General features: G+C 39.4%; 3 protein-coding genes across 14 annotated transcripts in view; 1 reads left to right on the top strand and 2 right to left on the bottom strand.

Moving 5' to 3' along the window:
• LOC143887832 (Homeodomain-like superfamily protein) overlaps window positions 1-24,080 on the bottom strand; it is a 47,032-nt gene extending 22,952 nt beyond the window's left edge. Inside the window, exons 1-7 of one of the 3 annotated variants that reach the window (XM_077392043.1) lie at window positions 23,798-24,080; window positions 15,639-15,693; window positions 13,582-13,828; window positions 8,835-8,892; window positions 7,939-8,062; window positions 7,395-7,577; window positions 7,174-7,299 (exon numbers count right to left, since the gene is read on the bottom strand). In XM_077392043.1, coding sequence (XP_077248158.1) covers window positions 7,174-7,299; window positions 7,395-7,577; window positions 7,939-8,062; window positions 8,835-8,892; window positions 13,582-13,828; window positions 15,639-15,666 — 766 coding nt within the window. In that variant the 5' untranslated portion in view covers window positions 15,667-15,693; window positions 23,798-24,080. Of the gene's footprint in view, window positions 1-7,173; window positions 7,300-7,394; window positions 7,578-7,938; window positions 8,063-8,834; window positions 8,893-13,581; window positions 13,829-15,638; window positions 15,694-23,797 lie in introns of those variants that run through there. The other 2 variants (XM_077392041.1, XM_077392042.1) reach the window with 2 other exon arrangements.
• Window positions 24,081-32,033: 7,953 nt separating this feature from the next.
• LOC143887830 (NAD(P)-binding Rossmann-fold superfamily protein) lies at window positions 32,034-45,342 on the bottom strand. 10 transcript variants are annotated; one of them, XM_077392034.1, is made up of 5 exons: window positions 44,518-45,341; window positions 43,544-44,033; window positions 38,060-38,122; window positions 35,279-35,624; window positions 33,781-35,188 (listed from the first exon to the last, which is right to left on the bottom strand). In XM_077392034.1, exons 1-3 carry the CDS (start codon window positions 45,034-45,036, stop codon window positions 38,094-38,096), a joined length of 1,038 nt encoding a protein of 345 aa, XP_077248149.1. In that variant the 5' UTR covers window positions 45,037-45,341; the 3' UTR covers window positions 33,781-35,188; window positions 35,279-35,624; window positions 38,060-38,093. The 10 variants fall into 10 exon arrangements, with proteins under 10 accessions (XP_077248147.1, XP_077248146.1, XP_077248152.1 ...); XM_077392032.1 differs by lacking the exons at window positions 33,781-35,188; window positions 35,279-35,624 and adding an exon at window positions 32,034-32,699; XM_077392035.1 differs by lacking the exons at window positions 33,781-35,188; window positions 35,279-35,624 and adding an exon at window positions 33,278-33,718.
• Window positions 45,343-46,741: 1,399 nt separating this feature from the next.
• Window positions 46,742-48,106, top strand: LOC143888722 (protein ANTAGONIST OF LIKE HETEROCHROMATIN PROTEIN 1-like). Its single transcript, XM_077393144.1, has 2 exons — window positions 46,742-47,290; window positions 47,369-48,106. Exons 1-2 carry the CDS (start codon window positions 46,742-46,744, stop codon window positions 48,104-48,106), a joined length of 1,287 nt encoding a protein of 428 aa, XP_077249259.1.
• Window positions 48,107-72,089: the final 23,983 nt, after the last annotated feature.

The following is a 72,089-nucleotide window of genomic DNA, read 5'->3' as shown; positions in this document are numbered from 1 at the left end:
TCCGGCAAAGCAAGCACATGAGCACTAGAAAACTTGCCCATTATAAGTTGAAAACTCTTTTCGGCCTCTATAGTCCACTCAAACCCATCTTTCTTCATGCAATCCGTCAAGAGGGCTGATATAGTGCTGAAATTTCTTATGAATCGGCGATAAAATGAGGCCAATCCATGGAAACTCCTCACTTCTTGCAAGCTCTTTGGAGTAGACCATTCTTGGACAACTTTGATCTTCTCATCATCTACTCCAATCCCTGTTGAAGTCAAAACAAAGCTTAGGAAAGCTAGTCTAGTTGTCACGAAAGAACACTTTTTGAGGTTTACATAGAGTTTTTCACCTCTCAAAGTGGTTAGAATAACCTTCAAATGTTCTACATGCTCACTTTTAGCATGACTATAAATAAGAATGTCATCAAAATAAACAACAACAAACTTTCCAATGAAAGGGCGAAGGACTTGATTCATTACCCGCATGAAGGTACTTGGAGCATTGGAGAGACCAAATGGCATAACAAGCCACTCATATAAGCCTTCACATGTCTTGAAAGCGGTCTTCCATTCATCACCCGGCTTGATTCGAATTTGATGGTAGCCGCTTCTAAGATCAATCTTCGAAAATATCTTTGCACCGGCAAGCATGTCAAACATATCATCAATTCTTGGAATGGGAAACAGGTATTTGATAGTGATTCGGTTTATGGCACGAGTACCAACACATACGCCATGTTCCATCTTTCTTTGGAATAAGGCCGGCACCGCACGAGGGCTCATGCTTTATTTGATGTAACCTTTCTTCAACAATTCCATGAGTTGCCTATTCAACTCTCCATGCTCTTTCGGACTCATACGATAGTGAGCCTTGTTGGGAAGATTAGAACCGGGAATCAAATCAATTTGAAGTTGAATGTCTCTTAAAGGAGGGAGTCCATTGGGCAACTCATCAGGTGTGACATCCTTAAATTCCTCCAAGAAAGGTTCTAACTCACTAGGCACATTGTAGGACATTTCCAAATCTTTCGCCACTAGCATGTAAATGACACCACTACTCTCATTTTTTCTTGCAAACATTGATGAAGTGAGAAAATTATTACCCTCCTCTTGTAAAGATTTGAGTGCCTTTTCCTCCTTACTAGGCAAAAGAACAATCTCCATTTTTCCCATTCGAAAGGTATATGTATTTTTACGACCATCATGGGTAACATTTCTATCATATTGCCATGGCCTTCCTAAGAGTATGTGACACACATCCATAGGGACAACATCACACCAAACTTGATCATGGTAATTCTTACCCATAGAAAATGAAACTAAACATCGTTTAGTAACTTTTACCTCATTACCCTTTTTTAAACCATGCAATCCGATAGGGCTTTGGATGTGGTTCGGTTTTGAGCTTGAGCTTATTCACCATGTCATGAGAAACGATGTTCTCACAACTCCCACCATCGATCACAATGATGCAAACCTTGTCATGAGATTTGCATCGAGTCTTGAAAATATTGGAACGGGGCCAATCATCATCGGATTCAACCTTTGGTGTAGCAAGTGCTCTTTGGATCACCAAGCTTTCTCCTTCTTCGGGTTCGATTTCTTCATATGTCATCTTCCTCATCATATATGGGCTGATTTGAATCATCAACAAAATTATCATCATTTTCTTCATCACCGAAGGCCACTACTTGCCTCTTTAGACAATCTTTGAAACGATGGCCAACTTGACCACACTTGAAACAAGCATTTGAATTGTTGGGACGATTTGGCTGATTTCCAGCTTGATGTGTAGGGGCTGATTTTGTAGAATTTTTGTTGAAATATTCGGACCTTGACTTTGTACCTCCACCATGTGAAGATTCACCTTTAGAAGAAGGATAGAGACTACGAATATCCACATACTTTTTAGCACCACGACGAGAAAGCTTAGCCTCGACCTTCAAGGCTAGTTAATAAGCATCATTAACGATCAATGATCGGTGCATTTCCACCTCATCACGAATGGAAAACTTCAAACCATCAACATACCTTGCCACAAGTTGATCTTCACCTTCTTGAATATCATTACGAGCCATGAGTTTGTAGAATTCTTCGGTACAGTCCAACACACTCTTGGATTCTTGGCGTAGGTTGTTGAATTGAGAAAAGATAATTTGGAAAAAATCCAACGGAAGAAATTTCTCCTTAAGCCTTGACTTCATTTTGTCCCAAGAAGAAATCTTACGCTTTCCTTTCCGGATTCTCATTTCTTGAACTTTATCCCACCATGTTGAAGCATAGCCACGAAGCCTTGTAGCCACAAGCTTCACACGTTGGCCTTCGGGTGTCTCCTTGTAATCAAAGAACTTCTCAATGGCACTAAGCAATTCAAGAAACTCTTCGGGTTGTAGACGATCATGAAACTCCCGCAAGTCAATCTTGACGGTGTCGAAATCATGATAGAATCTTCCTAACGTAGCCTCCTCATGAGTATTAACGAAGGGATTCACATCGGATTCATCACTAGAACCTCCACGGCTTGAGCCACCACGCTCACTACGAGCCTCGGCGTTCAAGACGCATGGTAAGTTGTTCAACTTGTCTTCGAAGCTCTTGAAGTTCATCATCTCTTTCATCTCTCAAATCTTCCATCATTTGGTTACCACGCCTTCCTCTACCTCTTCGTGCCGCCATGAAAATCAAATCGAAGCTAGCCCGAAAGAGTATTATTGGCTTTGATACCAGATAATGCGGGTGCTTAAGAAGGAAGAAGAAGAAAATTAGAAATCAAGATCACATCCAAGAGAAGAAGAAGAAAATGGGAGCAATGCTCAACCCAAATGATATTCCATCAATTACATAAGTTTATCTAAATCCAAAATCCCCTCTCAAGATGGTTTCTAACTCTTTAAATAAAAGAAAACCAAAGCAATTTCTTTCAAGCTCCTCCGCTAGCTAGCTTAGGGACTAACATAACATTAATTGCATTGGAACTCACCAACTTTGACTGTTTTGGGCACCTACAGACACAGTCAACTAAAATTGCCATAACTTTCTAACCACTTGACCAATTTTGGAGCACAAATACTTGTTGGAAAGATCTCAAAAAGACCTACAACTTTGTAGTTTACCACTTTCCATAATTCTACCATTTAGAGGTCTAAAAACGAGGTTCAAAAATGGGCCAGCAACATTACTGCCGGAATGCACCTTGGAACTCCACCAAAACCACTTAAGCATGACATGGCTGCCATGTTGGCACTGCATCACCCGCCCTACATCAATTGTTAATAGAGGCTAGGTTTAAATGGCTACTTGGAATCGTAGGATTATGACGGGAAGACACAACCCTATAGATCAAAATTGATATACCATGAGGATTATAGACATCATATTTTGATGAAGTCATTGAAAGAGAATCTGTTGAATGGGAAGAACCATTGTAGACGTATTTGTGGCAGCATGACGTGGACAATAACCAAATGATTTGGATTGTCAGGTAACTTTGGTCGGTTATGCCAAAGAGTGGTGGATGAAATTGGAGTAAAGTCTAATAAAAAACCCACCCATCATTCATTAGAGCAAGAAGAAGGATAAGTTTTTTGAAAACTTTACGCCAAAGTTTCAGAAATGCAAAACGATATGTACTAGAAGGATTCGAGCGAAGATGGTCCCCATTACTGGAGGAGGGTGGATAGTTACAGTTTTCCAAATTCAGGTATAAACCTTCAATTGTTTAGTCAAGAGGCTTCAAGACAAGAAGGGTGACCACAACTTTATCTGTTCCACTAGTCGAGTCCCTTGAATTCTATAGGTTGACTTAAGCATGACTTATATAATTAGGTTTGCATCAAGACAAGAAGTCAGGCAAAATGGCTCTATGAAATATGAAGTCCAAACTCAAGTACATGAATACATTACCAACTAATATATCACACATTGTAATATACTACAGTGATACAATCATATAATAATTGCACATCATACAAATGAACAACTTATATTCGATTTTATGCAATGTTTTGAAAATCGGAATCGGATCATAAATCTTAATAAGGGTCGAATCGTATCGAATCGTAAATCGTAAGATTAAATCAGAAATATATATATATATATATATATATATATATATATACCATGTGATTGGGCAAGCTAGCTCACCATAAGTTTGGTGAGCTTAAGCTCACCAACAGTTTCCTCATTATACATACATATATATATATATATATATATATATATATATATATATATATATATATATGAGGAAATGGTTTGTGTGCAGCTGCACAGATAAGCTATTTGTGCATGGCTGCACAAATCATAGTGGGGGCCACATTTTTTGGGGGATCCAAAGCATTCATTTGGAAGGCCCTTCCATGGATAGGGTGTGTACCAAAAATCAGCCCTATAGGATCATCCTAACCCAATCAAAGTTGGAGGGGAAAATGGACAGACACTGTTTATGCCCATTTTTTCCCTCCACAAATGGCAGGGTTAGGATGAGCCTAAAGGGCTGATTTTTGGTACACATCCTATCCATGGAAGGGCCTTCCAAATAAATGCTTTGGATCCCCCAAAAAATGTGCCCCCCCTATACTACAGTGATACAATCATCTAATAATTGTACATCGTACAAATGAACAACTTATATTCGACTTTATGCAATGTTTTGAAAATCGGAATCGGATCATAAATCTTAATAAGGGTCGAATCGTAAATCGTAAGATTAAATCAGAAATATTATATATATATATATATATATATGAGGAAATGGTTTGTGTGCAGCTGCACAGATAAGCTATTTGTGCATGGCTGCACAAATCATAGTGGGGGCCACATTTTTGGGGGGATCCAAAGCATTCATTTGGAAGGCCCTTCCATGGATAGGGTGTGTACCAAAAATCAGCCCTATAGGATCATCCTAACCCAATCAAAGTTGGAGGGGAAAATGGACAGACACTGTTTATGCCCATTTTTTCCCTCCACAAATGGCAGGGTTAGGATGAGCCTAAAAGGCTGATTTTTGGTACACATCCTATCCATGGAAGGGTCTTCCAAATAAATGCTTTGGATCCCCCAAAAAATTTGCCCCCCCCCCCCCCCCCAACATGGTTTGTGCAGCCACCTATCTGTGCAGCTGCACACAAACCATTTCCTCTATATATATATATATATATATATATATATATATATATATATATATATATATATATATATATATTTTTTTTTTTTTTTTTTATTTTTTATTTTATTTTATTTTTTTTTTTTTTGAATGGTAAATATATATATATATATATATATGTGTGTGTGTGTGTGTGTGTGTGTGTGTGTGTGAGAGAGAGAGAGAGAGAGAGAGAGAGAGAGAGATGAAAAATTATAAACAAATTAGAAGAATACAAAATAGCAAATTATTCATTTTTCATACAAATTCATTAATTCAAATAGAAACTACCATCATTAGCCATTCTTGTAATATGAATTGTTTGGTAACAAACTTGACACATACCGATCATCTATTTCTCATCCAAACCCTTGCATATTGGATAATAATCTTTTAAAAAAAAAACACAAGATCATATGAATCCTCAATCCCAAACATCAAATGACAAATATCAATCATAAAATACTAGAGTCGTCGGTGATGTCCTCATTACAGTCGTCTCCCACCTCGATGTAAGTAATGCCCTCAAGCACATGCACTATGCTTGACTTGTTCGATCCGTTCGAATTCCCACTCCTCTGTCTTCTTCCTTCCAACGAGAGGGATTTCTAAGGCTTCTTCTAATGTAGAAAGGAAACGAGATCTTTCGAAAGAAAGTCTTATTTTCTTTTATACAAAACCTAATTTGAATAAATCACATGAATCGTACAATTTACAATCCAATCGTAAGATTGAAAATCGTAAGATTCATGCAAATTAAGATTCAATCATGGGATTCAAATCGTTATACATAAGATTTGATTTGAATCATAAAATCGAATCATAAATCGTAAGATTTTCAAAACAATGATTTTATGCATATCCCAATTTATTAATCCATTATATATGGATATGGGTAAGATGACCAAAAACAGGGGCTTGTTTACCATAGTGAATGACCATTTAGTGTCTTTGTCATAGTTCCACCATGTCATCGTGGGGTCCCCCAAGTCGGCTCCCTTTTACCTTGGCTGTGTTCTTGTACAAATCTGTGTTTTGCACTACAGAGTCAATCAAAACTCCTTTGACTATCTCGGGTTATGACCGTGTCAATCGAGTACTCAGTCGCGTCAACCGAGTACTAGACTGCGTCATGCCAAGTCGACTAGGACTTTCTTTCGCCACATTCAGACCCACATTCGTGTTTTGAATCACCAGTCTATAGCCAAGTTGACAGCAAACGTGGTGCACTCATTTAAGCCGCATTCTGACTCTCGCTCCCGCTTCAGAACCTCCTCTTCGTGCAGCCCCCGACTATTAGTACCATGATTAGAAAACATCTAAGTTGGTCATCTAAGTAAGGTTGTGGTTTATATGATGTTATGAATCTAAATATTACATGTCTCAACAAATACAAACACTAATTAAGTTAATTAATTTTTTTTTTAAAATGCTCAACTCAACAAAGCCTTTGTCCCAAACTAGTTGGGGTCGGCTAAAATGAATCCTTTAGAAAAATTTCATGAAGAAGGTGAAAGGAATCTACCCGGCTCTAATCCCGGCTCTAGTTGGGTTCTTCTACGTGAATCATTTTCTTCCATTCTATCCTATCCAAGGTCATGTTCTCTGTTTTTTGAAAATGCTAATTAAGTTAATTTATATAATAGAGAGATGTACTAATTAAGTTAATTTATATAATAGAAATACATCTTTCAAATTCTTTAATATTATTTACACAAATTCTTTAATAGAAATACATCTTTCAAATTCTTTAATATTATTTATACAAACACTTCCAAAGTGCTTCTGCTTCCTCACTCTCTTGAGGACTACAGTTTCCACAATCCTGATCTCACACACTCAGTGCAAACTCTAGCTCCTGTGCATGTTCAGAAATACAAAGTGCCATTATTGTATTCTGGTACATCTCCATACACAAGTCAAAGAAGATTTCACATGTACTTTAGTCATGCTTCATATCAATATGTATGAAATAATACTAAGTGGATCCGTAAATATACACAATTTAATTGAAATACAACTATTTGCAGTAAAAGAGCTACTTACCTCGAAGTGGTGGGCCATAATTCCCTTGATCAGTAGCTTCACAAGTGGGCCATGTCCTAGGAGGGCTTTCAGTGCTACTGCAACAGCAGTTATTTACTACAGTAGTCCCTGCATGTCCTATATGATCTGGAAAATTAACTTGTTTAAATACAAGTTTTTGCTTAAGAAGCAATTGTAATTTTGGAACGAGAAACCAGGTTAAATGGGTCAATGAATAAAACCTTTTGTAACATTTGATACACTGACTGGTGGGGCAGAATTGTGGGCCCAGGAAGACACGGCTGTGCTTGTAGTTGTGTTAGAATTCCTAAGCATTGAAGATGAATCTGTCCTGAGAGGATACCCCGGTTCAAGCAGACAGGATGAAGATTGTAATGCCACAGTGGCTTGTGATGGCAACAGAGCTGGCAAATTTCGAAATCTGAGGGCTTGAACTTCTAAAACATTATGGACCTGTTCGTTTAGTCCCTGTTCGTTTAAGATTATGACAACTGATTGTGAATGACAAACCAAATATTGGACTCAAAATTACATTTAAATCTGAGTCCAATAATTGGTTTGGCACTCACAATCAGTTGTCATAATCTCAAATGAACAGGGCCTTAAGATTATGCAACCAATTGTGAGTGCCAAACCGATTTTTGGACTCAAAATTACGTTTAAATTTGAGTCAAAGAATTGGTTTGGCACTCACAATCGGTTGTCACAATCTTAAACGAACAGAGCCTATGAAAACTAAGCATAATCGAGTACAATTATTCTGACCATTTTTAGAGGCTTTTTGTGGATACGGATGGGCTGCTTTCCGTTTGGGACGAGGAGGTGGTACGTGTTCACTTGTCCCATTTTTCTGAACCTTCAGAAAGTACTTCTGAGCATGGCTGCGTATCTGCAGAGAGACTGTGCTTTTACATGTGGGAATGGATGAAAATCTAACAGTACAACAATTTATGGTATTGATAGAGCCGCAGCCTCTTTGGTGGTGGAATGAGCGCTATTTAGAATAAAGCAATAAACATCTATTATCAAAGGAATGATAGAATGAAGGGCGCCCTTGCAAAAAACCAGTTACAAGGGCACCCTAATTGGTCCATAGCAAGCAAAGACATATGAATATGATTATAGTTGTCAACGTCATATCCCTATTTTTTAGTACCCTAATAAATGCACTTTCTTGCTATGGACCAATGAGGGCTCCCTTGTAACTGGATTTTGCAAGGGCGCCCTTCAGTCTATCATTGCTCATATTATCATTAAAAAAATCAAACCTATAGACCTTGTGTTATTTTCCTTCTCTCGACAGAGCCCAAGAAAAAAAATAAAGAGAGCAGCTAGGAAGAAATGCCTGTGTCAGAAAGCTTCCACATAGCTGACAATGCATTAATGAGCATTCTTTATTGACAAAAGTGCCCTTACCTTCTTATAAAATGACAAACATACCTCTATTTTGGTATGCATGGCAATATTAGGAGGTCAGTTTGGGATAGCCCTGACACGAGCGTGTCTTTTGATATCATTTCCCTCAAATCAATGAGGAGCTAAGAGACAACTGAAAAGAACATACTTCATCCTAAAATAACTTGATGGGTTTTATCCATGACTTGCAATTAATATTTGCAACTTAGATTATCATGATAACAGACAGAGTGATGCAGTCGTACCTGAATAACTGTCTTTGAGCCAACAAATGCCTCAATTTTCTTCCAATCGCGATCAAAGCTGAAAACAGTCAAGAGTGGAAACCATATCATGAAAAAAATGGCACAACATCTCAACCATTGGGTAAGGGTTTTATGTTCAAGTCCGAGGCTTGCCATAACAGAGCGAGAGAGTTAGAGAGAGAGTATTGAATGGTGTTTCCTTGTTAATTTTTCAATGATACTTGGTATATGTTATGTAATATGCAAGGTTTTAAATTTCGGTTCAAGATTTCGGGTTTCGGTCTATCACGAAACCGAAATCGATGTAACCCGAAGCAGTAGTTTATTTCGTCCAAAATTTTAGGGATTTCACCCAAAAATTCGGATTTTTGATAATTATTTAATATTATCCTGAAATTTCGATCAAAAGAGAAAAAATAGCCGTTCATTAGATTTCGTCGAATGTCGAACGAAATTTCGAAATTCCAGCAAAAATTTCGGTTTCAGTGAGGACCGAAACGCATTCCGAAACCGAAATTTAAAACCTTGGTAATATGTAATAATTTTCATACACTGTGTCGAACACCAAAAGGGCCAAAGGGTCATATTTTATTGAAGTGTCAGACACCAATGCTCAAAAAGCTTTTGATTTCATGATTTTACCAACAATATTACTTTCCACAACTTACATGCAGATAAATGTACTTTAGCAATAAATATTCTATGCTAGACATAATTGAAAAAAAAAATATTTGATTTCTATGTTCCTAGAAAAAGATAACCAATTGAGAAGAAGTACAGGAGGGGTTTAGAGGCTTATAGGCTTATAGGGCACTTCTTGCTTGCTTACTTGACCGAATTAGAGGTTAGAGGATTCCGTCTCGACGGAACGGCGAGGAAAATATTTGATTTTGTTCACAGAAAAATGATACGAGCTAATCACTTTATCAATTCGAATTGCAGAAATTAGTTCAATCAACATCAAAAGTGGTATCGAGGAGAATGGATCAACAGGTATTGAACACCAACTCTCTTGTATGACTCATAAATAGTATTAGCCATAGAAGACACATAAATAGTATTAGCCGCATAAGTTAATGTCGAAGTCCTAAGAAATCTAGGTGGCAAGGTTTTAAATTTCGGTTTCGGTCATCACAGAAATGGAAACGTTTGGGTTTCGGTATAAAATTGGTGGAAATCCTATAAAATCATGGAAATGTATGGAAACATATGCAAATGATAAAATCTTGAGATGAAACTTCAGGAAATGCTAGAATAAACATGAATACACACTTAGCAACCATGGCATAAGCAAGACAATCATCCATAATGGTTCAACATCGAACACCTAGTGACATTCATTGTCACGCTTGTCCGATAATTCAGTACATACCACATTTCACATGTAATTCACAAGGTTTTAAGTTATGGATTCAGTTTTGGTCAGCATGGAAACGAAAACGTACTAAAATATAAACAAATAATGAACATCTTAGACCAAACTTCAGGAGGTGCTAGAATGACAATTCAGTATATAGCACATTTTACATGTAATGCATATAAATATTTACACATAAGACATACCACATTTCAGACGTGATTCGTATAACTATAACTATGTAAAATATGCTGGTATAGTATACCACTAATACACTTACGGTTTTGATTTTGCTATTGTTTCGCTTCCAGTGTGTTTTGGTGGAGATGGAAATGGAAACATTTCAGTCGTTTCATGTTGTTTTCAGTGGAAATTTAAACTATGCATGCTCAACTCAACTCAACTCAACTCAACAAAGCCTTTGTCCCAAACTAGTTGGGGTCAGCTAAATGAATCCTTTAGAAAAAATTCATGAAGAAGGTAAAAGGAATCCACCCGGCTCTAATCCTGGCTCTAGTTGAGTTCTTCTACGTGGATCATTTTCTTCCATTCTATCCTATCCAAATTTAAACTTTAAACTGTGCATGCGATTTATATAAATATAAATATGTAATACACATTGATATAATATACCACTAATATACTTAAGATCTTGGTTTTGGTAACCTTTTTAGTTAAAGTATCGGTTTTGGTGAGGAGGGGAATGGAAACATTTCAGTTGTTTCGTGTCAGTTTTGGTTTAAATTTAAAAACACGGCAGATGGGCATGAGAAGCCCGTGATGGGCTATCTTTGCAATGTCATAAAGACTGTTAGAAAGATTTTTGGTACTGCAAAGACTGTTAGAAATCTTTGACCAACGACGGAGAGTCCATTGCACAACGACTTGCATGTAGCCAGTAATTTACTAATTATGAATTCACTATTAAATTCATTGGTTTTTGTTCTTTTCAATTCTAACTTTTAAATTCTAATACTCGATTAAAGAAAATTGTTATACTTGTATTTTTTTTTAAGATTGCAGCACATTATTTAAATCTACAAATCCAATATAGCTGAACTCCAACCACCCTGAAATCAAGTAAGGGTTAATGAGGTTGAGAGAACGAATGGAGCCTGAAATTCATAAACAAAAACAAGCTCAGACTGATGTAAATACTAAGTACTACGTAATACTACTAAGTAGGTCAGTAAGTACAATTTATACTCATTCTCAATCTTTTAATGAATTAAAAAATGTCACACATTGACATAATTGAAAAACTCATTTGGAGCTCTCGTGCCACAGCATACAGTCTCACTAGATGTTCTAGGTATGAGTGTAAGAGTCTCAAGTTAATTTCAATTTCCCGATCGTGAAATCCTTATTATGTTAAACTAAGCATCTAAAGTATTTTTGGCAGGCACTTTATAGTTGATTGGTGCCTACATTATGGACTGGGCTTGAAGCATAAATTGGTTTCACACACTTGTACATGAGGTGGAGGGTAAGATACTTGAACAGACGGTCAGGAGATGACACACTCATTGACTTGGATTATATATTTGAAAAGATAAATTAAATTTATGGAACAAATACACGAAAAGATTGGCGCTAGATGGTCACAAAAATGAATGGCTGGATGTTGTAATGGACGATGTAGACGCAACATCTAATGGAAAATGTGGAAGAGGATGGAAGCAAACGCCTGGTGCTGGAAATGGAACAACAAAACAGAGGGTGGCATTCACACGATGGCCATGGGCATCATGCCAAAGGGCAGAGAGGTCGAAGACTCAATGGGGAGGGAGGCAGCCACTGAGGGAGATTCAAGGGAAGACAAAGGGTTTCTCCTGCTCCAGTTCACAATAGGAGATTCTAGCAAAGGGTCAAATCTAGAGGTCTGATTGAAGGATTCATTATAGTCCAATGTGGGTTAAAATCTCTTGTCTACAACACGTTGATACTACGCTACTCTTTAGCAGCCGTGATGGTCGGAAGCTAAGGAACCTTAAGGCCGTCCTCAGATTTTTTGAAGCTATGTCGGGTCAGAGGCAACAAATCCATAGTCATGAGCATGAGGTTAAATGATTAGGAGATTGTGGAGCTGCCTCTACGTTGGAATGTAAGAAAAAGGACCTACAAACACCTATCTGGGTCTCCTTATCTTCATGGGCAGACCCACAAGAAGACAGTGGGACCCAATAATCGAGAAGAAAATACGAAACTCGCACAATGAAATGAAAAAAAGGCCTACTTTTTCTACGATGCTGAATTACATTGGTTTAGGTTGTCCAGGCCAACCTCCCTCTTTAATTTATGTCGTTATTTGTGTGCTTGGTTTCAGTAATCGATAGGACAGAATGACTTCAAAGAAATTTACTGCAGGATGACAAAGAAAAAAAAACCACCTAGTTAACTGGATCAATATGTGCAAGTCCTTTAACGAAGAAGGTATAGGGATTCGGAAGTTCAGATTGATGAACACCACATTAATTGGCAAATGGTTTAGGAGATTTGGTGAAGATAGGGAGCACCTCTGAAGACTAGTGATGGACACAACGTAGGTTCCAACTTTGGAGATTGGGTGCCAATTTACGGATACATGACTAAAAGGGTAATGGTTTGGAGAGATGTTCTTAAACTTAAGCCCACCTTCCAAAAGGGTATTCGTTTCCGAGTGGGAGTAGGGGGCAAGATTAGACTCGGGCTACATAATTAGTGTAGAAATAGAACACTAAGGGGGGCCGTTTGGATACGCGGATTTTCGAATCCAGGTTTTTAGTTTGAAAACAGTGTAAAAGAAGGTGCATGATCAAGGTGATGTATGCTGTCCTGACAGCGTTTCTTGGATTTTAAGTGAGAAATTCAGGCTTTAAAAATCTCTCTTGCATCCTGAGATTTCTAAAACCTGGAAATATAGGAGGATCTGCTACTCTCTTGTTGACGGAAAGAAGGGCGAGAAGTCAAAAACGACGGCTGGTCCGCTTCTTCTCTTGTTTCTTAGCTACAACCAATTGACAGACAAAAAAAAGGTACCCAAAACACCTTGTCCTTTATAACTACTATAAAGAACCAGAACATCAAAAATTACACACCCATTCAACACAATGAATAACTCTAAAAGACCCAATTTTACAATGCACATAAGCAGTCTGCAAAATTCAAGTATCCAAACCCATAAGCAACAAAAAACCCTAAACTAAAAAAACCAAAATTTCCAAATTCCATCCATAAAATTTTATTTTTTTTTTTTTAAATCAAATTTCAGCTCATGATAACCTAAAACCCAGCTGGAGAAAACAAATGAAAGAAAAATTCAAGTGACCCAGAAATTGAAAGAACCAAAAGTATCACAACAAACCCAGAAAATATAGAGAATAAAAAGAAAGAAGGAAGACAAGTACATACAGTTGGAGGGCTTCAAGAAACTTGTCATGTTCTTGTTCAGTCCAACTCTCTCTGGATTTGGTAATTGTGTAAGGTTTCCTAATCTTCTTGCTGGGATCATCAGAAGAGGTTGATAAGGACCCACCAAGGCCAGGGAGTGCCATTCCCAATGGATCCAAGAAGAAACCTTCCGGAGGATTTACAGACACCATATGCTCCTCTACTCTTCCTTGCCAGATGGATGATGAAGTTTGTAAAAAACTAGGCCCTGGAAAAACAGAGTATTTTAATAAGTGTACAAATATACTTATCTAATGGGAAATGATAATTCGCCCCTCCTTGTTCCCTGAGCTACCCCCTTACAGTGTAAAAAGAGTAGTGATAAATGCTGTAGAACTGGGTAGTCTTGGGAAGAAAAGGGGGAAAATTTTATCACTTACACCTTATATAAAACTGAGACTACAAAAAGATGGGAAACATAGTTTAGTCGTTGATCTTAAGACTCTTTATATCTAATGAACCACAACCAGTTCAACATTAATGGGTTGGTGGAATCAAGCGTTGGAATCTGATTGCACCCAAATCCGGTATTTGGTTAAAAAATGAACAGAATTAGGGGGCAGAATTAACAAGGTGAAGAATTGAATCCTCATGAATGGATAATCTAAGCCATTAATTTTTTTGGTCCTGGCCATAGATGGGCCGCGACATGAGATGATCGTAACCATTCAATTTATAGAGCTTTTGTTGTATCATGGTGTCCGAAAATAGGGACCACAAATGAATGGTTAGGATCTTCCTATGGCTCCAATTTTTGGGCACAATGTGACGGGCAAAAGAATGAATGGTTTTGGATCATCTATTCATTTTCAGCCACTCTACTACTTTGTACTGCTGCACATGCATGTTCTGTCCACCATATAATATGAGATATTTTCAACTAGTACTTTGGTACACATTCAGTTGGAATGATCCAAACCATTCATCTCCATAGGATGATCCTAACCCTCTGATCTATAGATGTTTCGATAATCTGCAGTCCTTCTACATATCGGACGGTTAGGATCATCATCCTATGCAGATGATTTACAGGGTACAGGCTATCCACCTTGTGGGCCCAACAAATTAAACGGTTTGGATCATCCTATAAAATCTCGATGCAATATAAAGTGGATGGTTGCTATTCAAAGAGAGATTATTGGTAATATAAAACAAATAAACATGAGAAAAATAGAAAACCAAAAATAAAAAAAAAAGGATTAGGTAGGGAAATCGAAACTAGTGGTGGAGAGAGAGCATGTCTAAAAGGTTGGACATGTGGCCTGCCTTCAACACGCTGACGTCAGCCTACTCGATGCCACGTCAGCTCCTTAGTCAACCATGTGATGCGACGAACCTCTTTCGCCAAAAGGTCAAAAATGTCATTCGGGTTGATTTGAGGCCCGATATAGTTTTGGGCCCGATATGGAATGATACCACGGCCCATGAGATTCACTTTAAGGACTCCTCTGGGCCCACCAAAATTGCTATCTCTAGAAATATAGTCCACTCAAGTTGGGATCAACCAAGGGAAAACAAAATTATGGAAAAATATCATCAAAATAGAGGGGAGATGATAAATTCGCACCCCTGGTAGGATGATTTGCACCCCTTTTACACATAAAAAATCGTTAAAAGTCTGCCAGAATTCATGTTACCAGTGGTGTGAATCATCCTACAGGGGGTGTGAATATATCATTGCAGAAATAGAGACTTTTGCCTATTAGTCTCTATTATGTTAAAATATTGTTAAAATCATCATTAGGAATTAGCTATAATCTAAGAAGTTAGGCATTGTTTGTTCTGGATTTTGAGAACGGATTCTGAGTTCAAAACTGATTATTGGATTCAAAAGTCCAATATCAGAGTCTGGTCTTATTGTAATTAGGACTTTTGCAGTATCATGCAAGGATATGGTGCAATCTTGTTCACAACCACATGCTCCTTTACAGAACCAAGGTCCCTACGGTAGGGAGAACTGATCGAGCGACGAGCAGCCAAACTGACGGTCCAGATGATCAGGTTGCTGAGATTTTGACCTTTCCTGTAGATGCCGCAAACGCTCATCTTCTGTTCTCAACAGTTCATATTGAGCTGCATTCCAAAAAGAAAAGATGTAACTAAAAATATAAGGGAAAGAGATTTTTTCTCACCTCCAAGAGAAAAACAACTATGGGTCTCTTTGTTACCTCTAAAAATTATTTGCATATGACCATATTCGCAAATGCAAATACTGGTTATAAACTTATAACAGCGTTAGAAATGAAATATGTAATGGTTTTCAAATACAACATAATGTTCAAATTGCAAACATGCTTAAACTAAAATAATCTTATTTGTAAATGAGAAACAATTATGGTGGCATCCAAAGAGGCCCTATGTCTTGTTACCAAACTTGTCTGTGATTCTAATATGTGCACCAAAGGTGATCTCTAAAAGTTAAAATAATAGTTGTGGAAGAGAACATAGTTCAACATGGTGGACAGTGAATTCCACGTATATTTATGATAATGTTGCATCATGGCAGATTGGCAGCATTGCTGCTACTACTACCCCAAGGCCCAAGTGAAGGTTTGGTAGCTTTTACACATTCGATGTGGGAAAAACACAGATTTTCATTTCCCATTTTAAAAAGAATGAGATAATCACATTTGTTAGGCAGAATAATACCATCATCATCAAACATAATATAGAATTGCAACAGAACAATTATACATTTGAATTGGCATACAGTCTTTTCTGTGCTTCTCATTTTTTTTCAAAGATAACAACCAATTTTATTCCAATTTAAAGATTTACAGGGGGACCAAGAAGTCCCCGAAATCAATCCAGGAGGCATTCCTCCGTCTCCAGATGGAAAAAAAGTACAATAATATTCAACCCGGATTGTCCATGAAGTTAGAAATGATGATCCTTGTTTCTTCCAAATTGACTCCCTCCTTTGCCAGTTCATCAGCGGCCGAATTTGCTGATCTCTGCATATGCTGAAGATGAGGAATAATTATCCTCAGCAGGTCCCTGGTAGCGTCAAGCGTCTGATGAAATCCCCATGGTCCACTTTTCCAGCTTGAAGCCCATGCAATTGTATTTGCCGAATCGCCTTCAATAATTAAGGGACCACTTTTCTGTGCTTCTCATGAATAATGTTACTGATCTGCTGCATGAGAGCCTTATTCTCTAAGCTTAATATGAGATGTTGCATAAGAAATGCGAGGTCGGCTGCGCTTGAATTATTGAATGCAATGTGTTAAAAGGAATTTTAAACTGGAAAATGAATTACAAGTGGAAAACGTAAGGTCTGCAAGGTATTTTTAATTGACAACATGGCAGTGACTTCATGTGGCATAGAACAAGACCATTTCTTCCATTCAACAGTTTTCAAATTATCCGAAACACAGCATTAACAAGACAGTCATAAAAGTCGACTGTTATGCCACTTGGGGCCACTAGAACCACCAGAATTTGTTCACCAAAAGGTTTTAATATTCTTACTCATCTTACTTTGTTGTTGTATTTAATTAATTCAGCACCATGAGGAAAGTCCAGTAAACAAAATCAGCAAATTACAAAGAAATATAGACTGCATCCAAGGCTAGTAAAAACTGTACAACTGACTACTTCAACTTGTCCACAACATGGACTCTATCACATGAGGTGATTGGCAAATAAATTAGCAAAAGAAGGCATTGAAAGGGAGATCTTAGTCACTGGAAGCACACTACCTCTAGTCTCTATCTAACGTTTGAGTTTCTGGACTGTTGGCCCGTTATGGGAGTAGAGACAGGTTGTTTTTGTGCATTTGGCAGCACTACCTTTACTGTTTCTATAGTTTACATTCAAGATTTCGAGATCGTTTGGAATTTATGGATGTATATCTTACTTTTCAGTTTTTTCGTTTTTTAGGTGTAGCGGGGATGCCTTGCCCCTCCCAGATTGGATGGGTATTTTCCATGTTATAAATTTGATATTTGCAATAAATTGCTGTTATCATTCAAGAAAAACATGGACTCCAATGAGAAAAAGAAATAATTCATAGCAATCATTAGCTGCAGAAGCTATGAAGCAGCACCCTTGACCCTTCAATGGTCCAACCTTCCAATAGCAGAGATTATTCAAGTGCAGTTCAACATATTTTCTTTGCAGCATGCATACATCCAAGAGAGAATTTTCTAGTATTGCTGAATGTTCCTTTGTAAATTTTCTTTCCATTACATAACAATAGCATCTGAAGCATACTAAATGTTTATTCATGTATGTATGTGTGTGTGTGTGTGTTTGATGTGTGGATTCTTTATAAAGAGTACTCTATCTTGAAAGTTTATTACCAAAATGACTCTAAATATCACATACAAGGTTTTAAATTTTGGTTTCGGTTTTGGTCGGCACAGAAACAGAAACATTTAGTTTCGGTGGAACAGACACATGATTGGCATAGTGAGATGGAGTCAACTCCGGATGCAAATCATAGCAGAAGTCGACGGAGTGACCCTCCAGGCGACAGTGCGTGCAAAAGCAGGAGCCACGACCTCCAGAATCACGGCCTCCCCCTGAATCACGACACCTCCATGGCCGTGACGACCTCGAAAATGTCCAGAACGTCCACCACGAAAACTACGATTTCTCCCAGAGTGAGCAGCAAGAGCAGAACACTGAAGAGTGACGTTATGCGGACTCTCAAACAGCATAGAGTACTGGACCCGGGAAAGCACCTCATCTAGGGATGTAAGGGACCCTAAGCCAACAATCTGTTGCCGAATCGGCAGAAAATCAGGGCCAAAGGCATCAAGAAACTGAACAACCCATAAGTCCTCCTGACGGTTGGCAAGTACCGCGGGGATCTGTAGTAAAGGGCATATATAAGTCAAGCTGCTCACATGGGGCCATAAACTGACCATTTCAAAAAAAAAAAATACCATTTCAAAAAAATGGGGCCATAAACTGACAGTAGAATTCTGACAGCGACTTGTCCCCACGCTGTAGATGCATCAACTCAAAATAGACATCACAAATACGAGTGAGATTGTTAACACCATAATATAGAGTCTCAGCACGCTGTCGTATGTCCTTAGAAGACTTGAGATACATCATCGGACCAGCCACTTTTGTCTCCATACTGTTCCATAAGAGTCCGGATCCTAGCATCATCTTGGCGCCACCTAACATAGGACTTCTCATCAACAGGAGAATCATGCTCTACAAATTCGATTTTACCATGAGCAAGCAGAAAAGTTTCAACTGCTATATGCCAAGGGGGGCAATTCGACCCATCCAACTTAATAGAAGTCATCTAGTGAGCGGGAACAACCGTAGATGACAAACTCGAAGGAAAAGACATAATGCCAGCAATGCAAGTAGACCACGACAATGACTCGCCAACAATGTATCAAACCAAAGCACACCAACAACACTTTCAACCACCAATAAATCAAACGAGAACCACCAGGGACGATGCAGACGTGAACCACATACGAGAGCGAGCAAAGGAAGCATCTACCCAAGTCCCATCTAGACACACAACAGGCGATGATGAAATACCCCGAACAAAAATCAGTCAAGCATCACAAACAGCTGAAGAGCACAGAACTGCAAGGGCCACGGAAGGAGAAAACGGAGCAGAAACAAGCGTGGAGCACTAAAGTGGTGAAATGCACAACCCGAAAAACCAAGGGTGGGTAGGGAAAAGGAGTCGAAGGATTAAAAACCCAAAAGACGGGAATCGGAAAACCCAACACGAGTTTTTCCAAAGGGATGGGAGGTAGGAAGAGTGAGGCTGTGTGTGTGGGGGGGGGTGGGTCACAAGGAGGAGACGTGGTGGGAGGGGCGGCAAGTATACAAGGAGGAGACGGGGTGAGATAGGCGGTGGCTCCACAAACCCAAAAAACCCAACTAGGGTTTTTCCGGTTCCTCCTTTCTTTCTTTCTTTTTTTTTTTTGCGTGTTGATTCTTCACTTCTTGGAAACTAATCAGAACCTATAGCTCTGATACCATGTTCGTCCAATTCAAAGCTCCATTGGAGAGAAGAAGAAAAAGAGAAAGTAGAGAGAAGAATGGCTCTCCCTCTCACTAGGGCTACATTTGAAATATCAAAAATATGTAAATGACACAGCTTCATCTAACTAACTAACTAACTAACTAACTAACTAACTAACTATATATATATATATATATATATATATATATATATATATACTAGTAAAAAACCCCGTGTGGTAAAATCATTTCCATAGGCTGATGCTAGCTCTCCAATCTATAGAGGTTTCCACAATTAAAAAAGCATAAAGGAAGGGGGTAGGATTGAAATTAAGCGGCTTTAATGGGTGCCTTTGTTAAAAAGCATAAAGGAGGGCGTAGGATTGAAAATCTGTGGGTTGAATGCGTGCCTTTGTTAAAAAAAAGTCAAAAAAAGTGATGTGTAATTCTATTAGAATTTTGGGAGAAATTCAAATAATTCTCTCCTTTTCTCTTCTGCTATATATATATACTAGTAAAAAACCCGTGCGATGCGATGCACGGGCCGACAAAGAACTGTACGGACCACGTCATAGGTTGATCCAAACCGTCCATGTGATGGAACACAACATAAATTGGTTATGCCCTAAAAATCATTTCCATAGGCCGATCCTAGCCCTCCAATCTATAGATGTTTCCATAATTCCTCTTATCTTAAATCGGATGGTCAAGATCACCCTATAGTTTTTTAATTAAAAAACCATAAAGGAGGGGGGTAAGATCGAAATTATACGGCTTTAATGGGTGCCTTTGTTAAAAGCATAAAGGAGGGGGTAGGATTGAAATTATATGATCTAATGGGTGCCTTTGTTAAAAGCATAAAGGGCGGGGGGGGGTAGGATTGAAATTATATGAGTTGAATGGGTGCATTTGTTCAAAAAATGTGAGGTGTAATTCTCACGTGATTTTCAAAAAAATCGAAAAAACTCTCCTCTTTTCATCCCAGCTTATTGTATTAGATATATATGTGTGTGTGTTTGTGTGTGTTTATACGTATATATACCCACATATATACATACATGCATACATACATACGTATATATATATATATATATATATATATATATATATATATATATATATATACGGGATTTGCTAGGGACCATCGCAGAAGGCATTTCACGGATGGGCTGTTGCAAGTGAGAGCAGCCACATAGGCTCAGATTTTGTCTTATTCATTTAATTCACCTGGGTAGCTGCTCTCACATGCAACATCCCATCCGTGAAATGCGTTCTGCGATAGTTCCCAGCAAATCCATATATATATATATATATATATATATATATATATATATATATATATATATATATATATATGATATGATATTTTCACCCCCCCCCCCTGCAGTACTTGCACACACCCCTTATAATGTGATTTGACATAAAGTTGCCCACTTTTCACATCAAATAGGTTATAAGGGGTGTGTGCACGTAATGCAGGGGGGTGAAAATACCATCTCTCTCTCTCTCTCTCTCTCTCTCTCTCTCTCTCTCTCTCTCTCTCTCTCTATATATATATATATATATATATATATATATATATATATATATATTCATGAAAATTTGACGGTGGAGGGTGGAGGGTGGAGGGTGGAGGCGCTAGGGTTATATATATATATATATATGAGAAAACGGTTCCTACACATATGTGTAGATAAGTTATCTACACACTAGCTTAAAATACAGTGGGGGCCACATTATTTGGGTGATCCAAACCATTCATTTTTAAGGCCCTCACATAGATAGGGTGTCCACAAAAAATCAGATCCATAGGATCATCCTAACCATTCGAACTGTGGAGGCAAAAAATGGACTAATTTGTGAAGGTTTAAAGACATCCATTTTACCTCCACAAATCGTAGGGTTGGGATGATCCTATGGATCTGATTTTTTGTAGACACCCTATCTATGTGAGGGCCTTTAAAATGGATGGCTTGGATCACCCAAACAATGTGGGCCCCCACTGTATTTTAAGCTAGTGTGTAGAGAACTCTCTACACATGTGTAGGAACCGTTCTCTCTCTCTCTCTCTCTCTCTCTCTCTCTCTCTCTCTCTCTCTCTATATATATATATATATATATATATATATATATATATTCATGAAAATTTGAGGGTGGAGGGTGGAGGCGCTAGGGTTTTTATTAAGAGAGGAAATGTTGTGCTTTTATTAAGAAAAAGTTAAGAAAATAACATCTTCAAAGGAAAAATATACATGATTCACATTTTAAAAAAGACAACGATGTGTCAGATTCGCCTGAAAAAATACAATTCGTGCGGTATGTGGCTACAATAAGAGTCCGGTTGTGTCCCGCGCGAATCCATGTCCGATTCATATGTTGAAATGTGTCGACACGGAATCAACATAGGGGGACAAAGAATCCATGCAACATAGCATAAGGTTAATGGATAGCAAGGACCTAGAAATGTTGATAGTAGAGGGAGATTCCCTCAATGTGGTTCGATGGATGGTAGGGGAGAGCCCTGACCCATGGAGATATGCAGATATGATAGACGAGATTTTGGACAATGTGGAGGGACACCCGGTTCGTTTTCAACATGTCTGGCTATTGGCTAATGAAGAGACAGACCGTCTCGCTCCGCGGGAGTTGATAGACCGATGTTGGAGATTTTTTATCATATATCCCCTTGATTTTCCTTGTTGTAGCTTTTTTGTTTATTATTGCTTTGTTTCTTGTTTCCATTACCATCTCGGTTGCAGGGCTTTGATCTGATTATTAAAATTCAACCAGTTCAGACAGGAAAAAAAAGTTCCAATCCTTGCATCCCTAGATTCTTGATGTTTAACATAACCCACGTAAAAAAAATAAAAGACTCCTCCATCCTTGAAAAGTATTTATCCTCCACAGATCATCAATGACCTCATTGCAAAGTGGCTCGTGGAGATTTTCTCATACATCCTCATGTTCATTATAATGTTCATCAGACATGGATTCTCCATAAACTTCAAACCAGTTGCCTCCTCTCCCAGATGCTCATCATTGTTTGAATCATCAATCCGTTCTGTCAATTCTTCATAACTTTGTCTTCAATAAAATGTTGGGTGAGGCCGAATACTTCTTCATTGAAGGCTTTTTTCTTTACTCTTATCTAGGGGTGGCAAAATTGGCCGAACCGAACCGGAACCGAGCTGAAACCGAACCGAAAATTCGGTTTCGGTTTGGTTAAACCAAGCCGATAACCGATTCAAATTTCAGTTCGGTTCGGTTTGGGGATCAAACCGAACCGAAACCGAATATTTCCAATGATTATGAGTAAGGGGTGGCAAAATTGGCTGAACCAAACCGAACCGTAACCGAAACCAAAAATTCAGTTTCGGTTCGGTTTCTACTTTCTACCACACCGATTCAAATTGCGGTCCGGTTTGATTTGGGGATCGAACCAAACCGAAACCGAAACCGAACCATTGCCACCCCTACTCTCATCGCAAGTCTGTTACCTCCAGTTGGATTAGGGCCCATGCACACCTTGTTTACTTTTCAATTTATAAGTAGAATTATCTATTGCACTCTGTCACTGAATCATTGACAAAGTTGAAACTCTCGTCTTACTCTATCTATATGCCTTGTCAAAGCATATACTTGTCCTATTAAGGCATGAATCAAATTAAACCACTAGTTGATATTTCCAGTTGCTCCACCGTAATTTCCATGACCTTGATCTGTCAGCCACTAGAAACACCTCATAGGAGGAAACTTGCTCTGCTACCAATTAATTGAAGAATTAAAGTTGTTTTTGGCATCAATAGGCCATAATTTCACAGCCACGAGATGAAGAAATTCAAATCCAATCCAAAACAATCAAATATAGATGAAGGAGCATTGGGCATCATCTAAATGTGAAAACAACATAACTTGCCTAAGCTTCAAATCACACAATCCATTAGATTTTCCTCTGAAAACTTTCCTTTCTAGAATAAAAACACCCATTAGATTTTTATAATCACTTCTATGATGTATTTTCCTTCATCCATCTAAAATAAATATCTCAAATAGCAACCATAATTAATCATATTCATCCTAATGGTAACACACAGATTCTAGGTTCTAACGAAGCCATAAGACCATAACCCAGCATAGAACATTAAACGCATGGATTGTCACTAAATTCAAGCACATAAATCCAAAAAAATACAGAAAAATAAAAATTTAAAGATCTAAGATAACTAACCTGAAGCTTGAGTCCTCGAAGAACGTTTGTTAGGAGAGAAGATCCAAAGGCCCTGTTTCTTATTAAAAAGTGATCAAACGATTCAAACATGAGAGCTATTCAATGTCTGCTTCAGTGCGAACCGAAACTGGGACAAAGTAGTGAAACCCGAACCCTACTGGTTCAACCCAATTTTGGGTCGAGTTGGGTTGGCATTTCTTCGGGCTTGCTGGGAAAAATCAACCCGATTTAATTTCGGGTTGGGTTAGGGTAAGGGCTTGGCATTTGGCAACCCAACCAGACCTCTATCCTCTGTGATTTTCTTAGGATTATGTTTTTTTTTCTTGTGTTTTTTTGGTTTGGCACTAGGTGAACCCGACTCAACCTGACCCAATTAGGAAAAAACAAGTTGATGGGTGGGGTTGGGTTCGGGTAGAGAGATTTAGAGGCGGGATGGGTTAGGGTTGACCATCCTTGACCCGAATCTCGAGTTGGGTTGGGTTAGGGTTGAGGGAATGGTATCACCGTTTGGGCAAAGGTTGGCTTCAACCTGATCCAACCTGACCTTAATTGCACCTCTCAGACAAACAGATTAATAATATGCAAAATAATGTTAGGGGAGTGATAAATCAGATCTCCTATGTGTCTTTCTCTCTCCTCTCTCTAACCCAGATATTTTATTTTTTTACTCATAAAATAATTTGTGACAAAAAACATGGCCCAGGTAAAAGAGAGTCGGGAGTCCACGATGACAAGGGGGAGTTCTGAAACTATGCTTACCTCAACCGTAATGGTTTCATTCCACACGTAGCAATTACCAAACCTTAAACCCATATTGTGCCATGTCCACACACGCCAGGCAAACCTTGCAAAATAGATATTGTATGAACGAATTTGTATTTGAACATATATAGTCATTCAATTTGAAGTTTGTTCTCTAAGGAAATGTAGATTGCAGCCACAGTTTCCATATGACTTATCATGCTAATTTTTTGCAAATCCATTTCGTTCCTACACAATTTTATTTGCATGTATAGATTAAGCAGACAGTTTCCCATTTCAAGCTCTAATATTTAGAATAAAGAACCATGAAAAGCATGCAAACTGTTCCCCATTTCAAGCTCTAATGCTAGGATAAAGCCCATGAAATAACATGCTTTTCTTCTTGAAAAACCCATTTCAAGCTCTAATGCATAGCTTAAAACCCCCTGATTTTCTTCTTGAAAAAACCCATTTCAAGCTCTGATGCTTAGATTAAAACCCCCTGAAATATCATGCTTTTATTCTTGAAAAAAAACCCATTTCGAGCTCTAACGCTTAGCTTAGCTTAAAAGCCCATGAAATAACACGATTTTCTTCTTGAAAAAAACCCATTTCAAGCTCTAATTAATGCTTAGCTTAAAAACCCATGAAATAAAATGCTTTAATTTTCTTCACAAACATCAAAGGAAAAAGATATATTCAAGAATCCTGGCAAGTCCATGGAAGCAACAATAACATTGAGAAGTACTCTCGAGAGTCTGCTCAAGACGACGCAACGTTCCGACCCCCATGACAAGGGCTCTCGGCAATCGGCAGTCCGATTCTCGCTGCGCCGTCTTGAGCAAAATCCTGACGGTACTGAATTTACAGAAGATCATGATCAAGAGGAGGTAAGAAGGTGGTGGATAAGATGAAGATATTAAGATCGGTGTGTGAGTTTTATATAGACCAAGACAACCACATATTTGAATTCTCATATATGGTTATGAATAGAGGCGTGTGGGCAAAAGAAAATTAAGTTGGCAAGGGGTTTGGTTTCAGTCCCATCTGCATCTGAAAATCTGAAGTAGGGATGAAAAAAACTATTAAGTTCTGCACTACTAATGTTATAATATTGGAAACATTATCTGAGTTCCCTTGTTTTGGTAGAGAGATCTTCCTCTTTATTTACACTTCTCTAATTAGGTTTTGAAGGGTGTTCTATTTCAAAGTGAACTATCAACAATTAATCATAGAAGTGTTTAATGAAGTGAAGAGTGCTACCATCAAAACAAACAAGAGAGTGCAGATATTCACTCTTCTGATTAGGCCCTGTTTGGATTGCAAGAAAAATATTAATGATGGAAATTTTTTTCTTGGGAAAATCATTTCTTCCCACGATTTAAAGGGAAATGACATGATAATAGTTATTTTAAAGGGGTATTATATTAAATTGAAGGACCTTATAAGTAAAAATTGAAAAGGGTTGGTCAAGTCATCTTTTTCCTTCTATAAAAAAAAAGAGCAGCAACTTTTAAAAATATTTTTCCTTTCCAAACTTTTCCAGAAAATTCCTGCAATCCAATTTCGAACGTTGTTAGTGTTAACCATAGAAATGTTTAATATAGTGAAGAGTGCCACTATCAAAACAAGTGAGTGCAGATATCATTCTGGTTGTGCGCGCTTGGATTGCCATAATCAGGTGTTGGAATCAGGAGCTGATTTCAAATCCGATCGATTCTGACATTTGGTTTTAAAAAAATAACGGAATCAAGGGGTAGAATTGACACGGGGTGGAATTAGAGGGGGGAAAACCATTGGAATCTGTTTCCTACCTCAAGAGGTGGTATTCTGATTCTGCCCCGGTTCAAAAACAAAAAGGAAGAAGAAAGAACGGAATCAATTAGCTGATTCTGAACAAATGTGTGAAATCATGGTCAAATGTGAGGTGAGGCATTCTCAGAGCTTAACGATCTTTTGATCCAATGGCTGTCGAATGTTGGGACCACACGTGTGAAAGATCTTACTTGTATTTTCATCGTGGCCCACTCTACAAGGTCTGGGAACCACAGCCTGGTGATCAAGATCAGATGACAAGGAAAAAGTCTTACCCCAAATCATTTCACCTCTCAAAATTCTACCATGCAACTTCTGGTAAGGTAGGATTGTACTCTCCTTTCCAATGTTTGTTTTCAAATGAAATTTACATAAATTCTAGGGAAAAGTAAATTTACCACATACTTTGACTCATGGCTCTGTTCCTTTTAGCCTAAAATGGGCATTAAAAAAACAGCAAATTTTAAGCCCATTTACATCTAAAGAAAGGACATGTTTGGATTACAAGAAAAACATTTCCGACGGAAAGAATCTGATTATGGTTAATTTAGAGGGATGTTACTCTAAATAAAAGTTTAATACAGTTGGTTCAAGTAATCTTTTTCAGTGGGTAAACAAGTAGGACCTTATAGAAAATCCCAGCTTACCTATAAAAAAGGGAACTTCCAGAAATATTTTTTCTCTAAAGGAATGATAGATGCAAGGGCCCTCTTTATGCAAAGGCCAGAGAAGGGCCCTTGAATAGATTCACGTCATTTTTAAAGTCGGTTGAGAAACTGAATTCGGTCGTACACTTAATGACTTGGATAAAGAGGGCCCCTTCTTTAGCCCTCGCATAAAGAGGGGCTTGCATCTATCATTCCTCTTTTTCCCTCCAAACTTTTCCAAGAAATTCCAGGAATCCAAAAGGAAAACGATACAAGAGTGAAGTAATAGGCAGACCAAACGAGAGTCAATGGTGACAATCAATTCTTGGGTCCCACAAGAGAACATATATCTAAAATCAAGACAGCTGATAGTGGATCCCTAACATTTAACAAAGGGAAGAATATCTAAAATTTAGGGGACTCTCGCTAAAATTAATGATTATGAACCATTCAAATGGAGATATGATTAAGCAATTGGCCACCTAAAGTTCGTTACAGGTGATGATATTCTAACATTGGAAAAAACATACAAGGCTTTTTTCGAATCGAAGTGTCTGCACCAGTGTTTGCTATAAATTGCTATTTGTTCTGATTTTTGTTTCCCATGTTGAGAATGATTTTTTCAGCTCCTTTTAGAGGTATAATGCCTAAGGATTTCCTAAAGATAATTTTGTTGATTCAGTTTGCTATTCTTTTATAGAAATTGCAGAACCAAAAACCAGTACTTGTCAATATTGCAATAGGAAAGATATTTTGTTAGAAGCCCTTGTGTAAGATAACTTAAAAAGTGCTCTAGTTGGGCTCATCGCATGGTCCGGGCCATTCAACCCTATAGATATGCCGTAGCCTGGATCAAACTCATCAGACAATCTCAACCATTTGATCTTGAGATAGTATCCTTTGCGTTTGTATTCCCTCAATGCTCTTGTGCATTTTGGAGGAGTCTATATTTGATAGGATTAAGAAGATTACATTTGATGTTGTGGGTTACCCCAAGGAAACTAGAATCATGAATAAAAAGGAAAACTAAGGCCCTGTTTGTTTGGGACTTTGAGATCCGATTCTGAAACCAAAAATGATTATTGGACTCAAATTTAACTTTGAAATTGCAGGTTCAATTGAAAACAGACCCAACTTACATTTCATTCTTTCTTTCTTTTTCTTTTCTTTTCTTTTGCTTTCTTTACATTGGGCTCTTTCATCAACTGATATAAAGATCAGCTACAGTACAATAATCAGTTTTGGACTCAGAATTGGTTCTCAAAATCCAAAACAAACACGGCCAAACTAATCTTAGCTAGGTTGGTAAACAAGGAAACTAACTCTTAACTAGATAAGTAAATAGGAAACTAGCTAATCATAGTCATATTCGCGAGGATCGCTATGACCTGGAACTATCCTTTAACACACCCCTGCAACTGAAATGGTTTCAAGTAGACCTTGGGCTTGAAATGCAATAATTGAAACCAATTGGAGCTGAGTGGCTTGGTGAGTAGGCCTGCAACTTGATCCAAAGTTGGAATAATAACCAGCAAACTCTTTGGTTAGTAGACAGAAGAATGCCCCAATGTTTTTACATCATACGGCCAAGTGTGGTTTGCTTGCACAAGCTTTAGGATATTAAATTTCTATCGAGACATATTATCTGTCAATCGATTTCATGTCATACAATTCAAAATTTGGAGGATCTATTTGACAGTGGCCCAATGCTCGGTGGTGGGGCAATAATGTGGGAACTGGGACATCTTAGTGCAAGAGAACATAGATGCAATCTATCGATAAAAGAAGACCATCTGAAAAGTGTTGAACTTCAATGCCTAGAAAGTACAATGTTGGGCGAGGTCTTCGATGGAAAATTCGTGATTGGATGGGGAAATTAGTCAATCAAAGGCCCCTCTATTATTTCTGGTGATAATAATTCCGTCGACATAGACAAGGAGGATGACAATACTACGACAACTATATAAACAGTTGAGCCTAATTTAGAGCTATAGAAGTCTAGTCCAAATAGATTGCGTAGCCATAGAAGCCTAGCCATAGGAGTCTAACTTAGAGACATAGAGTCTGCTTATATTTTATATTATTTTACTTCGATCCTTTGAAAACAAGACTTCATCCAAACAGATACATGTTGAGTCGTGTGTACTAAGCATGAGGGGATCGTTTGAGGCTGAAAGTCTCCACAATCGAGTCATGACTTTTGTGGGAAGCCCATGACAGCCAAACGAGCCTTGAACTTGTCAATAGAGCCATCACCACATCTTTTGACTTTGAAAACGCATTTACACAGACACTGTTATGGCGAGGAAGAGGTACAAGTGTCCAAGTGTAATTTATTACAAGTGCATAAACTCAATGGCCGGGACAATACACCATTCTTAGATTTTCAAAGCTTAAGAGAAATATATCAGCTGAGTGACGTGATTGAATTCAGATAGGAAAGTTACACTAAGTTGGACAGCAAAAAGAACATTGGGTTTTTGTGTCCCATCCATGAAGTGAGTGACCATAGGATGGTTATTACCGCCAGTGGGAAGGTTGGAAAGGGGCAGGTGACCAAGGTTTAACAATAAGATCAGGTGAGGTGTCGTAGAAAGATTTGTGGTGGGGGAAAGGGGGTGGTAGGGCAACGTCGTAACCCGGAGAAGTAAAGACCAACAACCCGGAGAAGTAAAGAGCAGCAGCGATGATAGAGTAGGTGCATGGGACGATGACTCTAGAGGCCACGATGCTGGGAATTTTACTAGGGAAGGGACAAGGGCACATATTGGAAGTGAAGACGGTGTTGCAAACAGAAAGTCACATTCATCGGTGGGAGATTGATGCAGGAGCATCCCAGGAATCTCCACGCCAAAAGCTAGCCCAAAACAAGCTGTAACAATCACCACAATGATTCCACGCTGAAGCCCAAAACAAGCTATAACAATCACCACAATCAACCACAAGCAGGAACCAATGCTAAAGATCAGTGTCAGCCACTAACAACCCAATCAATGGTATAAGTCAATGCCAAGCATCCATGTAAAATAACCCACACTACAGATACCCTGCAAAACCGCTCTGCCAGGATCCACAAGACTAAGAATCCTCATGAGCTTGCTCTGATACCACTTTGATGTAAGATAAGTGTCGCGGAAGCGGTGTTTTAGTGTCGCAGATGGAAAAGCTCTGAAGTCAATGAGTTATGGATGAGATATGATCTAGCAGCAAGGGATCTCTAATGGATGAGTCAATGGAAATATATGAGCAAGCGGAAATGTCACTCATTTTATGGCAATTTTCTTGGCAGCAGTTGCTATGACTGTGTCTTCAATGGCCTTGATGATCTTCAAACCCTTGGACAGATTACTGGAGTTCTGAGTTCCAAACAATCCAAAAAGTTCCCAAGGGCTGGTCATATAGCTTCAGCAACAAAAACAGGATATACACATACGACCGATCAGAATTCTGCCCCAATGTTCAGGCACCTTTTCAACCCATTCTACAAGTAGAATTCTCTGAGTTTGGAAGTCTTGAGGTTCGGTTGGCCATTCAGGATTTGTGATCTCATGAGGTCGCGCAAGGTCTCAATAAGGGGCTCTTCGAATTGGGCTGCATCGCACATCAGCTTTGCTACTTCGCGCAGATCCAAAGCAGCCTTTTGCGCCGGCGGTGGCCCTTGGTCTGAGTCCGATGGCGAAGATTGGGACTATATCCTAGATGCAACCAAAGACTTAAAAATGATAATTGGGTTTACAAAAGAAAAAAGTTTCCAAGGGACCACCGACCAGGAATTGAAGTAGGTAGCCTACGAATAAGGTTGATGGCAGTGCAAAATGCATCATCCCAGTAGGATAGAGGGACCGAGGCATTAACGAGGGTGGTGAAGCATGTCTCAAGTATATGAAGATGCTTATACTCGTTGGGGTCGTTTTACTCACGAGTTAATAGGAAAGAAATACGGAGTCTAATCCCAAAAACGCATAGAAGAGGGGTGAGGTGAAATTTTTTGCCCCCTCTGTCAGAATGGAGGGATTTAATTTTGTAGTTCAAGATGTTTTCGACCTATTCTTAAATTGAAAAAGGTAGGAAACATAAGAGATTTATTCTCAACGGGATAAATCCAGGTAAATTACTATAACAGTATAATCATTAATAAAATGTACACAATATTAAAAACTATTAAACAAGTCAAATATGGGTGGGCCCCCAAACATAATTGGAGGGGAGAATCAGACCGGTGACCTGTCAGCTAAGGAGAAGGCGGTGACTTTTTCTGAGTTGGCACGAGCACGCATTGTTGATCTTATTGGCTGTGGTAGGAATCTAAAACTGATGGAGACCACGAACGATCCACAAAGAAGGATGTCCAAAATACTGATGGAAGAGAGAAGTGGATGCCCATTCTAAATAAAAACACACATCAAATCTCCACCTTATTCGACAAAGGAACATAGGCTAGGAGGGAATAAATATCCCCACTATTTGGAGCAAGGAGCAGGACAAGCATCATTAGAAGGTCCTTAACCAAGCAATCAAACAGTGCACATTCAATAGAAACACATTTTTCAATACAGAATCGACAAATGGAGAGCAGATTGCGGAGAAATATGTGAAACGGGAAAGAAATTATGCAGGTAAAACGTGTGAGAAGAAGAAAGAATAGTGGAGGATCCAACAAGACAAATGTGAAAGCCTTAGCCACGAGTCCACGACCCACATGGATATGATCGTTGCCATAATGCCATTGCATTTAAAGATTGATTGCAGGTACACTCGGTCTGAAGTAAGGTGATTGGTGCAGCTGAAGTTGACACATCCTGGGTCGTAGGGCGAATTAAATGAATGAGACAAAATCTGCTACGATGTGAGGGTAAACAGCCAAAGAGAAACTATTTGAACAAGTGAGAGCCACATCATCAAGCTCCTTACAGGGAACCCACACTACCTCACAGTTAAGACAACCAATATGATGGAAGAAAAAAAATCTTCTCACATCAAAGAGAAACTATCTGAACATAAACAACATAACAAGTAGCAAAACATAAACTATATCCATCATAAGCATATTAAATTGGCATCCAAATAAATCATACCCATAAAAGCATGTTAAATATTGAACAAAATAAAGTCTACTAAGCAGCCATGTACTTTGCAAATAAAAGAAACCAACATAAATAATTCTCAACCTCATAATCAGTCATTCATATCACAAGTAATCTGAGGTTAAGGTCTTCGTCAAGAGCAAAGAATGCATATCTTTTGAGGTTGAGGGTAAACAGTCAAAGCCTTTGAGATAACAGTCTCTTTGAGATGCTTTCATATATCCCTCTTCTTTCAAGGACACAGCTTCCATCTTTAACTTGTAGTGGCCATGTGAACCAAGGTGTCACACATTATCACGCTTAGGTTGCTTCCATTTGTAGCGTTGTGTCGACCCTGATACCACACTTTGATGCCTAACCTGCCAAGATGTCCCTTTGAAGTCGATAACAACAAAGTCGACAACATTAATGCTTTCATCCTCATCTAGAGCCTAGTATCTTTGTAAACGGGAATGTTAATATCAAGAAAATAATCCAAGCCATGAGTGCCCTCGTTCATGGCCTAATAGGAATTTCTAGCGAAACTTCCATTTGCATGATCATTGCCAACAACAATACTTAAACACCAATAATTGGAGATAGGCTTTTATAATATTGTTTTGCATCAAGGCGTGCCTGTAGAGAAAATAAGTTTTGTCACAAGCCAAAACAGTATTGTCACCAATGAACAAGTCTGGAGAATTATGTTATCATAATTATCAAAAGAACAATGTACCTTTATATACCCTCTCAAACATTGTCCTCTGCTACCAACTAATAGCCCATCTGAAACCACTTTACTCTAGCATGTGTTTCACAAAATTGTATTATTTTCTTAGCATTCTCAGCCTATCTTGCCATTTTGTTTTGAAATAAGAGTCAAAGTCTAACATTCCGTTGTGCCTCTTCCATCGTCCAACTAACATTTGCAAACTTATTGCCCTTACCATTGATTAGTTTAATGAAATTCACAGTTATTTTCATCAGCTGCAATTTATTTTTCACAATATATGTAATGATTTTCTTCTCAACTTGGAAAGCAATTAAGCTCGTAACAACAATCTCTAAGGGTCCGTCACTTGTTTTCTCGCTGCGGGAAAAGAAATTGTGACGGAGAACCTGTTTTCTTGCTGTTCACTTGCCCAGAAACCGAGGGAAAGTATGCAAGAAATTGGTAAATATGATGTTCAAATGCCTGGAAACTTAGAGAAAACTAAAGAAACTAAACAGATTTATAACAAACCATATTAAATAGCCCAACACAGTTTAGATAAGGCTCAGTGGGCCCAGTCTTCATATAAAACCATATATGTGAGTCAACAAACCTCATAAACAAGTGAAAAAAGGTCTAAAATGCTACTTTCATAGCTAAAAACCCCACACCAATTGCTAACACCAAAAACCAAGGAATAGTGTGCCAGCGAATCAGGGATCCCCAGGGATGTGGATGTCCTCTTCACGCTTGTTTTCCAAGTGCTCTTCATGGCGTTCGTCAGAGTAGCGAACAAGGCGTTCTGCACTAATGCATTCAACATACGCATTGAAGACTGCTTCTGCCTCCTCCCTCGTGCCATAAAAGCGATAAGATACTCCACTATACCGGTTGACTTGAAGGTGACAGAGTGCCCAACTGTCAAATATGCCTACCTATCGTCCTTTGAAAACCACATAAAACTTAACCTTGGTCATGACCTGCTACCCAACAGGAGTATCTTTTAAACAGGAGGAACATGTAAAATACTAATGTCCTACGAGATAAACATTGTCAATTACATAGTTCCAACAGCAACAACTGATAGATAAACATCACATACATGTTTCAAAAGCACCTCAATCAAATACTTAGTTCCATAAAACCCATCCACCAAAAAGATAGATAAACAACACATACTTAGATCCATAAAACCCATCCACCAAAACGATAGACAAACAACACATACGTAGTTCCATAAAACCCATCCATTAAAAAGAGATAGTATGATCCACCAACAAAAAGCCACCCACAAAAAAAGCAGTATCAAACCCATAAACAAATGTCAAAAGTTATAACTAAACCCAACCATACGCAAAAACAAAACAAAAAAATTATAAATTATGCCAAGCAGATGCATATGGAGATGAACAGTTCCAACAAATGCATACAGTTCCAAAACCACCCTAACTTCCAACAGTTCCATCAAACCCATCCACCCAAAAGATAGATAAACATCACATAGTTAGTTCAAAAATAAACCATTCACCAAAAAAACAATCCACCCAAAAAGGGCCACCCAAAAAAGAAGTCATAAATGCATAGCCAAGCGCCGCAAAATGCCACCCAATATCTCAACTCGGTCCTCCTCGTCGGGGGAAAGGAAGGCTTCAGCTTCCTTGTGATGCGTGTGCAGGTGCACATAGGCATCAATGAGGTCACCTCTAGCGAAACCAGTGTTTAAAAACACGGTTTTGACGCGGAACGCGGCAAATAAAAATCCTTGTCGACTCGGCGCTGACGCGGCTAAGAATGCTGTTGACACGGTTGACGCGGTCATAACTCGAGAGAGTCAAAGGAGTTTATTGACTCTGTAGGGCAAAATGCGGAATGCGGTTGTGGTGCAACGCAGACCGCGGCGTAGGTAAAAAGGAGTCGATTCGGGAGAGTTCCTTGTCGAGTCAAGGAGTTTTTAAACACTGAGCGAAACCACCAATGCTTAGCACGGCAGCTTTCAGGTCAGGGACTGTGCACCTCATCAGTAGAAATTATGGCCTCAGCAACCATTTTAATGCTCGAAGACACGACCGCCATCTCCGATAGAGTGCAGCATTAGGTCGCTTCCTTGACCTCTTCCCACCACTAACAGAAGTTGGGCCTTTGATAGAAGAGGAGTCACTGAAGCCCATGCTAAGATCTACGGCAGGCGAATATGGAGAAGCTCTGGCAAGAGGCGGAGTACGGATGAAGCTGTCGTCCATATCATTGAGCCATACGGGAAGGCTTGATGAAAAAGCATCATGCGTATCCTGAGTAGGGTCCTTTCTTTTATCCCTCACGTCCTCCCCAAGTGCATAATCATCGTCGAAAACACATTTCATTTCGTCATAGAGTGGGTACCGTTTGGAAAAGAAGCGAAGTTGTTTGGATGTATCTACAAAAAAGAAATGACATTGTCACGAAATACTATTTAAACAAGTACCTTATAAATGACACGTAACGATATACGAAATCCGAATATTACCTTCAAGTAATCATTCTTCACCTCTTTCTCAACCGATGTCTTGCAGATGGTTTCATCCCAGCCAAAGAAACTGAGATTAATAATGGAGTTCAAAGTCATATAGGTTGTCTTCAGTGTCTTTAAACGGTTCCTGACATGATCTTTTGTCAGGGTCTTGTTCAGGGTGGTAGACACTTCCTGCGCAACAGCATTGTAAGCAAACTCTTTGAACCCGGCACCAGACTTCTGACCCTTGGCTATCTGATTCTTCAAGGCTGCTAAGAGAACCCCATCCATAGTATCATTCCACGAGACATTCCCCTTCTTCTCCTTCGTACCTGCACTTGTTGGCTTGTTGCCATCTCGCCTGCAAATTTTTGAAAGTCTTCATATAAAAAATATTCAATCATAAAACTTACATCCATGGTTTAAATTTTCGGTTTCGGTAACCGTTTCGGACCCCACCGAAAACCGAAATTTCAGTCCGAAATTTGGTAATTTGGTTCGAAATGCTGGACCAAATTTCCGAAATTTGTAACACTTTTTTTAATAAATAATGGCATTTAATCGAAATTTCGGACCGAAATCCGAAATTTCGGTTGGTAAATGGCGAAAAATGAAATTTCGGAAAATTTCGGTTTCGGTCCCCACCGAAACCCGAAATTCGGATTTCGGTCGAAATTTAAAACCATGGTTACATCAATTAGTATTAATGCAATCATAGAAGTTACATTAACCAGTACTAATGCAATCATAGAAGTTATATCAACAAATCTCAACAAACATACCAAATGAGTATCTAACCTATAAAAATAGTACAACACAAAGAAAGGAATATAAGCTACAGTTCCAGCAAACAACACATCCAAATTGTAAAATCCACATCCAAACACAAGTGCACCACTGTTGCGACCATGTCGTTTCCTAACAAAAACAACGTGCGTGGAAATCATTCCACATCTGATTCATGATTGTGGTTCGAATATTACGACCTTCCCTTACATCATCAGCCCTGGTCATAGGTGGCACTGGAGCAGGTCCATCTTCCTCGTCCTCTTCCTCTTCAGCCGGAAGCGATGCCAGCTCATCGTCAACAACCTAAATGTAGGAATCGACAGGCATCTCCCTCCTAATGTGGTTGTGGATGCAGCAACAGGACAACACTATGTCGATCTGCTTGTCATATGAGTACATGGGTGCTAAATTTAATATATTGAATTGCTTCTTCAGGACACCAAAAGTTCGCTCGATTACATTCCTGGCCGAATGTCTTTGATTATACAACTCCTCGGGGTCTCTAGGTCTGCGCCCTCTAATGTCGTTGAGATGGTAACTAACACCTCAGATTGGAGTTATAAAATGGGACAGACACGAGTACCCGGCATCAACAAGGTAAAACTTTCCTACAATCAAACAAAGGATTATACATAAGTTCTGTGACTCACGAAAACCGTATCGATACAAACGGAATAATAAGCTGACTCTTGGTAAAACAGGAATCCCGTTCAGCTTTGATATAGCAGATGCTAACACCCTTGAGTCTGATGCCGACCCCTCCCACCCAGCGCGAACGAACGTAAACTTTAGGTCAAAGTCGCAACAGGCTAACACATTTTGGGATGGGAAGTGCTTATAACAAATATATCTTTTTTGAATATCTTGAGATACTTTTGCAAGAATGTGTGTCCCGTCAATTGCACCGATACAATCGTATAATATGGACATTCAGATGTCAACCATAAGTGTAAACCTACCGGCCTCAATTACTAACAAACTACAGTCGAAATACGTAGCTCTCGTCAACGTACCTTAAAGGCATAAAATTACGATTATCAAGGATTGTCCTTAGTGTCTCCCTTGATGGACGTAATATGAACAGACCTTGCAGAATGAGCACAACATTGAGAACCTTCCTAAAATACTTTGAAACAGTTGCCCCAGACCTTCTTATGGATGCCCTAACTCTACGATTCCTTTCGTTGTGTGCAATTACATTTAAGAAAATCACCACCTATTCCTCAACAGTACAATGAATTGGGTCTTCAAGCAAGGTCGTGTTTCTGAAAATGCCCACGAAGGGGCGAAAGCACCGAACATCTATACAAAGAAGAGCAACACAATGGTCCTCTGTGCGTGTGATACGTCTAACAAAAGTCCTACGAGTTAGGTACCCGCTTTCATAAGGGGCTCTTGTAATATTTTACTCAGGGTACAGGCGAACCCTAACCGTCAATGCAGCCGCCGCAGAGATTACTAAAGCTGCAGCTCGAAGGATCAGAATTCGCCTATCTTCTGATTGTCGAGGCATGATGGTAGCCCTACCAAATACTAAAAAAAAATAATTGAAGATACGAATCCAACCACCAAAAGACCATAACCACAATCACGACCATTGAAACAAAGCACCAACAACCACCAACAACCACCAAAGCACCAAACAGCCATCAACCACTAAAGCACCAACAACCACCCACAACCACCAAAGCACCAAACAGCTATCAACCACCAAAGCACCAACAAACACCCACGACTACAAAAGCACCAAACAACCATCAACCACCAAAGCACCAACAATCACCCACAACCACCAAATCACCAAACAACCACCAACCACCAACCACCAAAGCACTAACAACCACCCACAACCACCAAAGCACCAAACAACCATCGACCACCAAAGCACCAACAACCACCCCCACAACCACCAAAACATCCATACCAAAGCACCAACAACCACCAAGCCCTAGATCATAAAATGCATGGAAAAGAACCCAAAATACTGAAAAGGAGCGAGAGACATACCTTGTCTGTAGAAACTTCTGCGGGTCAGGCGAGGTTACCGGAGTACAGACGACAAAGAGAGACCTAACACACAAAAAATTGAAAAATCAGAAAACAAAGATGGACTAGAGAGAGAGAGATGAACGAGAGAGAGAGAGAGAGCGAATCTCATAACATTACATGTAAACCTGTTTTTTCAAAAACACATTTTCAAACATTACAAGCATTCATGTGAAAATTGCAGGTTTACATGAATGCTTGAAGTCAGAATCTCAGGACAAACCAAAACAAAAAATTGCAAGTTTGAAACATTACAAGCATCCTCAACCCACATTGGGAATCTAAAAAAATGGATGAAAAAGCCCAACAAAAGAGAAACATCCATAAGGCCTCCTTCCTCTAAATCTAAATAAACAGCCATAAGGCTAGGGTTTTGGGGAAAATATATATTTTTAGAACAGATAATGAAGAGGAAACCATAGATCTTGTAGATCAAGGGTGATGGAGGTCTAGGATTGAAGAGATCACATTCCCAGTTATAAACCACCAAAAACAGTTGCAGATCTACCTAGATTCCAAGAGAGACTGAGAGAAAGAGATGGAGGGAGATAGAGGGAGGGAGAGAAAGGATACCTTCGCCGGAGAAGAAGGGTGACGGAGAGCTGGTCGGAGAAGAAGGGTGGATAAGGGAACGGACGGCCTCGTATTTGGGAGGATGAAAACGAAGAAGTCTTCGTCTTTTGAAGTCGCGGAAGATCTCTGGTTTCACCGGAGAAGACGGGCACGCCGGAGACGAAGGTGGAGAAGGAAGCCGAAGCTAGGGTTTGGGAACGAGAGGCGAGAGAGGTTCGCGGCACGCGCTTTCTCGAGAGAAAAGATATGTTTTCCTTCTAAATTCGTAGGAAATGGCATCGGCGAAAAGAAAAGAAAAGTATAAATCCACGTCTTTTTTTTACTACTAATACATTATCCACGTGTGTATTTGCGGTTTCCCGAGAAACCAAGAGAACACTGTGATTTCAACTTTCTCGGGGAAAAAAAGCCCAATTTCTTTTCCTTTCCAGCGGGTGGAAAGCAATCGAACAGAGCCTAAGGGAAAGTTTACAATGTGTAACTTTTATGTAATTTGCGCCTTTGTTAAGGTTTAATTGACGAAAACATCAGTTATGATATAAAGTAAAAGAAATAGAAAGCAAACAACATATTATTTTCAACAGGATACCTTTGATAAGGATTGACAGACTTATCAAATGCCTAATAAGGTGTGTCAACAAATCAGATCTATAAAATAAACTTTCTAACTATGGCCTATAAAATTCTAGAAGGGGTAATGGAATAAGGGTAGGGATATGTGTAAGGCATAGGGTTAAGGGGGAATGAGGCTAGGCTCAAAGGGAAAATATTGGTAGGCTGTAATGGAAATAAGAATGTAGAAAAAAAATCTATACTTGGGTAGTGTGCAAGGCCTCGACTTTAGTTGTCTAGATGTAGGTAGCCTCCAAGAGAAGAGATGTAGCTAGAGAGATATGAGGAGGGGTAGATATAAGCCAAGACAAGCTGAGATGAACGAAAGACAGAAAAGGGGAGGAGAGGAACCACTCAAAAAAAAAGGAGAGAGAGAGAGAGAGAGAGAGAGAGAGAGAGAGAGAAGAAGAAGAAGAAGAAGAAGAAGAAGAAGAAGAAGAAAGAAGAGGAAGGAAATAAGGAGACTACCTTGGGGCTGCCTAAGGGGAAGAACTTCTCCAAGTCATCAAAAGTCTCTTTAGGGATCTCCTCTTTTGGCTTTTACAAGGAGGGTCGAGGGGAGGTTCGTACTTACTAAAAATAGCAAGTCTACACTTACTAAAAATAGTATGTTTGTGTTTACTAAAAATAGTAAGTTTGTACCTTGCATTAGTGATGTGTGGGCCCTAGGCTAAGAAGCACGGGTACTCTCCGGAGGCCCATGCACCCGTATCGAGTGCGTATTGGGTGCGGGTGCACTTAGGTACTCTTTGGGTGCGTACCGGGTACGCACCTAAACAGCAAACAAAACAAAAATTCAGTTTGGGGGTTTGGGTACGTATCGGGTGCAATTGGGTGCGCACCCGATTCGAATTAAATCAAAAAATTACAAATTTACAGGAGAGGGGTTGTCACAATTAACAAAAGGTGGGTGAATAGATCAAAATATCTATTATATATATATATATATATATATATATATATATATATATCCCGTAATTAAAACTCTAAAAACTTAGAAGTCATATTAGATTTTGCCGAAGTAATATTAGATTTTGGTGATGTTATTGTTATTTGATTGTTCTCCAATTAAATTGTTTGAATTATTTTACAAAATATTTAATTTTTATAGTTTGTATAAATAAATAACATAAAATATAAAAATATATTACATTCAGCGTACCCCCATTGTACCCGTATCCTATTTTTTTTTTTTAAATCACGTATCCACATACCCGTATCGTATCGTACCCGCACCTGTATCCGTGCTTCATTGGCCCTAGGTGATGTGGATATCCCTCACATGACATCTAGGATGATAAATATCATAAAATGTAAGTAAAGCCTAGCTAAAATAAAATAAAGCCTATCCAGAATGTCTCATGTAAATGAATGAATAAAATAGAGTCCTCTAGTGGGTCATGTCACCTCAACCATCAATACCTCATTAAGAACCGAGGTCAAACGAAAGGTACATACTACATATTCTAGGCAGAGCAAGTATCCTCCAAATTTTGTTCGCTAGTAAGGTAGGAAACAACAGCATGAGAAGCTTGTGGAAAGATTGAACCGAGTAAATCACATTAGAGGCCCCTATGGCCCTTTCCAGAACCTTCTATCCTCTCCCACTCTCCTGATATATATCACCTCCAACATATCTCAGCATAAGGCAATTCTTTCAATTCCCAAACTAAGAAATTTCTACAAAAAGCAACCTTCAACTGATAGTTCCATCAATTAAGCTAAAAGAGTCCTTTACAGATAAAAAGATTGGAGAAAATCTCCATCAATGACCTCACATCACACCAAGGGTCGTTCCAAAAAAGAATTTTGCCACAGAGTCTGATTCAAATTCTTCACATTAAAGGGGAATTTATCTTCATATTACCTCTTCAGACTATAACCCTAGTGATTCTATAATCATCACTCAAAATCTAATTATCGAACCCAGCTCCATACTTTTGATCGATAACATTGGTCCACAAATGAGATCCATAGCCAATTAGCCAGCAACGCATTGTTCATAACTCTTAACCTACGAATATCTAGACCCACCCTTTCTTAGGGAGGTAGACTTCCTCCAACTTAACCAAGTGAAATCTTTTTCTTTCCACTGAATCTGCGTAGAGAAATTTGTGTTGCATCGTCTCTAGATGTTGGATAACCCCAATCAGACATCTGAAATGCGAAAACTGAAAAGTGATAAATGAGAAGAGTAGCAAGAAAAGAATTAATCAAAGTGATTTTACCGTCCGAGAAATCAACCTATTCTAGGAAGAAAGTCATTTATCCATTTTTTTCAATAATTGGATCCCAGAGCCACTTGTTGAGTTTGCTACCCCATAAAGGGAGACCAAGATACTTGCTAGGAATTCAATCCACTTTACACCCTAACGCGTCTACAAATCTATCCATTTCCTCTTTAGATAGATTAGCTCCCGTCAAGAGCGATTAGCAGAAATTTGTTCTTTGTCCCATTACCAGCTCGTAGTAACGAATAATAGCTTTCAGATTCAAAACTGTCTTCCTCTTCAAAGCTAAAGATTAGCATGTAGTCCACATATTGCAGATGAGTTACCTGTTGATCTTCTTCTCTTGTCAAGCATTTTATTCAAAGATTCATCAAATTTTAAGAATAGAAAAGGCGATAAAGGGTCTCCTTGTCGAAGTCTGCCAGAAGACTTTAAAAAAAGCTTTAGGTGACCTATTGATGATAATGAAAAACTAAGCAGAGGAAAGGAATTTTCCTCCGGTTAGTTTTTTAACCCCTATGTAACCCAATTTGAACCCCTCTATAAGCATGCATCTTCTTCTCTTGTCAAGCATTTTATTCAAAGATTCATCAAATTTTAAGAATAGAAAAGGAGAAAAAGGGTCTCCTTGTCGAAGTCCACCAGAAGACTTTAAAAAAAGCTTTAGGTGACCTATTGATGATGATGAAAAACTAAGCAGAGGAAAGGAATTTTCTTATCCAATTACACCATCTGTTGCCGAAACCCGTTCAGCCTATAATGTAATCAAGCCAACTACATTCCCCTTGTTCATATGCTTTTTTCATATCCACCTTCCAAATAACCCTTCTGAGTGCACTCCATTCGTAGTATTTAGTCATTTCATTGGTGATTAAAACCCAATCTCGGATTTGTCTATTCTGAATGAAAACACTTTGATAGGTGGAAATAATCTTTCTAATTACCTTTTTGATCCGTTCACTTCTGCCAGAACTTTGTACATGCTTTCCACCAAGCTTCTAGGCCTAAAATCAGCTACCTCTCTGCAACGTCTCCCTTAGGGACAAGGGAAACAAAAGTAGCCAATGTGCTCGTCTAACTCCAAGGATCCATAAAATTTATCAAAGAAAGATATCAAGTCTCCTTTCACAGTTTCTTCAGAAAATACTTCCTCAAGCAAAGCCCAATCCCTCAGGTCTAGTTGCTCAAAGTCAATACCTTCTGCCGTAGGGAACCAAGATCTTTGCTCGAACTTAATTATCTTTTTAACATAATTAACTATTTGGATGGACAAGAGACGTGTGCCACACGGCTTCATTTCTTCAATTTGGAAGTAAGTTGTGGTATTTGTTCCTTGATGATTGATCTGGGAAGAATAGCAAAATGCTAGAATTTTTCACTTAAGAACCCTAAAGTTAGATACAGAATCCTACCTCATGGAGAAAAACTAACAGTGTGAGAAAGTGATAAAAAGAGAGTTGTGTTTAAAGAGAACAAAACATTTTTAGGGATTTTAGCTAATATCTGAGTTTCAAAAACTGTGCATTCGAAGAAAGTTTCATTCAATCTCTGTCGCTACAAGCTATGGCCTAAAGGCTGAAAGGGAGACTTAATTCACAAAACAAAAAAGGCTGCAATTGCAGTTCAACTCATAACTCAAGTGTTAGGAACTAAGCTTCTAGTCAGAATGCAGACTCACTTTTATATAGCCAACAGAAAATTATTCTTAGGCAGTCTCGTGTTCATATCAAACAACATCTGCTTTTGTAGATATCTCTAGCATCTTCTTCATTGAAGCAGGAGTTGTCGCATGCAAACAAACGATAAAGAGAGAATAACCAAAACAATGGGGGCAAAAAAATCCCTAATAGAGATAAGTTTAAAATGAAAAATCGAGCAGAAAATTACTAATGGAAATCTTATTATGTTATATAAGATGACTAACTAACACGATAAGTATATAAAAGCACCAAGATTTCAAGACAAAGAAAGGCTCCAATGCTTCAGAAAAAAGTAAGACTGTAGAAAGTAAGAATCAGAATATTGTTACCATGTAAATATGCCTCATAAACCAACTGGGCAGTGAGAATGTCTACAACAGAAGAACCAACAGATTTGAAAACTGTTATCTCATCCGAGTTTCTCCTTCCACATTTGTCTCCTTTGATCAGATCCACCAACCCCCCAACAACATCTCCACGTGAAATCACTCCCCTATCGAAAGCACCCACCAACTCACCAGCCTCCACCAATGCAGCCTCGCAGTCAACAAACACCCTCCCTCTCCCAATAGCCTCATCATCGCATTCCTTCATCGAAGGAGTAAACGATCCAACCAAATCCAAATGGGCACCCATCTTCAACTCCCTACCCTTAACAAGCGGACTCTCCGAACTCGTAGCACAACTAATCACATCTCCCAACCCAATAATCTCCTCCAAACACTCCCCACACTCAAAACAAACACCTTCAATTCCTTCATTCATCATACTCTTCACCAATTCCCTAGCCTTCTCAGCCGTCCGATTCCATACAATCACCTGTTGAAGTATAAATGATTAGATAACACCATCTCTAACATCTTAAGCTTTTGGAGTTATTGGTTGTTTCACATGGCATTAGAGCACTTGGCCAGGGTTCAAAACTCCTCGATATTAAAAAAAAATACACATTAATGGCGAACCCAAAAAGAGGAGCGACATGTGACCCTAAAAGAGGGGTGACATGTACCACGTGTAGGCCAACCCTAAAAAGTATAAAGGATTAAATAACACCAACTTTAACAGCTTAAGCATTTGGAGTAATTGGTTGTTTCACATTGTACCAGAGCTATTGGCTTGGGTTCAAAACTCCTTGATATAAAAAAAAATCCACATGTAATGGCGAACCCAAAAGAGGGGCCACATGAAGGCCAACCCTAAAAAAGGGGCCATGCGTGAGGGGGCGTGTTGAGGCATAGATGACTAAATAACACCAACTCTATGATAGCTTAAGCTTTTGGAGTAATGGGTTGTTTCACATCACCTTCTTCAAACTAGGTCTAACAAACAAATGAGCACTAATAAGATACTTCGCTAAAGAACCAGCCCCAATCATGACAAGAACTTGAGCATCTTCTCTAACCAAAAATCGCCCCGCGAGAGCAGACACGCAGGCTGTCCTCCAAAGGGTGATTTCAGTCCCATCCATCACTGCCAAATTCCGTCCCGTCGAGGAATCAAAAAGAAGGTAAGAGGCATTGATGCCAGGTAAGTTTAAGGCAGAGTTTAAGGCAAAGGCTGTGACTATCTTAACGCCGATGTAAGGGAGGGATGGTGAGGAGGACCAAGAGGGCATTAGGAGGAGAGATGATGAAGGATTGATTGAGAATTGTTGGCGTGTTGGGGATTGAATTAGGGTTGAAACTGATGGGAGGGAATTTTGAAGGTGTTGGATGAGGGAAGAGAAGGATATGTGAGAACGGAGGGTGGAGGTATCAAGAAATATGCAGTTTCTACTTTCGTTGTTGAGTTTTGGATCTATTTTTTCTGTGTTTTCTGCCATTGAAAATCCTAGATGCTAGGGTTTGTAGGTGGTTTTTTTCTGGTTTCGAAATAGGGGTTCTCTTGTACTACAGAGAGAGTGAGAGATTGGGGACGGTTTTTTGAGAAGAATTAGATACAGCAAGATGAGGTTATGAAGGTTTTACAGATAAGTACCTGAGAGCTGATATTGGAGGATTGATTCGTGGATTGTTTGTTGGGTATTGGAAGAGTCTTCGGGAAGAATGCAAGAGGAATGGAATCTGTGGGGGTTCTAGAATAGTCCAAAATTCCCTATAATATCCTCTAGGGCTCTGTTTGGTTGCATAGAAATGTGGCATTGGGGTGGGATTTTATATTCAAATGAAGTTCCACACCACCGTTTGGATGTGTTTTTTTTTTTTAAACACTGTTTGACCACCGGGCTTGTTGGATGCTTGTCAGCCCACGTGGCCTTCTCCACCATGCCGAATGGCAAACCTAGAAATGAGAGTTTTTTTTTTAGAAAAAGGGATGGGAAGGGCCGAATGGGATTTCGAATGACTGAAGATTCCTTCTTCTGCCCGAGGCATTTCCGAGAAGACGTGAGGGCAGAAAAAAAAAATTAACAGAGGAGACCATTCATGGCCACAACCACCATTCTCTCTTCCTCAAGCTCTTCTTCGTTCCCCTCTCCACTGAAGTCGAGGAGCAAAAAACGGAAGGCCAGTCCGGTAAGTTCGTCTTTTTCAATTTTTTTTTCCCCCTTTGAATCAAAGCTTTCTGATGTTAGATCTATTTGAGGGCTTTCTTGCATTGTGAAGTGTTGGGTTCTCTATTTGGGGTTTTTTGTTATTCTCTGGAACCCTACCCATAATATAAAAAAAAGACGAAACCCTTGCTGTAACTTGGTTTGCATGTTTGATATTCGACTGGTTTAATTTTTGTTGGGGGTTTTATTGTTCGATGTATCTGAAACCGTAGTGAGAAAAATCAGCTTGCTTTGTGGGGTTTTTTTGGTCGAAATGGCGAAGTCGTGCCCGCTCTTCTCGGGTTTTTCGGCATATTAAACCATAAAATGGCGAAATGCATTTATTTATTTGGGGTTTTCTGCTATTTGTTAGTCTATTTTTCCGCATTTCTTCCCCTGTTCCAGTACTATTTGAATGGAGTTTTGGGGTAATCATTTCTTCTCTTTTTACATTTTTCTTCTCATCCAACTTCTCTACTAGGTGGTTACTTCATTATTACTGTTTCAATCTCTGAACTTGTTAACTTGCCCATAAAAAAAAAACTTGTTAACTAATGACTATTTTTGTAGATCGTTTATGTCCATTCCTTGCATTATGTATATAAATTTTTTCTCTCTTTATTTGATAAGACTGTTTCTTCATATCCCCTCTGTTTGGCTTGTGGTGAAATGAAATTTTTTATTTGGGCTTTAATGGTATTGTTTATTAGATTTTTTCGCATTTCCTCAACCGTAATAAGGAAATCAGTTTGGTTTGTGGTATTAGGGCTCTTCTGATGCGAATTTGCACATGAATTGCATTGTTTACATGTTTTTTTATATTTTTAATCAATGAATCCAACACACGGGAAGCTGTGGTTTTGTGATTTTCAAAGACTGTTACACGACACGGTTATGTTGGGTTCGAATTTTGACTCATGAAATGGTTACTAACACGGCAGTAATTTTGACGGAATTATTTATGTTAGACTTGATCCAACTGCGATAAGACATCAGGATGAAGGACGATGACTGGGAAATAGATGCTGATGTCTATACCGAGGGAAGTGGAGGCAGTGACAATGAAGACGATTTGGTTGACGAAGTGGCCTCAGTTGTTTGTGTTGGTGCGTGTTTATTTTTAATGACGGTAATGAGCAAAGAAGGGCTTTTCATAGAAAGGGGTCCTTACCAGAACCACTATCTCACTGATCGCAGTTTCGTGAACTATGTAGTAGAGAGCGATGAGCATTGTCATAATCTCCTTAGGATGAACGTCGAATGCTTTAGACGATTCATGAATATTTTTAAGGAGAGCGGCACCTTAAAGGACACTATCCACTGCAATGTTGACGAACAAGTTGCGATTTTCCTGCACACAGTTGCACACAACCTGAGGAACCGTTGCATGAAAGTGTATTGTCGAAGGTCTGGAGAAACCATAAGTCGTTACTTTAATAAGGTTCTCCGTGCCATTCTGTCTATGGTAGACCAATTTATAATACCACCTTCTTCGGAGACACCTACGCAGATTGCGGAAAATCCAAGATGGTACCCTTATTTTAAGGTAACCTCCTTCCGTTAAAATTATCTCTAATTTCTAGTGTAACACATAACAATAACACCGTCACTTGTAATTGTTTAGGACTGCATCGGCGCGATAGATGGGACACACATCCCTGCAAAAGTACCGGCCGAAATAAAGAAGCGATTTATTAGTCGTAAGGGCCACCCAACGCAGAATGTACTCGCCGCGTGCAACTTTGACATGAAATTCACATTTGTTCTCGCGGGATGGGAAGGGTCTGCGTCGGACTCTAGGATCTTAGGGGACGCCATCGCTGACGACTTTGGAATTACCCGCCACCCTGGGAAGTTCTACCTTGCAGACGCAGGCTTCCCGTTACTAAGCAATTTTATCACTCCTTACCGCGTTACAAGGTACCATCTAAGTGAACAGAGAGGTCGCGCACCCCGTACAAAGAAAGAGCTTTTCAATTACAGGCATTCCTCAGCCCGAAATGTTATTGAGCGTGCTTTTGGTGTTCTGAAAAAGCGTTTCCCCATCCTAACATGCGAACAAATGTACGCCTATGGAAGGCAAGTTGACATTGTTATGGCATGTTGTGCTGTGCACAACTTCCTACTAGGGGTGATGCCGAATGATGTGTATATTGCTGAGGTTGATAGGGAAGTAGCTGAAGTAGAAGGTAGACGTGCCCGCCGCCGCCGCCGCCGAGAAGCTCCCGATGAAGATGATTCAGAGGCAGAAGAACGTGAAAGTGCACCACGATTGGGCCGAACAGCCGATGCTAGGGAAGGAAATCAGATTCGGGAGCAGATCTGTAGTGACATGTGGAATGATTACGGCGCGGCCGACTGATGTCGAACTGTTTATTTTGTTTTGAAATTTGGATTGTGTAGTTAATTTGATACTCTTAAGTGAAGTATTGTTATGGTCCTGCAAACACTAAACTGTTGTGGTTGTCTAAGTTTTATCTTATGGGAATTATCGTACTGTAAACTGTTGTGGTTTTCTAAGTTTTATCTTATTACATATGGTACTGTAACTATTGTGGTTGTCTAAGTTTTATCTTATTACTTATGGTACTGTAATGGGATTTCATGCATGTTTGTTTTTATTGTTCCAGTGGAAGGTTTTATGTGTTTCTTTGAGGTAATATGAATGTTGTTATGGATTATGATATGATACTGTTACATGAGGCAGGGAATGGAAACATCGGCTGATGATGGGAAGGGAAAATATGCGGTTGATGAAGGGAAGGGAAAAAATGCGTCTTGGACATCTGAGATGGACTTGGTGTTATTACAGACCCTTAGGCATGAGGCCATAGATGGGGGCAAAATTCCCAACGGCTTCAAGAAGAGTGCGTATAAGTATGCACTACTTGAAGTTAATCAGGCATGCGGTACCGATTTGACGTTTGAACAAGTGAAAAACCATGTTAAGACAATGAAAGCCAACTACAGAATTGTGGCTGAGATGCTTGCCACAAGTGGCTTTGGATGGGATGAAGAGAAAAAGAAAATTGTAGTTACAAGGGACGTTGCTATGGAGTACTTGAAGGTATTAATTATAAGCATATCCATGATTTTTTTAGTTATATAATGCAAACCGCTAGCTTTCAACTGATCTGCTTTTGTTTTATTCCTAGTCTTATCCTAACAGGAAGAGGTACTTCAGTCAGCGTCATGATTTTTATGAGGAGATGGCTGAAATATTTGGAGATGAATATGCACATGGAACCTACAAAATAACAAATAAGAATGTTACGCGGCCTTCTGAGGAGGAGGCCTATGTCGTCAATGTGGCCAATGAGGAGAGTGAATACACTGAACACACTTCGTCTCAATTTGATTTTATTAGTACTGGGTCTCAGTACGACGACATGCCGAGTTATATTCCGACCGAAGAAATGCCTCAGGTACCTTCCCCTCGTAGGACTTCGCCACCTGAGGTCGGGCAGCGGTCGCAGCGCATTCCGACACGTACTCCAATGGAAACAAGTGTTGCTGCAGGTGGAAGTCAATCTGTTGCTTCTTCTAAGAGGAAGAAGAGAGGTGTGTCTGACATGAAGGAGTGTGTACTGGATTTCACTCAAAGCGTGAAGGACATGGCTTCCGCCCTTCATGCTAGGAATGAGAGGGCTGATATCCAATGCCAGAAGGTGATGGAATCATTACAGGAGATAGAGGGCCTTGACCGTGGTGACATTTGTGACATTTATGACTACTTGGTTGTAAACGGAAAAGAGGGTCGTGGGTTTCTGAACCGCCCGAAGGACATGCGTGTATTGTTTGTCAACAAGTTCCTTCATCGTCGCTCTACTGTCCGCCAATCCTCCGACTATGGTCTCTGATGCTGCTATTATCAGTAGTTGTTGTTTATCATGCTTTGTTTGTTTGGATATGCCATGGAACATGTTTATATATTATGTGGATTTGCACTCGTAGGTACTCTGCATGGAACTTGTTTATGTATTATGTGGATTTGCTTCTTATTTACTGTACACCTCATTCCATGTTGTGTTTGGGGCTCCATTTATTTGTTGTGTACCATTGAACTCGTACGTACTTGATGTGGATTTGCTTCTCATTGACAGCGGAACCCACTGTCATAGTTTCCATTTTCAAACCTATTCCTAATAGGTTTGTAGGTATTTTGATCAGCCGTGTAACTGAAAATACTGATCAGCAGGAGAAAACATGATAAATTACAAAAACTTTCCTGGATTACATTCATTTATTCATTACCTTTTTATACAGAAGCACTACTTTACAAATTTTAGATTGGCAAATATTGCAGAAGATAGTGTTTCAATTTCTGAAAGGTTACAGGTTTGGATACAAAGGAGTCCATACCATTGGCAAGGCACTCCACTGCACTCCCTGCTAATGCATTTGCCGTCATCTGCAGTAAAACACCAGTATTCTGTTAGAAAACACATTACAATGTTCTTGCAATGCAGATATCATATACAACTCATTTGAATGTATTGTACTGTTTAACATATAAATACATACATATGTATGGACATGAAAAAAAATAATCAGAGATTCTATATGCATACTGGTAAAGATAATTACCTGAAACCTACAACATTTACATAATGAATGAAATGCCCTTAGGCTTTATATCCGCATTAACTGTTAGAGGTTGTGTGTGTCATGCTGTGTACAATTTATAGTTAAGTTTTCTGCTCGATTCTCATTCCTTCTCTTAATTCGTAACTCTGGTAAGAATTTTGAATGCTCAACTAGTTCTGTTCAATTATTGGATGAATCACCTCTAATTTCATCCCTGATGCTGTTGACTTGAATCTTATGCAAAATCCACCAAAATTCTCTGAATAAATTGGCAACATGTACCCGAAATCCCATTAGATCGAGGTGACTTTGTATTGAGAAAAATGAGTTTCGGATCTATTTCATCTCAGATCTGGAATCTTGCATAAATGAAAGTGTATTTTGGCTTGAATCAAATGGAAGATGTGAGTTTGTCTCTCTTTCATAGACTTGTTGAAATCAATACAAGCTCCTCTTTCATTTAGGATGCCTACCTTTAATTCAATGGCTCTCATGCTCAGAAATGCAAGAAGCTCTCAGTTTGAACCTTTCTGTAATTGGTTGGGATTCGAAGGCTAAGGATCCTGATGAACACATTTATGTGTGAATGAAAGTGGTAGGATGCATGTATATTTTATATTTTAAGCGGTGCTACTAAGGTATTTTTGTTGTTTTTGTTGTTTCAAGGTTTTTATTGGAATTATGAAGGAAATTGAGCTTAACATATGAAAATAGTGAAGAAATGACCAATTGCCATGAGAATCCAAAGTTCCAAGATGCCTTAGTTAGCCGAATTGGCATGATGCTTTAGTAGGATCAAATTGATAATGCCACACCCCCTTACTTTGCTTTGAAAGATGAAATTTCAAGGATGGATGATGAAAAACAAGAGAAGAGAAAGGATCTTAATTCCAATGGTTGAGATTGAAATGATCAAGAGAGGAGAAGGGAATTATTTGTTATTTATGTGCATTACAAAGGAAGGGTAGATTTGCCATTTGCGAAAGTATATGGCATGGTTGCAATTCATTCGAAAGATAGGGACAATTTGGTCCTTTCATGCACATATTCCTCAACTTGGAAACTTTCCATTATTTTTCTACCATTCAGAAAGTTGCTTGACAAAATAATTAGAAGGTTTTAGACAAACCTTTGGAAAGAAAAAAAAAAGAAGGAAAGTAACCCATGTGTTTTTTAGAAGAGATATAGAAAGCCCATTTAAGCCTTAATCTTGTCATTTCATTTGTTTCCTAAGATTAGCTTTTTAATCTCCACCTTACATCTTTTTCAATCACTTAATTTAGCAACCCTTCTCACCCAAAATCTATGTATCAATCTCTCTTGAACTCTCTCCTATCTTCTTGAATTTTTAGTCTCGTCTCGTCTCATCGCGTCTTCAGCCGTTTTTTTATTTTTTTTCTAAAACTTCAACGGACCATAACTTCTTCGTTTTAGCTCCGATTCGCGCGAGGTCGGATCCGTTGGACTCGTATCGACGAGAGGAATCCGATCAAGGCTTGAAGGAGGACAATGATTCAACCATTGAAGGAGAAAAAGAATAAGTTTTTCTTATTTTGCTCTTTATTTTAAATTACAATTTGATGTATTTTTGCTTTCAATTTCAATTAAAGAAAAGTTCTTTTTGTTTTATTTTTCCTTTTCAAGTTCTTAATGGCAATTCTCTTCTTTCTACTTTTTATTTTTGTTTCTTTGACTTTCTTCATGAGTAACTAAATCCTATATACTTAGGGTTTAGATGAAACCATGGGGAAGGAGAAAGGTTTTTAATTAAATTTAATGGTATGAAATTAATGGTTTATAATTGTTGCATACCAATCATTCATGCCATTGGCTTTCCCTTTTCGTATGAGTGATTGCTATGAACATTATAAATATTTATATAGCCTTTAAAATTGGAGTGTGTCTTTGATAAATTACTCATGGGCAATGATATCCATTGATCTTATTTTCCATAGACTAATTATCAAATATACAATTCAATACACAAAAATTATTTTAATTAATCAATTTAATCCAAACCCATGGTGGATTCTAACCCTAAGTAATATTTAATATTGAATTAAGGTTTTTACACCATTCCAAATTACTTTTGCAATTTTCCAATTAACTTAGGCCCTTAGAATTTTAGTTTTCTAATTAAATTAGATAAGTAGTTAAAAGAGATCATTAGAACCTTGGTACACTTTGCCTAAATTAGGATTTTAAATCAAAAATATCTTAGTTAAATTTGATTCTTAGATTGATTAGAATATACGCTTATATATAGTGTTGGCTCCGAGGTTAAGTCCACAGAAATCCTGAGTCCATTCCAGGCAACATAATATCATAGCTAGTATTCTAATCGGTACAAGAATAGGATTGACAACTAGATTTCTCTTCCCTGAGTTCGACCCGTATTTACATGATCCGTGCACTTGCGGTTATTTAATTTCTCAATCAAGTTTTTGGCGCCGTTGCCGGGGAAGAGAGTTGCATTAGAATCTTAATTATTCGAAGTGTTAGATTAGTAGTTATTTTTAGTTTAGTTATATTTTTGGTTTCTTACCTATCCATCTCTCTTACTTGGTTTTCTTGTGTTTATGACCGTAGGTTGGGTGCGGAACTCGGCCAATCGACTAGAAAGAGCAAACCGGTTAGAGATGGCGGAAGACATCGAACCAAATCCAAATCAAGTAGTCATGGCGGAAGAACAAAAGCCGCCAAAGAGTTTACGCGATCGCTTCTATCCGGCCTGAACCGCGCAACCTTCTTGCATTAGATTGCCGCAGGGCAATAATTTTGAGCTAAAATCGCAAGTTATCTCTTTGCTTCCTCATTTTCATGGCCTCCCTTCGGAGGATGCTTATTTATTTTTGCGTGAGTTTGAAGATGTATGTGCTTTGATTAAGTTGCAACAACTTACCGATGATGCGGTAAAGTTGCGGTTTATTACGTTTTCACTCAAGGATGGAGCCAAAAAGTGGCTTTATGGCTTACCAATGAACTCCACCACCACTTGGGAGGAGTTCGCCGTCGCTTTCCTAAAAAAGTTTTTTCCATTACATAAAACTAATAAGCTTAGGAATGATATTTTACAATTCAAACAAAAGCCATTAGAGTCATTTTCTAAGTTTATGGAGAGGTTCAAAGACCTACTTCAAGAGTATCCTCACCATGGAATTGATTTGTGGCACTTATGCCAAATTATTTATGAGGGCATAGATTACCAAACAGAGCAACTTCTTGAATCCATGTGTCCTAACGGTTTTACATCTTTCACGGATAAGGCCGCGGCATGGAACTTCTTACTTGATTTGGCGAAAAGAACAAGAGAGTGGGAATCCACTCAAGACGGTGAGAGAGCCACTTCAAGTAAGGGATTTCTAATAGAGGGTGCCGTGGCAAAAGATGCCCATCTTGATAGCCTAATCAAAAAGGCTAGAAGCAATAGTTGTCAAAGGACCTTCACAAGTCAATCAAATTGCACATAATGTTCCCATGTGTAATTGGTGTCAAGCCATGGACCATGTCATTGTAGACACCCCATTTTGACAAGGCCCTAAAGTCCCCAAAATTGAATAGAATTCCCGAATTTTGAGTCCCCAGATGTCCCGAAATTAATCTCGAAATTCCTGAGGGGCTGGGTCCAAAATGAGAAGAAGGTTTGAGTCTTGGAGCACCTTATTACGTATATTCCTGGGTACAAATTCCCCATGAGGTTGTTAGTATTCTCGAGAATCCCTCTGCAAAATTTCAGGGCAATCGGGCGAAAAATGAAGAATAAGACAGGCGAAGTATGTGCGATAATCAAAGCTGGGTCGTAGTAGGGTGAATTATCAAGGCATGGTTGTGTGGATACCCCCCCCCCTTTTTCTAAAAAAAAGACAAGATATTTTGTTGGTAAAATTGTGATTTCTCATCTTTAGAGGGGCAATTTTGGAATTCCAACAATACTTAGGGTGTAAGCAAACCCTAATGGCCCTTGGATCAAATCGAATGATCAGGATCGTTTGAAGAGAAGAACTTTCCTACCCTTGTCTTCCAATCAGCCACCCCCTTTTGGGGTTAAAAATTGTCAAAAAATACACTTGGGGCGGCTGTCCACGGAAGGCGGGGGGGAGGAGAAAATTTTGCATTTTCCCTTATATGCCACGATTTAGGGTTCGAAAAGGGAGGCCTCATTTTCTTTGCAAAAATCAAAAACAGAGAGAGGGAGGAGGAAGAAAAGCCGCCGGCCATCCACTCTTTTCCGGCAACCGGCCGCCACCACCCTCACCATTTTTCTCTCCTCCGGCCACTCCTCCGGCAACCCACCAAACCCCACCTTCTTCATCAGCCATCCATCCTCACCATTGCTAACCACCGCCATCTTCTTCCTTTCACCCACAATCACCATTTCCTCCATTGATTCCGGCAAGATCTGCCGGAATCCGACCATTCTCAAACCCATTTTTCATCTTCATATTCTTTGATTTCATCACAGCCATCACCTCCAAATCTTAGCCACACCCGCACAGAGAGAGCAGAGGAGAGAGCAATAGAGGGTGAAAGAAAGAGAGAGAGCAGCAGAAAAGAGAGGAGAAAGGGGTTTCGAGGAGCCATCCTCTCCGGTCATCCTCACCAAAAATCCGGCGAACCATGTTGAAACCCATATCATTCCACCATCTCCACAGACCATCTCAAACCCCATCTAAACCATCTCCTTTACATCCACCATCATCTTTTTCTACCCAAACCCATCTCAAAAAAAAAAAAAAAAACCCATTTCAAAAACCAAACCATTCATCTTCTCCGGCGGTTATCGTCGGAATCCGGCCGGCCTTCTTCCATTCCACCATCTTCTCCCTCATCCAAAAAAAAAAGAAAGAAAGAAGAGAAAACCGAGAGAGAGAGAGAGAGAGAGAGAGAGAGAGAGAGAGGGTGCTCCGGCAACCTTGCCGGAATCCGGCAACATTACTCCGGCCACTCCTCCACCGAGCCATCATCCCCAACCCCATTTCTTCTCCACCCATTTCCACCATCTGCACCTCTCAAAACCCATTTCGATTATCATCCCCTTCCTCCAACTCCGGCAATCCCACGGCCATGAAATCCGGCGAATCCGAGGCCATCACCACCACCAACCCCCTGTAATCCTTATCCCTACATCCCAAACCCTCCTCCCTCTTCAGTTTCGCCCCAACCACCTACCTCCACCATTTTTTTTCTTCTTTTCTCTTTTCACTCAAACCCATATCTGTAAAACCCTCCATTTTCTCCGGTCATAATCCTTCTCCGTCCAGCTTCATTCCCAAATCCAACCAAGATTTGTTTAAGTCCAAACCCATTTTTCTTTCTATTTTTCTCACAAAACCCATTTCGGCCCTCAGCTTCGAATCCCTTCTCCAAGCCACCATCTCAGCTTCTTCTCTGGTTTTGGGATCTTTATTCTAAAAATAAAAGAGTAAAAATAAAAAAAGAAGAAAGCAAATAATAATAATAAGTGGAGAAAATACAGAGGGGGAGAGAAAGAGCATAGGAAGAGAGGGAGTCGCAGAGGAGGGTGGCGTGGGGTTCACTGTTGGATCGGCTGTCTTGCGTGGCGTTGGCGAAGAATTTTTTCGGAATCAATCTCAAGTCTACTTCAGACAGCAATACAGGTAATGTCCATCTTCTTCCTCGGTCTATATTTGGAATGCAAATATAAGTGGTTTAATGAAATCAGTGTCTGCAATTTCTTTGGGAATACTAGTAGTTTGGTCTCTCTCTACTACTCATGTTCTTACAGAATCTTTGCAGCTTAGAGGGTCAGATCATACCACTGATCCAGTCTCTAATTCTCACTGCTAGTAGTTGGGGGTGCCTATTCTCCAATCCCTTTACAATTTTCGTAGTAGCTTGTCTTTCTCATTCAAATTGGCTGAGAATTTTGGTGACTTCTAATGTAATAAAAGGGGGCATGAAGGATTTAGTGTGGCTGTCGAGACATGTCAGTGCCCATATCAATGCCTTAGAGCTTGTGATATTAACACTAACAAGTTTCAGTAGCGTCACAAAATTGTTTTGTCATTCTTACTTAAATTGGTTCATTAGAGCCCCTATATTTGGAAGTATGGAGGTAATCCCTCATGGCTGTGCTAATGGATGAAATACAAAATGAGGTAGTCCGACTGTGAGACTGTGGTTGCAGGGATATTATCCCCATGGAGCGGCAACAAGGGACTGCTTTTCCCCTGTTTTAAAATATTAACAGTTCTACGCTTTAACAATTCACAAAATTATCCTGCCTCCTTACTTCTTAGTACAATGCTTTAATAATTTGCAAGATTATATTGCTCTTTTGGCCGCCTGAGACATGAGAGGTTAATTTGTATTGGGTCATGAGTGGCATCGCAGCGAAAGCTTGCTTTCTCCTGTGGACTGTAGACACCCCATTTTGTTTTGTTTTAATCAACAAATAAATTAGTGTGTTAAATCCATGTGAGAACCCCCTCTATCATTGATTTATATGTTTTAGGTCATTAATATCTTGATCTGACTTTACGGATCATCAATCGGGACAAAATAAGCTAGGGTCACTTCATAGCCCGGACCCTGATTCCATTCCGAGACCCGATTTCCGTAAATCGTTAGATCAATGGCAGATCATGACCTGGGTCTAACCATCCAAAACCACCTAACCTCTCCTCTCATCCTAACCATTCAAACCTCACCTAACCTCACCTAACCTCTCCTCCCATCATAACCATCCAAACCTCACCTAACCTCACCTAACCTCACCTAACATCACCTAACCTCACCTAACCTTACCTAACCTCACCTAACCTCACCTAACCTCCTATCCCATTCTCCTATAAATACCCTCTCATCTCACCAAAGAAAAGAAGGAAAAAAAGAAAAGAGGAGAGAACCCCTCTCTTAGAAAATTCAAGCCCTCTCTCTAGACCAAATCCCTCTTCTCCATAAGTTTGCATGGAATATCGTCTACAAAAAGGTATGTCTTTTGGAATTTTATTTTCTTTTCTATATTTGTAGGATTGAGTGTTGTTTTGCGTATATTTTGGTTGATGTCATGTTTAATTTTGTACTAGTTTGGCCTTGGTCATGTTCTCACTTATGCTAAATATAATTAATGTGTTAGGGTCATTAGAACCTATTTGCGATGGGATGTTGAAATCATTGGCTTGTTAGGGAATTTAGATTTCTTTTGGGAAAACAATTCATTAAAAATTTTGAACATTTACAAGAAAGAAAACTTGAATTTTACATGAATTATCAAAACCCATTTAATTTGGCTTACAAAACCTCCATCTTTCAATTGATAACAACAGCCCCCACTCCAATTTGATAACAACAGCCCCCACTCAATCTCAAGAACCCAATATCCATACCCCACCTTGCCAAGTAGATAAAAACAACCCCTTTTTCAAACATCCCATTTGAATCTAATCTCAGGCCCATTCAAGCCATTTTTCATATTCACCGTCTTTTAATCACTAAAAAAATAAGAACTATCAAAAGAAAACATGGGGGTGCCAATATCATTCCCGTCATAGTGCTAGCTGTTAGACTTTAAACAGATTTTTCGACCTCTAAACAACAGAATCGTGGGAAATGGTTAACTACAAAGTAGTAGATATTTTCGTGCCGTTTCCAACGAGTATTCGTGCTAGATCAGACAGCGAGCGGTTAAAAAGTTAAGTCCAAAATGGTTGCGGCACACCTTTAGGCATTTCCAGTTTAATGTTGCTGTCCTTTTGTTTGCAACACAAATTCGAACCTCTAAATCACAGATTTACAAACAATGGAGAACTACAAAGTTGTAGCCCTATAAAAGATCTTTCCAACGCATGTTTGTACGTTGAATTTGGCCAAGCGGTTAAAGAGTTACGACAGTTTTAGTGGGCTGCATTTGTCAGATCTTTTAATGGTCAATGGTTTGTCGAATTTGTGCAATTGTCAAAACTTGGTTGTGTTAACGTCATTTTCCAAACCAAAATCGAAAGACATTAATCTAAAGTACATCCAACCTAAAATTAACAAAACTAAAATTCACCCATTTAAAATCCACTGATAAAAATCCGTTAAAAGCCATTAACCAAAAGACCACTAAAAATTTCAAATGAAACTAAAACCTTCTAAATAAACAACTTTAAAAGCTACCAAACACACTAAATACCTTCAGATAATAAAAGCTTCAAGAAAACTCTAAAAGTTTCCACAAACCCAAAAGAATTCGAGATTCCCAAGAGCCGGTGGATTCAAAATTCCTTTAGGAACCCTTAGAGCCCAATTTAGGAACACTGGTGTCGTGTCGTGTCGTGTCCTAAGTTTTAGGGAGTCCTAGGTTTTAGGGAGTCCTAGAGTCAGGAGTCCAGCCTCATCACGGACGTTTGCTATGTATAGCAACCGTGCCATAGGTTTAGTTACACTAGTCACCCGATCTTTTCCATAGGACAAGCCTAGTAAACTAGGATGTAGGCTAACCTGCATTAGTCTAAGGGACAACTTGCATTTAGATAAGAATCATATAGCATCTTCGATGAAATCCTAAGATAATAAAATCCTCAACTTGAATTAAATAACTTCTCCTAAAACTGTTGAAACAGTCAATCCCGTCTAGGTCGGTGTCCTAGTTGAGTTAGGCTTAAGTAGCTTAGCTTAGGTGCACCGAACTACGTCGACTCTGATCCCAGTGAGGCTTGGGTACGTAGGCAGCTTGGATGTCTGATGGCATACCACCCGCGAGTCGGCACCACAAACAAATTGTGGTGTTTTGTATATTAATTTTCTTGTAAATGCTTAATCAAATCACTTAGGACTTTCCATGAAATTAGAATTTTAGGAGAACTTTCACTTAGATTGAATCCAGACAAATTAATAAATCAAGATACACATTTAGGATTCACATTGAAATTAGATCATAGGATGCATGTCACTTAGTTCGCACATTAACATAGAGTTGAATGAGCCATTTAAAATAAATTTAAAAGAGTTAGCTTTTGGAATCGAAGACCGATTATCGGGCAAGAATGGTGCATGTGGTGGATAACTCCCCATACCTTCCATTCTCGTAACCAGGTAGCGAGTCTAGATTTCTGGTTAATTACGGGTCCTAGATCCCACATCTAGGTGGCGACTCTGTCAGTCTCTTTCGTGTGGAATTCGGATTGCCTTAGTGATCCCAAGTTCACAGGAAAGATTAATTCAAATCAACATTAAAAGGCACACGCCAATCGCGTGGGTACGAGAGACCAAGAGAGAGAGAGCGGCGGCTCGCGCCCCACACCCCTCTCGCGGGATCAGGGTACCACAGTCTGGCGACTCTGCTGGGGACCACCTAACTTCATTAAAATTTCAAAAGATAATTCATTTGAATTTAATTTAACTGGCTCATAAAAACTCTATACTTGTTAGATTAGTTTGTCTTGTTTTATTTTCTCATCACATTTTACTCGAACTTAACCTAACAAAACCTGAGGGCATCATAGATTGCGCAAACATATTGCACACACTTACATCACTTGCATCTCACGTGCACACACGTCCTATTTTAGGAACCCGGAGTGTTATCTAGCATGGTTGACTGGGATTTCATCACCTGGTGCCTCTGTGCTAGAGAAGCATTCCACCCTTAGCCTAGTACCTTTATGGTACGTAAACGGATCTCTTGTTCACGTACTGATACGCCGGACACTGGTACAGTATATCGAACAGGGATTCGCGCTAAGGGAACTCTTGGCCTTACCCCTAGATTAACCCACACATGCATGTAGTATACGAACACATGTGCATCATGTGTGTGAGCCTAGTTTAGGATATCCTACCCATTGGTGTCTAGATTAGGCCGTGGTCCATCTTCCAATGGTCACGATCGGTCCTTAGATACACGAACAAAGTCATGAGTCGAGATTCTCTCTCCACTCCGATAGATTAGGATTAGGGTTGATGCCTTCAGGTAACACTGATAAAATGTGAAAAAAAAAAAAAAAAAAATTTCCCTTTGGGTTAGGATATAAATCCCATAATTTTCAAAGATCTCATAGGATTAGTCATTCATGATCTATCCGTTGAAAGCAATCTTATGCTATCTCATCTAATCTTTTGATCGTGCGTCTTTCGTTCTTCTGTCATACGATTCGATCGTATCTTCATGCCATCCCCTAACTGGCAGATGCAGAATCTCACAATCTTTCGATTATGCGTTCTCATGATCTGATCATGCCTGGTCCAGATAATCCAATCTTGCTTGTACCCCTGGTCTGTTCCTCCTCTAGGGGCTACCTTTTTCAAGATTATTTTGCTAAGTCCTTCAGAGTTCACTCTCAGAATCATTGAGCTAGGGGCATTTCCCTATGCGAATCAGTCATCATTGTCCAAAATTGAAAGTATCAGCCATGATGATGTTCAGAACGAACCAGCCTTCGCCGAGCCTCCGAAGCTAGACAGTTGCGGCAGTTAAAGTTTTAGTCGTTTATTATTTTATTTTGAGTCAGCCATCATGGTCAGTACAATTGTTGAGTCCGGTTCTACAGTTCAAGGTTAATGCCTAGTCCAGGCAAGTTATCTTTTGCTTTTCTTTTAGAGTTGTGAATCCTGAACATGTTCAGGATAGGTTGTGAGATGTAGTATTTTTTTCTTTAAATAAAATTTCAGTTCCAATAGTTCACTTGTGTCTATTTCTTAAGTGTGCTTCTGATCTTAAAATAAGACTCCCTCCTCAAATGAGGACAAAATTGACGAAACTCCACTTGAGTCACAACGATTACTTGAACAAGAGGAGGAGCGCCAATCTCAGCCTTTCAAAGATGAAATTAAAGTGGTAAACACTGGCACTGAAACCTTGATCCAGTAAATGCCGATTGAAAATACATTACCCTCTGAAGAGTGTGAAGAATTGGTAAACCCATTTTGAGGATAAAAAGATGGTCCAGTAAGCGTTACCATTAATGCCAAGAGAAAGACCCAGATAGAAGGTTCAAGAAAGAATGAAGTGAATATCATATGCTATGCAAAGGGCATGGAGTGGAAACAACTTTCATATTTCCAATCAATGACCTTGGTTCTCAAATTCATAACATGAAGCTAACAAATTCAAGATAAGAAGTTCAAGAGCAAGTATTGAAAAGTGGTCATCAGATATCAAGAGTTACAAATCCATAAATGGACGATGTCAAAGAACAAGTTTCGCTCTATGAAAGTCGAAAGCACGTATTAGAATCTTGAAAGAAGAAGATCCATTATCTCTTACCTGGAAATGCCGTCAAACTCCGAAAAAAAAATGAAAAAAAATAAAAATAATAATAAATAAATAATCAGTACCAGAGGGACTCTAGTAAACTAGATCGACTCCCAATCTGAACATCGGAAGGCCTTCTTTGGCCGAATAAATCCCAAAATCAGAACCCAATGTCAAAACAAATACCTGTTTGCAAACCCTTTGAGCCTGAATGAAATTTTCTTGAAAACCCATCAAACTAGGGGCATTCGCCCCGAACTACGCGAGACCTGATCCCTACACTGGGGTACGTAGGCAGCTCGGTTAAACTGAGTTCGGTCGATTCAAAAAAGAAAATCAATTCAATCAATCCAAAAAAAAAAAGAAATTCAATCATTTCAGAAAAAAAAGAGGGACAAGTTCCTAAAGAAGAGAAGTCAATTATTCCAGAAAGAAAAAAAAAAAGAAAAATCAATAAACTTTCGAACAATTTATCTTCAAACTAGGGGCATTCGCCCTGAACTACACACGACCTGATTCCTACCTTGGGATATGTAGGCAACCTGTTCACAGGTTCGGTCGAAATCTTTGTTGAAACTTAAGCCATTCTTTGAAAAGCCCTATCCTACCTATAAAGTCCTTCCGGTGTTCAGAACTAATGATCTAGGTCCCGAAACACAAAAAGAAAAAAAATGATGATGAATAAAAAAAAAATGGAGTTTGAAGATCTGCTAGACTGAAAACCTGAAAGGGCGGTTTAGGCAAAATTTAAGATCATTCCCCTGCTAAGTTGAAAACCCGAAAGGGCGACTTAGGCAAAAGCTAAGGGGATAGCCTGCTGGATCGAAAACCTAGAAAGGTGGTTCAGGCAAAAGTTAAGGCTAGCGCGGTCCGCCAAGTCAAAAACCCTGAAGAGGTGACTTGGTCACGGTAAGAGAATCGATATAAGAAGGCTACAGCCGGTATCAAGACTGAAGATCAACTGAAGTTCAAGCAAATTCAAGTGACATCCTCAAAACTGGGGGCATTGGAGCTAAGCAATCCTAGGAGTTGTAATTAAATCATTGAGGCATTACTATTTTAAGGAAAAAGTCTAGTGTTTACCAATTAAAAAAAAAATATTCCTTGAAAGGATAGACTTACCAAATAAAACGTTAACTAAGTCAGAAGCATTACTGTGTCTGTCAGTGTAGTTAATCAATCGTTGTTATTCTATGTTCATTCCTTCAGAGCTCCTCAATCCTTTGAGTAGTGTCTTTTATCTAAGTTTTCTCTTTAAAAAGAGTCAATCGTCGTCCTTGTGTCCAAAATGATGCAACTGTCTCGGTGAAGGAGGCCCGGCTTCGTCAGCTCCCTGCGATTGTACCTGAAAGAGCTTGAGAATCCAGTCAAACAACTTCATTTCAAAGATGATCAACTCAGAAGAGTTCAGAAGTAGAAACATCAGAAAGCCCAGCTTCCGTAAAAAGATCATACCTCAAAAAGGCATCTTAAGCTTGGAAGAGCCTCAGATGCAATGATGGTCGAGCCAATTTCTCAGAAAGATGAACCGTTAAAATTCAGAATTTCCTTCCAGTTAGTTAAATACTATCCTGGTCAAGAAATGTTTATCTAAACACCTATCAAGAGGCAAGTCCCACTTTTCCATGATTATATCCAAGAGAGCCGTTGTTCTAGATTACCAATTTTAAGTGTCTTGTTCAAGGTTTCAGTTATCCAAATCCCCAAAGACAAGACCAGCAGTCTATTTGAGAAAAATCTTGTTGAAGTTTAATAAAAGTGTTTCTAATCCATTCTTGTTAGTAATGGTTCTTCGGTTTACCGTTTCATCATTCGTCACGGTTTGCCATTTCATCATTCGTCAAAGTCCTAGTTTCCGATATCTTTGTCAAGCATGATCTGTAACATCCCCGATTTCATTAAGTTCAAAAAATCAAAAATTCATCAAATCCAATCCTATGTCAAATTCAAGTTTATAGAAAATCTCTAAATTCTTCGAGCCCGTTTGTGAACGGTACCTCTTTTCTCGAGCCCATTTGCAAATGGCCTCGTCTTCTCCTTGAGCCCGTTTGTGAACGGTGCCTCATCTCTCGAGTCCATTTGTGAATGGTTTCGTCTTCTCCTTGAGCCCATTTGTGAACGGTGCCTCATTTTCTGAGTTCATTTATGAATGGTCTCATGTCCTCCTTGAGCCCGTTTGTGGATGGTGCCTCATTTCTCAAAAAATCAAAAATTCATCAAATCCAATCCCCAATTCAAAAAATCCAATCCTACGTCAAATTCAAATTCATAAAAATCTCTAAATTTTTCATTGTTGAATTCATCAATCAAAGCTATCTTGTGTCGTCGAGCCCGTTTGTGAACGGTGCCTCATTTCTCGAGCCCATTTGTGAATGGTCTCGTCTTCTCCTTGAGCCCGTTTGCGGACGGTACCTCATTTCCCAAAAATAAAAATTCATCAAATCCAATCCCCGATTCAAACAAATCCAATCTTACGTCAAATTCAAGTTCATGAAAAATCTCATGTCCTCTTTGAGCCCTTCTGTGAAAGGTGCCTCATTTCTCGAGGCCGTTTGTGAATGGTCTCGTCTTCTCCTTGAGCCCGTTTGCGGACGGTACCTCATTTCCCAAAAATAAAAAATTCATCAAAACCAATCCCCGATTCAAACAAACCCAATCTTACGTCAAATTCAAGTTCATGAAAAATCTCATGCCCTCTTTGAGCCCGTTTGTGAACGGTGCCTCTTTTCTCGAGGCCATTTGGGGATGGTCTCGTCTTCTCCTTGAACCCGTTTGTGAACATGTTTCTCATTCTCTGAGTCCATTTGTGAATGGTCTCATGTCCTCTTTGAGCCCGTTTGTGAACGGTGCCTCTTTTCTCGAGGCCATTTGTGAATGGTCTCATCTTCTCCTTGAGCCCGTTTGCGGACGGTACCTCATTTTCCAAAAATAAAAAAATTTATCAAATCCAAATCCTTAATTAAAAAATAAAAATAAAAATCCATTCCTACGTCAAATTCAAGTTCATAAAAAAATCCCTAAATTCTTCGAGCCCGTTTGTGAACGGTGCCTCATTTCTCGAGTCCATTTGTGAATGGTCTCGTCTTCTCTTCGAACCCGTTTGTGAACAGGTGTCTCATTCTCTGAGTCCATTTGTGAATGGTCTCATCTTCTCCTTGAGCCCGTTTGTGAACGGTGCCTCATTTTCTGAGTCCATTTGTGAATGGTCTCGTGTCCTCTTTGAGCCCGTTTGTGAACGGTGCCTCATTTCTCGAGTCCATTTGTGAATGGTCTTGTCTTCTCCTTGAGCCCGTTTGTGAACAGTGCCTCATTTCTCGAATCCATTTGTGAATGGTCTTGTCTTCTCCTTGAGCCCGTTTGTGAACGGTGCCTCATTTCTCGAATCCATTTGTGAATGGTCTCGTCTTCTCCTTGAGCCCGTTTGTGAACGGTGCCTCATTTCTCGAGTCCATTTGTGAATGGTCTCGTCTTCTCCTTGAGCCTGTTTGTGAATGGTGCCTCATTTCTCGAGTCCATTTGTGAATGGTCTTGTCTTCTCCTTGAGCCCGTTTGTGAACGGTGCCTCTTTTCTCGAATCCATTTGTGAATGGTATCGTCCTCCTTGAGCCCGTTTGTGAACGGTGCCTCATTTCTCGAGTCCATTTGTGAATGGTCTTGTCTTCTCCTTGAGCCCGTTTGTGAACGGTGCCTCTTTTCTCGAGTCCATTTGTGAATGGTTTTCTATCCTCCTTGAGGCCGTTTGTGAACGGTGCCTCATTATCCAAGTCCATTTGGGAATGCTTCTTATCCTCGTTGAACCCGCTTGTGAGCGGCGTCTCATCTCCTTCTAAAAACTGTTTGAGAGCGATCTTTGTCCTTTCCCTTCAGAATCCATTCGAAAATGATATCTCATTCTCTAATTGCCCGTTTGTGAACGGCGCCGCATCGAGTTTTTATTATTATTCAAGTTCTAGGGTTTCATCTAAGGTTTTGCATTATGTTAAGGTGCGTTGTGTCTAGAGAGTCCTTTGTCGATTAAAACTACGCAAAATGGTTCTGTCATTTTTAACTTTGGTATTCAATGACTACGTCATCTCTACCAAAGAGGGGCATCTGTAGACACCCCATTTTGTTTTGTTTTAATCAACAAATAAATTAGTGTGTTAAATCCATGTGAGAACCCCCTCTATCATTGATTTATATGTTTTAGGTCATTAATATCTTGATCTGACTTTACGGATCATCAATCGGGACAAAATAAGCTAGGGTCACTTCATAGCCCGGACCCTGATTCCATTCCGAGACCCGATTTCCGTAAATCGTTAGATCAATGGCAGATCATGACCTGGGTCTAACCATCCAAAACCACCTAACCTCTCCTCTCATCCTAACCATTCAAACCTCACCTAACCTCACCTAACCTCTCCTCCCATCATAACCATCCAAACCTCACCTAACCTCACCTAACCTCACCTAACATCACCTAACCTCACCTAACCTTACCTAACCTCACCTAACCTCACCTAACCTCCTATCCCATTCTCCTATAAATACCCTCTCATCTCACCAAAGAAAAGAAGGAAAAAAAGAAAAGAGGAGAGAACCCCTCTCTTAGAAAATTCAAGCCCTCTCTCTAGACCAAATCCCTCTTCTCCATAAGTTTGCATGGAATATCGTCTACAAAAAGGTATGTCTTTTGGAATTTTATTTTCTTTTCTATATTTGTAGGATTGAGTGTTGTTTTGCGTATATTTTGGTTGATGTCATGTTTAATTTTGTACTAGTTTGGCCTTGGTCATGTTCTCACTTATGCTAAATATAATTAATGTGTTAGGGTCATTAGAACCTATTTGCGATGGGATGTTGAAATCATTGGCTTGTTAGGGAATTTAGATTTCTTTTGGGAAAACAATTCATTAAAAATTTTGAACATTTACAAGAAAGAAAACTTGAATTTTACATGAATTATCAAAACCCATTTAATTTGGCTTACAAAACCTCCATCTTTCAATTGATAACAACAGCCCCCACTCCAATTTGATAACAACAGCCCCCACTCAATCTCAAGAACCCAATATCCATACCCCACCTTGCCAAGTAGATAAAAACAACCCCTTTTTCAAACATCCCATTTGAATCTAATCTCAGGCCCATTCAAGCCATTTTTCATATTCACCGTCTTTTAATCACTAAAAAAATAAGAACTATCAAAAGAAAACATGGGGGTGCCAATATCATTCCCGTCATAGTGCTAGCTGTTAGACTTTAAACAGATTTTTCGACCTCTAAACAACAGAATCGTGGGAAATGGTTAACTACAAAGTAGTAGATATTTTCGTGCCGTTTCCAACGAGTATTCGTGCTAGATCAGACAGCGAGCGGTTAAAAAGTTAAGTCCAAAATGGTTGCGGCACACCTTTAGGCATTTCCAGTTTAATGTTGCTGTCCTTTTGTTTGCAACACAAATTCGAACCTCTAAATCACAGATTTACAAACAATGGAGAACTACAAAGTTGTAGCCCTATAAAAGATCTTTCCAACGCATGTTTGTACGTTGAATTTGGCCAAGCGGTTAAAGAGTTACGACAGTTTTAGTGGGCTGCATTTGTCAGATCTTTTAATGGTCAATGGTTTGTCGAATTTGTGCAATTGTCAAAACTTGGTTGTGTTAACGTCATTTTCCAAACCAAAATCGAAAGACATTAATCTAAAGTACATCCAACCTAAAATTAACAAAACTAAAATTCACCCATTTAAAATCCACTGATAAAAATCCGTTAAAAGCCATTAACCAAAAGACCACTAAAAATTTCAAATGAAACTAAAACCTTCTAAATAAACAACTTTAAAAGCTACCAAACACACTAAATACCTTCAGATAATAAAAGCTTCAAGAAAACTCTAAAAGTTTCCACAAACCCAAAAGAATTCGAGATTCCCAAGAGCCGGTGGATTCAAAATTCCTTTAGGAACCCTTAGAGCCCAATTTAGGAACACTGGTGTCGTGTCGTGTCGTGTCCTAAGTTTTAGGGAGTCCTAGGTTTTAGGGAGTCCTAGAGTCAGGAGTCCAGCCTCATCACGGACGTTTGCTATGTATAGCAACCGTGCCATAGGTTTAGTTACACTAGTCACCCGATCTTTTCCATAGGACAAGCCTAGTAAACTAGGATGTAGGCTAACCTGCATTAGTCTAAGGGACAACTTGCATTTAGATAAGAATCATATAGCATCTTCGATGAAATCCTAAGATAATAAAATCCTCAACTTGAATTAAATAACTTCTCCTAAAACTGTTGAAACAGTCAATCCCGTCTAGGTCGGTGTCCTAGTTGAGTTAGGCTTAAGTAGCTTAGCTTAGGTGCACCGAACTACGTCGACTCTGATCCCAGTGAGGCTTGGGTACGTAGGCAGCTTGGATGTCTGATGGCATACCACCCGCGAGTCGGCACCACAAACAAATTGTGGTGTTTTGTATATTAATTTTCTTGTAAATGCTTAATCAAATCACTTAGGACTTTCCATGAAATTAGAATTTTAGGAGAACTTTCACTTAGATTGAATCCAGACAAATTAATAAATCAAGATACACATTTAGGATTCACATTGAAATTAGATCATAGGATGCATGTCACTTAGTTCGCACATTAACATAGAGTTGAATGAGCCATTTAAAATAAATTTAAAAGAGTTAGCTTTTGGAATCGAAGACCGATTATCGGGCAAGAATGGTGCATGTGGTGGATAACTCCCCATACCTTCCATTCTCGTAACCAGGTAGCGAGTCTAGATTTCTGGTGGATAACTCCCCATACCTTCCTTTCTCCTGTGGACCACATGTTGAAATGCTATCGAAGCTTCTTTGCATGTCTCGATTCACATATGCGTACCCCCTTTCCTTCCTGCCTTAGAGTTTTTGCAGGTTAGGAGATTTCTTCCTTTTCAGAGTCAGTCTTCAGCATAGGAGTCAGTCCTTCAGTCTTTCAGGAGCCTGTCCTATCATCATAGGGGTTAGGATTCTGTCCATCCCCTCATCAAGTCATGTGATTTTTATCCGCTCCTGCAGGGTATAGGATGCTGTCCAACCCTTGCAGAGTTGTTATTCTGTTCATTCCCCCCCCACAAAGCATAGGATGCTGTCCAACCTTTGCGGGATATCAGGAGTCTGTCCTCCCCTTGTGATGATAGGATTCCGTCCTCTTGTGTCGAAAAAATCAAAAACATCTGAAAAATCAAAAATCTCAAAAATCTCGAGTCATTAGAGTGTAGTTAGGAAGACACCAGTCCGAACTACGGATGGCTTGATCCCTAGCTGAGGGGTACGTAGGCAGCTCAGGCGTGCTGCTGACATCCTGAGTTCAGTCACCATTTTGCAAATATTTCCCACAACTTCATAACTTTCACAACTTCAAAACCTTCCAAAACTACAAAAATTCTTCAAAATAACTTTATCAACAATTTTCAAAAGGTCCTCCCATAGAGTTAGGAGTCAGTCCTAGGCGTTTGGGGGTGTCGTAGAGTGGGGAGTCTGTCCTGATTGTGTTGCTTTGTCATGTCCGGTCGTGTGAGTGTCCCTAGAGTTAGGAGGCCTCAGGTCGTGGTCGGTTAGACACTTAGTCGAGCCGATGGCTAGACTAGAACGCGCTTAGATAGCCCACGGTTTTCCTTAGGACACACAGCCTAGTCACACCTAGGGTGTAGGGTTCACTGGCATTAGTTAGGGCATACAGGGAGTCCTAAAAATCACCATACACTTGAACTTAAGTAATGTCGCAAGAAGCTTTAAAAACTAGTCGGGTCTAGTTAATCGAGTCTAGGATAGCGGTTCTAGAGGGTTAGGCATTGTAGTTTAGCATAGGTCGCCGAACTACGTTGGCTCTGATTCTTCCCGAGGCCGGGATACGTAGTGCAGCTAAGATGGATGGCCATCTTGGTCCGAGTCAATTATCACCTTAGAGTTTAGGGTGTGTCGTGTCGAGTCATTGGTTGTGCTGTATGTTTTGCTGTGTTTTCTTACTTTCATGTACAGATCCTATACCTTTAGATGTAGCATGCATGTGTGTGCCCACCAGAACTTAGACACCAATTAGGCATGGCACTCATAATCTAGCTATTCTTAGGTGACATCTTTCATTTCCTTTTTGTGCTTCTTATTCATCTCCGAGACATGCATGATTAGATAGACGTTATCTCGGAGATCTTCGTTCCCATTTCGCGTGATTTTCGCCCAAAATTCTTCAAAATTAATAATAAATGGCATAAGAGACCAGGTGCTCGCACTTGGGCGAATTGGGGGCGCCTAATCCCTTCCCCATTCGTCATCAGGCACGGACCTTTTATATATCTCTGGTTATCTGTTGCGACAGAGCACAGCATGGGATCCAGGGCCTACTTCCTTGGATGGCGACTCTTTCTTTGTTTAAGGTGCGTCTCGAATCCGGGCTAGTCCCCGAATCGAGAGGTATCTCACTTCACATCGCTGCTCATGTTGTGAGGGGCACTCTTTCGAGAGTTCTTTGGCGGAGCTCTCCTTCACGTGGATGATCCCGAGACTCGCGTGGGGGCACGTCCCCCCGCCCCTCTCGGATTGGGTTCCACAGTCATGGAAGAGTATCCAACTCTTGCTAAATTTGGTAATTCTAATGAGAATGTGAGTGCTTTTTAGGCTAATAATCCTTATTCTAGTACTTATAATCCGGGATGGAGAAATCATCCTAACTTTTCTTGGAGTCAAGATGGGCCATCTAATTTCCAAGGCCAAGGCCAATTCGGCCAACCTAGGCCCACCTTCCCTCCCACTTTTGTTCGGCCATCACCTTCTCCTCCTACTTTTCAAAACCCCATTTTAAATAATGTTCCAAATCAGCCCCTCCAGATTTTCAAAAACAAGGGGAGTCGGCACGAATTGTATCTTTAGAGAAGAGCATAGAACTCCTCACTAATACCTTCATGACTAGCCAACACAACTTGGAGAAGCAAATCTCCCAACTCGCTACGGCCCTAAGTGAAAGGGAAAAAGGAAAGATGCCAAGTCAACTCATTCCTAACCCAAAGAATATGGCCATGAATGGGAATCAACAACCACAGGTGAATCAGTTGAATGCCATGCAATCTAGTTTATCGCAGCAAGAGCCCTCCAACCAATGTAATGCCGTATATGCTTTAAGGAGTGGAAGATATTACCCCAAGGAGGAGGTCAGATCTAAACCTTCTATAGATATACAAGATACATCCAAAGAGGTAAGAAACGACTCCCCTCCAACAGGCTCGATTGCGGAACCCGAACAGGTAAGTGAAGAGCAGGAAGTTTCTCCACCTGAAAAGGAGTATGTGCCTAAAGCTCCTTTTCCAAGGAGACTTGCTAATAATAAGAAGGTGGATGCCATAGATAAAATTTTAAATGTGTTTAAACAAGTTAAAATTAACATTCCTTTATTATATGCGATTTCTCAGGTTCCTACTTATGCCAAAGTGTTGAAAGATTTGTGCACACAAAAGCGCCAAACTAATGTGCCCAAGAAGGCTTTCTTGGCCGCAAACATAAGTTCCATCTTGTCTCAACAAATGGTAGCTAAGTATAAGGATCCAGGATGTCCTACTATTTCTTGCACTATTGGTAACACAAATATTGAACATGCTCTTTTGGATTTGGGTGCAAGTGTAAATCTTTTGCCTTTTTCTGTATTTAAGCAACTAGGATTAGGAGACCTCAAACCAACCACTGTCACTCTCCAATTGGCAGATAGATCAATTAAGACACCCAAAGGGATGGTTGAGGATGTATTAGTTAAAGTAGGAGATTTTCTATTTCCCGTTGATTTTGTTGTGCTAGATACAAAACCCGTTGCTAATATCAATGATCAAATTCCTATCATCCTTGGTAGGCCTTTCCTTGCTACTAGCAACGCTTTAATTAATTGTAGGAATGGCCTAATGAAATTATCTTTTGGCAACACATCTGTAAATTTTAATATATTTAGGCTAGGTAAGCAACTAAAATTACATGAAGAAATCAATATGTTGCATTTATTTCGTGACGATATAGAAACTAATTTTGAAATCGATTTTGATGCAAGTTTTCAAGAATGCTCGGAAGAATTGGGAGATGTAGGAGGGGGAGACTTCTTTTCTGATGCTCTTAGCATCCATCAAATTTAGCCTACTTCTTTTCTGATGCTCTTTTCGAAAGACTTCTTTTCTGATGCTCTTAGCCTACTTCCTTGGATGGCGACTCTTTCTTTGTTTAAGGTGCGTCTCGAATCCGGGCTAGTCCCCGAATCGAGAGGTATCTCACTTCACATCGCCGCTCATGCTGTGAGGGGCACTCTTTCGAGAGTTCTTTGGCGGAGCTCTCCTTCACGTGGATGATCCCGAGACTCGCGTGGGGGCACGTCCCCCCGCCCCTCTCGGATTGGGTTCCACAGATTGGCGACTCTGCTGGGGAATTTTTGAAACATTGCCTAACTCTGTAAAAATGCCATTTTTAATTAATTTTGAGGAAATTTGGGTCAAAACCAAGCTAAATGGGAACTTTATCGTTAGAATCCAGGGGCACCAAGTAAGTGCGTAATTAAAACGAGGGATT

This window comes from Tasmannia lanceolata, unplaced genomic scaffold (assembly GCF_043159265.1).
Source record: "Tasmannia lanceolata isolate RefF3 unplaced genomic scaffold, GAP_Taslan_0.1 ptg000012l, whole genome shotgun sequence".
Lineage (NCBI taxonomy): Eukaryota > Viridiplantae > Streptophyta > Magnoliopsida > Canellales > Winteraceae > Tasmannia > Tasmannia lanceolata.
This window is presented reverse-complemented; position numbering and strand designations above follow the sequence as displayed.

Bases quoted from the DNA above. Each gene is read 5' to 3' on its own strand.
- LOC143887830 (XM_077392031.1), bottom strand. From the start codon at position 45,036: ATGGCAGAAAACACAGAAAAAATAGATCCAAAACTCAACAACGAAAGT. The intron at 44,034-44,517 runs GTGATGTGAAAC...ATACTTCAACAG, and splicing joins TTAGACCTAGTTTGAAGAAG to GTGATTGTATGGAATCGGAC. The intron at 32,458-43,543 runs GTAACAATATTC...TCGACTTCAAAG, and splicing joins TTATGAGGCATATTTACATG to GGACATCTTGGCAGGTTAGG.
- LOC143888722 (XM_077393144.1), top strand. From the start codon at position 46,742: ATGAAGGACGATGACTGGGAAATAGATGCTGATGTCTATACCGAGGGA. The intron at 47,291-47,368 runs GTAACCTCCTTC...GTAATTGTTTAG, and splicing joins GATGGTACCCTTATTTTAAG to GACTGCATCGGCGCGATAGA.